Source organism: Tachypleus tridentatus, chromosome 4, assembly GCF_004210375.1.
Source record: "Tachypleus tridentatus isolate NWPU-2018 chromosome 4, ASM421037v1, whole genome shotgun sequence".
NCBI classification, from domain to species: domain Eukaryota; kingdom Metazoa; phylum Arthropoda; class Merostomata; order Xiphosura; family Limulidae; genus Tachypleus; species Tachypleus tridentatus.
Window position 1 is genome coordinate 39,517,436 of NC_134828.1, and position 70,815 is coordinate 39,588,250.

Here is a 70,815-nt window from a genome sequence, read left to right on the forward strand (position 1 = left end):
TTTTTGTTTCAGCATGACAATATCCCTGTGCATAAAGCGAGGTTCATAAAGACATGGTTTGCTGAAGTTGGTGTGGAAGAACTTGACTGGCCTGCACAGAGCCCTGATCCGAAATAATAAAACTGAAAATCCAAATGAAACGATGAACAGTAGAAAGTTGAACAAGAATGAAGAGATGAGCAAAAGTTAGAAAAAAAAAAGAGTGAAAGAAAAATAAAAAAGTCAAGGAAAAGAGATCAGAATTTAAAATCTGAATTTTTTAGTTTTTTGTTTTAATTGTTTGTTTTGAATTTTGCGCAAAGCTACTCGAGGGTTATCTGTGCTAGCCGTCCCTAATTTAGCAGTGTAAGACTAGAGGGAAAGCACATAGTTATCACCACTCACCGCCAACTCTTGGGCTACTCTGTTACCAAGTGGGATTGACCGTCACATTATAACGCCCTCACGGCTGAAAGGGCGAGCATGTTTGGTGCGATAGGGATTCGAACCCGCGACCATCAGATTACGAGTGTAGCGCCTTAAACACCTGGCCGCGTCGGGCCTCAGCCGTTCTGAGATACAGAAGGTGTTTCAATCGCACCTTAAAAGTGCATATTTTCAATAACGTAAAGGAACCAGTTAACAGATTTGTCGATGGGAAGATTTGTAATATGTGATTTTACAGCTATCATTATTAAACCCGATCTGGTAATGAGAAATGGTAAACTGCCTTCAGAAATGAAGAAAGGATAAATTGATGTGAACACCAACTCGGCATAAACCTTCAGCAACAGGAAACGTTGAAGTCTGTTACTGTTGGACGCTTCTATACACAACATGATGTGAGAACAATTTGTATCGAGAAAGAGTGCACTTTGAGAACTGTGTTTATGGGAAATCGTATATTTGAAGTTAGATTAGATTCAAATACCTTCACAATGTAAAACCAGGAAACCCCCACCATATGCTATATGAGAATTATAACTCGAGTGGTTGAACATAAAGTTGCAAAAGAAAGATGGACACACAGAGTAATGAAAATAGTCAATCTGGAATTGAAACAAAGAATAATCCAGAAGGACATGTGATCAAAGCCGAAAGTCATTTGTTTTTGGAAGGACGTCAATGGGAGAACATCCAATTTCTTAGCTTTTGTAACGGATATGTGAGCATCCTGTGAGCTTTGTCGTTGAATTCAACTATACATTAGTTTTAAAGAAATTTATTTGGAATTTTGGCCATGCTTTCGCAAGCAGAGTGCACAAGACACCAACACAAGAAACTTCGTGTGAGGGTATAAAAAACTCACACATAGATGACTGAATACATTCAAATAGTTTCTTCATTATACACTATTCGAATAGTTCATTTATATCGAAACTCTCGAAACGTTTTGGGATAAAACTACTTGTAAATCATCGAGTTTTCATTTCGAAAGTCTAGTTGTTCATTAATAAATAAGCCCATCTATTACTTTCAATAACAAATATACAACATAAGATAAATTATCAAATAAATTAACACAAGAACTTTTGTAAGTCGTACTCTGTATAACTGTATCAACAATTTTTCCAAGATGTATTTAAATAATTATACTTTAAGCATTTTCAAATCTACTATTTCTTTAGTACAGTTAATATTCTACAATTTTCTCTGTTTATACATTACTGAACCTTAAATTAAACACTGTTAGACTATGTCACAAACAGCATGCTTACAAGGAGTTTGTGTAGTAAATTCTTCGATTCTGGATTACTGTCAGCGTCAGCATAAATTCGGAAAAGTGTCGTTTGTAATCGGAAGCACACAATCATATACACAATTTTTAGTGTTCGAGAAGTTAAGCAGATATAGTTTCTAAAGTACTTCTAACTCAGTTGGTACAAGTCGATTATTCTATCAAACTGTAACTCAAATCCACTTTGTTAGTGATCCTTCTAATACTTTTGGCGAAATCACCCAAGACAAGTAAAAGTAACTCAGGGTGTATAGACAAACCCTGTAACTCAAACTCTTATCTAGCAACCTTAACCAACTTCGACTGCGAGCCAGACCTTCTCGTCCGACACCAGCGCCCGACCTCACTAATGCTCTTGTGGCTGAATAGGAGCGAATCCCCTTTCATCAACTTTCTATTAAATGCTTATTTTTTATTTACATTGGCTCATTTCGTTGTACATTTTATCTAACTACTGGAGTGTTTTTTTTTAACTTACCACTGTGCGAGTTGTAAATTCTTACCCTCGTAGATCATGACTGGAATGTTGTGGGCCTCAAGCCTGCGTCTTTCCTAACTGCTATCACGATTCTCTAGTCATTGCTCACGCTTCCTCGTAACATTTTCAACCCATCATACGTTATAAAATAAAGATGTACTTTTTAAAAACCTTCACATATTTAATATACTTCGTGTTTTTACTCTACAAATACTCCATTTCAGTAAAGACATCAAATGAAATTAGTAAATTTGCTGAAGAGGCAGATTTTCTTGTCAAAACCACTTTTACAGTGTCGTAAAGGATGGACTCACTAGCGAATTATCTTGAACACCTTCCTCGAGAGAACTCCTCCAGTGACAAAGTAGAAAGTGACGTTAAGAAAACCAAAAGTCACCCTCATCTTAGGGTGAAAACCACCAAAACGATTTAGTGAATGGACAGTTTAGAGACAGTAAACAACAGAGAATATTTTATTTTGTTAATCAGGGTCTTCGTTGTGCTTTAACATGTAATTAATGATTTTGTGATTGTAGTGTCTATTTATGAATATTAATAATATTAATTTTTGCTAATTGCGAATATACTAATAACTGTTTATTTATGTATTACGATCGTTAATGGACTCCACAATTCAGGGAAGGATAATGTTATATGCTACATTTTTAATATTTTAATTTGGACGTTTTTTGTTGTTTGCTAAAAGCTTTCAAGCGATGTCGCAATGATGGGTAATACCTGTATATTTTTTGAGTATCTAGATTTTAAGTGTTATCTAGAATTTTCTAGAGACTTTGGGAAAATATTTTAGCTAAGGTTGCGTAACGCTAAGATCAAATATGTTCCAAAATAAATGAAGATTTTAGTTAAACATTCCAAGAAACATATAGAACTGTAGGATAGTTATTTTGTAAAAACAAAAGAAAACACATGATATTGTCTTGTACCACACATAAGTAATTTAATTATAAAGATGTTAGTTATCTCAGTCTAGACATAGCACATCTAATGTAAATTCACACATGGTGTTGAGCTGTGGAGACTCAAAGGTGCTCTACCGCCACTAAACTTTCTAGGCTCATTTTATAATTAAGAGAGTGGAAATTATTATAAAACAGAAGTCAATCAGTGTGTGTACTTTCGTGAAGTATTTGGATCTATTTTCACTCCAGCGCTTATTGAATTACTTTGTGTTAAGTATGTTGATTTGTTTTACGGTAGTTACTATCACTTATAGAGAAGGCCTACGATAAATTACGAAAGTGTATATATATATTTAAATTTGTATAAGCGTTAAAGGAGAAAACTAATTCGTTATAATCTGACGTGGATTTGGCTTTGAACTATTTTCATCAGATGATACACTGAATTACAGTTTATTGTGTTATACGTAAGTTAACTAATTAGGTAGCCAACAAAACAAGTAAAATTCTAGTAATAGTTGCTTTTCCTTTCTTGCAGATAGCCAAGATGGTGATCGTGGTTGTGATTGCCTTTTTTTTGTCTTGGACCCCATACTTCTTGATATCGATTGTAACCCAATATCAGAGAGTTAATTTTTTTCAGAGAGAGAATTTTTTCTTCACTATGCTATGTATTAACCTTTTTGCTTTTCTTAATTCATGTGTCAACCCATTTATTTATGCTTCGATGAGCACGCGATTTAGAAAAAGTTTTAAAGAGTTTTTCAAATGTTTACTTTGTTGTAAGTCGTACAGAAGTGATCCTGTACTGTTAAACCCTAGACCTCTTACTCCTTCTAGTTTGAGCCGTCAGATGACTTTTTTTGGCACAGATGCTACTCAGAATGCCTTGGAATATCTATCTCAAACCGACAAAATTCCATCAAGGGAGTATTGTCTTACCCGATCTAAAACTTTTAACAGGAGACATTAGAATATCAATCTAACAATAAAGTTGGCAGATAATTTCATACGATAAATAGGTTAAACCACACTAATCATGAGTATTTATTAGGTTACTACATGCTTACATGTTTGATAAACCGTGGCCATTACTTAGTAACATCTGGCGTGTTTCCCATCATTTGCCTAAATATTTCTGTTCTATTTGATTGAAGTGAACAGCAAAAATTATAACCTGTATGCTTCTTTTATATCGTCAAATTATTCTGTCACTAATTTCAATAATTTAAAACTTTCCCTTAATTATACAAAGAAAATTTGTAATATTATTTCAACATTTGAGAAAAAAAACTTAGAACACTCAGTGGTTTTTATTTAGGTCCGTTTAAAACAACATTATTAAAAAATTTAAGCGTTAAACTTTTAAACAACAATGAAAGTCCTGTAAGCGACTTAAAAAAAACCGTTGTCGCATTTTAAAAGTAAAATTATTTATTAAATATTAATAAAAACTGTTTTTTTTCATTTCATATACTTTTTTATTGATTGTGCAGAGTAGAACGTTTGTTTATTTTCTTCAAAGTTTCACCAGGTTTACCTGACATGATCACCATGTGAAACATTGTGAACAAAAATGATACTCTGATTAAATGGAAATATTGTTGGAAGGATATTTATTCTGATATTTGTTAATATTAATGTCAATATATCGTCAGTATAACTGCATGGATATACATGTAGATTAAGACATTGTATATTTCATGTATTAAGTATTACCTCGTTCCCTGCAGTGCAATGTAGATTACCATTTACTTCCGATCAAAGCAAGTTACCTATGGTGGGTAATATACTATACCATTCTTTTTTTACAGTGATTATAATGTTTGTTTGATATGTTGGGTATCCTAGATTTTAACATTTTCAGCAATCATTCAAATAATTGCGTGACAGATGCGGCCAGCTTGATCGATTTTACTTAGTTCCTATCACATTTTCAAATAACCTGACGCTGAGTTAAACTGTAATTTAGATTTAGAAGTTAATTAAATGTCGATATGTATCCAATATATGATATTTGCCAACAAGATTGATGCAAGCAGGTTGTTTTTTTTCTTAATACAAATATATTTTAATGTACAAACAATAATACAATTTATGGTAACGGTTAATACAAATAATGAATTATTTGCAAATTTACAAATAATCCTGTTGGTATTAGATATCTCATCCAGGGTTCACAATTAGCGAATTAATTTGAATTATTGTAGGTGAAATTCTTTGCATTTCGCGCAAAGTTACACGAGGGATATCTGCGATAGCCGTCCCTAATTTAGCAGTGTTATCTAAAGGGAAGGTAGATAGTAATCACCACCCACCGCCAACTCTTGGGCTACTCTTTTACCAGCGTACAGTGGGATTGACTGTCACATTATAACATACACCTGGCTGGAAGGGTGAGCACATTTGGTGTGACGGGGATTCGAGTTTGCGAATCGAGTGCACTTAATGGGGAGCTAGTCAGCTAGTTGTTTTACCACCTGACATTAATTGTTTTCGTAAAAATATGATTGTACAGTGTAAAGCCACTGAAGTTAAATGGTTTGTTCTTTGAGAGTAGCCTTAAACCTAATTTTTTACTTCGTCCTAACACTTCTGCACAGCACTATATCTTCTTGAGAAATATGTTTAAAAGGTCGAAGAAAAAGTGAATATGTAAAATTTCAAAGAGAAAGTTATGGAGAAAGGCAGTTATCAGGATCTTGACGATAAAAGAACCTAAAAGATAATTTATATGATTCCCTCATGGCATAAAAGCTTCTTGAAGCAGTTATAGTAAAAGCTGAAAAAATGTTTCCAACAGATTGGTAGAGTTAAAAAGAATGCAGTGGATTCACACAAGAGGAAGCAGTGGTTGGTGATTCCTTTTGTAGGAAAGAAAATTATTTTGGGTAAACAAGTTAAGAATTAGTGTTATTCAAACCCTGAAACCAATGACAGTGTTGAAGCTGTTGATGATGTTATTAAAGGAGCCAGTAAGAAAGTTGTTTCTGTAATACCTGTTGGAAATAATGATATAAAATGGATAAAGTGTTTAGATATACTGGAAAATAACAAAAAAACTGATACAGGAATTTACATTTACTGATCATAAATTGATATTTTGTCAGTGGTGTTTCCATGATTTAATTATGGAAAAGAGATTTGGTGGAAGAACTAATGAGATGTGTTTACTGGAGTGAAATATTCTAAGAAATGAATAGTTTATATCAGAATAAGAGAATACTTCTTTTGCAATGGCTATAAACCTAGTAATTCATGAGATTTTTAATTATCAATGAGTACAGTACTTCATCTGGAATTACTGCAAATGAAAAGCCCTGAAATAAGCTCCCTTATTAATCAATTGTGGCTGTAGTCAAGTCTTTACTAGATGCCCTCAACAGATAATTTGGACATTTTTAGTACTATTGTTTGGGTGTACACAGAGGCAATAAAAATTTGGACATGTCTTCAGAAAAGGAGCTTGACTTCGGCACTCTGTACTGTTGTCACAGTAGGAGTGGAAGTAGATATTTCCATTTTCTCCAGAGAATACACTTATCTTCCCCAAGTTATATACTTTATACCATTTCTCCTTCAGTTTATTCACTCTTTCTTTTGTCTTTATTATTACATATCATTTTCCAGTTGTTCTTAAAGAGTGTAGGTATTGTTCAGGCCATCTGACTTGTGCCTCAGTGCAAATTGGAGACCAGTAGCCCCTCATCTGCAAAAAATATTGGAAATGGACTCTGACATCATTAACTTAATGGCTCTTGACTGTGGGGAGTAGTTAACAAATCACAATGTCCAGACAGCTGTACTTACAATCCTTAAAAACTTGAAATGTGTTTCTTGGTAGACACTAACTGCTAAAAGGCAGGATAAGCTCAGAAGCAAGCCTAGGAAGTCTTTTCATGGAGCAGATTTGTTCTGTAGCTCTGGATTTCAGAACTGTTAAGAAAGTTTGAATATGTGGGATACCACATGTCTCTCTTAACCTACAGTTTATTTTCAGCTAAATCTGACAATAAGTTATATCTCCTGATTATTGTTGTTGGATTATTGTCTTACATTTGGGTAATCCTGGCAGTAACAATTAGCCCTTTTCTGTGTCAGTTATGTTAATCAAGTTTTCTCAATTTCTGACCATGTTACTTTGAAGGAATGAGCTTGCTGACACTGGAGCCAGATCAGTCTCAAGTGTCCTGACTAGGCTCCCAGTTAGCAATAATTTATTTAAATGATCCTTTCTCCTGGAGAGAGAAATCAACATTTGAACAATGTGATGCTCAAGTCATCATTGCCTTTCTTTTAATTTCATGCTGTCTGTACAGAATTTAGCAGTTTTAAGTATTTTTGCTCATTGTCTCTGATGTTAGATAGTGCAATTAAAAACAATGACATAGTTCAAGTTGATCATGTTTTTTAATAGTGTACAGGCTACTGATCTTTTAACCTTAACAAAATATTGCAGCTTCTTCAATATATTTTAATTTTATATACCTTTCATTTACTGTTTCAGCACATTGTTGTGGTTGTTTTTAAGATAATTTGTTTAAAATAAATAACCATAGCTTGACATAGATGGTCAGCATGATTTTATGTCAGAAAAAGCAATAAGCCTTATCTGTATGCGATAATGTGGAACATGTCTAAATAGTATCATATAATTTCTTTACTTATATGTCTTGATAATTTCTTAGACACCACCAACAATCTTCTACATACTATCATATTTCTTTACTTATGTCTTGGTAATTACTTAGATACTGCCCACAATCTTCAAAAAATTGATTTAACATTGGCTAATTTCTAATCATCTCTCACCTGCAGAACTGTTAATAGTTATATTAATAATTATGATTAATGGTCCAAAAACCTCCTCTTTTGTTTTCATTTTTATAGAATAAATTTAATCTAGCCTAATCCTAAAACTTAGCAGTTTTGATGTTATGCTAACTTCATTCAAAGATACCAGATAATGTCCTGAAGGGATATTTACTTATTGTTTCAGCTTTACAACTTACCAAATAATAATAAAAAAATTACCAAAAATCATTTAGTTTTCTTGTATCTTGATTTTTAAGGGTACAACTTCTATTTTGTCATTTATCTTGTTAACATTAACATGCTTAAAAAGTCTGCAGTTATTGTTAACATTGTCTATTGACTGTCATATAACTCAATTTTCATTTCCTTACTTTCTTTTTAACTCTCTCTCATTCTTTTGTTTTGTAAATATTCTGTTTATCAAGTATTTATGAATTGTCTAAGTATGTATGATGTTTTTACTTGATTTATTTCATTTCACTTATACACCATTCCACATTTAAGTATATTTGTCCTTTACTTATTTTTCTTAAATATTTGTTTAGTATCTATTGTCATTTTCCCCCAGTGGGTTTCCACTTCAGAGAAATATCTTAAGTCAACAATCTATTCCAGTTGTTCTTAGGTAGTTTCATTCACACAGCATAGTAGTCAGTTGTCCTGAGGTTCCAAATTAGACATTATGAATTTTGATCTTAACATACTGAACAATCCAACCTAAAATGTAATTAAAGAATGATCAAAGGCTGACCTCATCACTACCTTCTTAAGAGCATTTTAATTTGAATCATTCTTTAATCACTTATAAATTACTTTCAAAGTTTTTTTCTTTTTTTATATTTTTTCCCAAATCAAGCTCAGAAGTCCATTTAATCCTTTGACTACAGTTACTTTATATGTGTGCAGAATTTTTTGAGCTATACACTGTGTACAACACACTTGCATTCAGTTGCTGGAGATGGACCATACCCTGTAGGGTGAATCAGCAGTCAATTGGTTAGTCAAAATCCTCTATTAAAAAAATCCATTAATTCATCTGTTTTATTATCTAAACTTTGAACATATGAAAGATAACATTTAAGCCTATGCCGATAATATATTTTTAAAACAAAATTCTATTGTACTTTGGTATTATAATCTGTCCTGAATCCTGAATTCCTTTTATTATTCCCGTCAAACTTATCCTCACTGTTCCTCAACCTTCCAATATTCCCACAATTTTCATTGCAGATATTGAAAACTTAAAACAACCTACAAATGAACATTTATCTGGATATACTGGATACAGGTAGATCAAAGTGTACATGTTATAACCATTTTTTATTATAATAATTATTGTTAGAGTTACACTTAAAATTTATTTAAATTATCAATGTATAACAATAAACTTGGATTCAAACCATAGTTGATAAATCAAAGAGTAATACAAATTTTAACTTATTACTTTCAAAATTAAATATAAGAACATTCTCAGTCTTCAATCTTCTATATCATGTGACACTTGTTTATCCCAAATTGCTCATTTTGGATATTTTTCATATCCTTATATGATGTCCTCAGTTTAACACCAATTACTTTTATAATATAGATATTACCAGGACATAAACCAAACTTACAGCCTTCAATATTTCTGCTTTATGGAGATATAAACCAGAAAGTAAAGCATACACCCTATGCTCTCCAATCACATCCTAACTTCAAACAAATGACAATTCTGTCCAACATTTCCTATTGTATCATTTACAACCAACAGCCAAACAAGGTTTTATATTATACTTTACTTAAAGTTAATTAATTTTCACAATAAATTATGAATTATTCAGCCTAAAGATTCATCACTGTGGCTACTTAACAAGATCATCTCAACTACTTGACTAAATTTCCAGAGGTAATATGCTCACCTGATCAAAACATAGAAACAATCACTAGAGCATTCATAAGTAACATAGCAGTTAGACATGCTATACCCCAGTATTTAATAACAAACAGAGATAGTAATTTCATTCCCAAATTAATAAAGGATGTTTGTAAGTTGTTAGGTGTTAAGAAAACTGAAACCACTGCTTTTCATCCAGTAGAAAGATTCAATAGAACTTTATTAGATATGATTTCTTAATACTATAAGAAAGATCAGAAAACATGGGATAAACAGTTTCCTCTACTATTGTTAGTAAACAGAAATGCTGAAAATGAATCAACGTCCATTCATTCTATTGAAAGGTAGAGATGTAATGCCACCCATGTACGAGATCTTAACTCCTTAAAAAAGTGAAATTAATGCAGTAGATTATGATTACGAGGAGAAACTGTTACAGCAAATGCAGTTAGCAGTTGAATGAGCTAATGAACATTTAAGAAAAGCTGCTGAGCATAGAGAGAAAAAGCAAATAAACTAAAATTAATGACACAAGACCAGGGGATAAAGTATTGTTATACACACCTATTGTTAAGAAAGGAAATACTACAAAAAACCAAAATTATGAAAAGTTCCTTTTAGAATTCTTAAGCAAACAAGTCCAATCAATTTTGAGATTGAAGAAATCTATGGGAAGAGAAAACAGCACATGTTAATAGGCTAAAGAAAGTGAAAGAAAACAAACCTTACCAGAATTAATATATGGCTGACAAAACCATATGATTAAGATGAGAATCTACAAGTAAAATCTGATGATTCATGTGAGCTTGATTTATCTTGTGATGAAGAAGAAATTATTAAGACAAAGATAGAAACCCCATAGTTACAGGACTTTAGTAATACATTAGGTGATGAAGTTATCCTAACAGATGACGACCCTGATGTTGATAGAGACATCAAGGTCCCAATAACTGAAGATAATGTTTCGAGTACTCCTGTGATAACACAAGCTGATACCAGGGGTATAGATCCTGGGGGAGATGGGGGGCATACATCCCCTCCTCCATTTTAGGTGGGGGGTATGGTGCATATAATCACCCCCCCCCCTACAGTTTGGTCTGTTGAATTCTTTTATTGCATCACAGGCCTACAAATTGTGTGTTTGTTCTTGTAATTCTCGTGTTCTTACCAATCGAATTACATAATTAGGCGTAGATGTAGGCTTTTTCAGTAGCCAAAATGTACATCTTTAATATAGGTGTGCTTCTAAGCTTTTCGATCTAAGCGACAGTTCGTAAGTATCAGTCAGTTGGCCTAAGCATACATGTGAGTATCATGACAACAAGATTACTCTGTGACTGCATGTTTACAGCTTTCAGGTTCATGTAATCAGAGACTACCAATTTGTAAATTGAACAGTCCACATAAGTGGTTACAAAATCATCCCCATTGGGTGTAAAAATCTATGCCTCTAGCTGATACAGTGACCCATAACTATAACCTCAGATCACATGATCCTGTACCAATGCCACCAGAAGTAATGTCTTCAACTACAAGGAGACAAGTGAGATTTAATCCAAAGCATTTGTGCACAAACCTAAAAATGATGTTAATTTTGTTAACTATAGCAAAGAAAATATGTTAGAAGTTTTCAATAATATGATACTCTATTCATGTAGTTGTAATTAAAACTAAGCAAAAAAGTATACATGTATTATTATGTACATTATATGTGTCTAATAAACATATAAACATTTATTTTTATACACTAGTAGTAAACATATCCACAGGTTTACCAGGACCATTGTATTATGAATGATCAGAAACATTGCTGGACAAAATGTAAGTATTGTTCCAGAAAAGAACAAGATGGTATGATTTTGTTGAAGAAGGAAATTTTAATTATCTGGAGATAAGTAGATAATTGTTGAAAATATACCATTTCTGCAGTATGTTTGATTGTTAGTTTGGTTACAAGAGGAACTAGTATTATTCAAGAAATTGACATAATTACTCATGTTAGTTTCAATGACAGAGGTTCAGAAAATATGACATCACTTCATGACAAATCAGGAAGCTGCTTTTTTAGTACAAATCTTATGGGAAGAAGTAATCAAGAATTATAAGTTGTAAGTTAGATAATATCTTGTTGAAACAGAAGATCTGTTATTAGAGTTGACAGATATTAAAGACAGCATTTCAATTTCAGATCAGTCTTGACAAAAACATGGTTTAATAAATGCAGGTGGAAGTGTTTAAAGTTTTTGAATGGAACCACAACCACAGACAATTTACATGAATTAAACAAGAAGGCAGAACATCAGAGACAGATATTTAAAGAAATGGTTCATTTAATATGTGAACAGACGACTATAATGAATTCATTAAATCAGACACTCGAGTTACATGGCCAAGTAATAGGAAAGTATCTAGAGTGCCAGTAAATATTACTAGTGTCTTGATACATACCAGAGTATGATAGACTGAGCTTCATTAGGCAAGAACCAAAGTGTTATTTTCAATTCTATGATTTAGAATACCTGACAACAGTTATTATTTATGGTTGGAAATAGTAGGACTGAATTAGCTAAGTCAGTACAAGCATTGTATACAGCTGCAGATAGGACGTTGAGTTCATACTTTATACCTTCAAGTGAGTTAGAGAAAGTATTAGACAAAATTGAGAGAAATTTACCTCAACACTTACAGTTTGTAATTCCTTTGCACAGTGAAGAGATTTACATGCATCATAAATGGGCTGATATAAAGACAGCCACAGTGAGGGATACACTGAGAATGTTTATGGAGATACCTTCGAAAGCAACAGACAGAAGGTTTAAACTGTATAGGATTGTACCCTTAACATTAAACCATTCATTAGCTTTGACTATAGGAAAATGAAAACCCAAACATGGCTGTTTCAAGCATATATAAGGCAGAGGTGGTTATGTTGAAATGTACAAGATCCTATTAAAGTATGTGATCCAAATTCAGGGATTCTATTCAATGCCTATTATGACTTGTAATTATATATTGTTTGAAGGAATTAAAGAATAGGATAGCTCAGCTGTGTAAAAAAAAAAAAAAAAGAGAGAGAGATTAATTTTCCCTAAGTCATTTTACTTCTATAAAACAAAGATCCCAGGAACTTGATTGTTTAATGTAAAAGATGAACTTGCCTTATCAGCAGTATGCCCTAGGTCAAACATACATCAATCTGATTACCAGATTAAAGTACTAAAATTAAGGAATAGTGGATACCTTAGTTTAGCTAGAAATTATTCTGCTCATGGTCAAGAAATTATGTTACCATTTAGTTTTAGAAGTAAGACTAAGTACATAGGAATCCTGCTAAATATAAGTATACCCGATTGGCAACAACTGTTAATTGTGGAAGAATACCAGTTAATTCAGAGTATAAATGTAGGTTCAGACCTTAAGGAACTTACAGGTATATTATAGGAAATTCAAGACTTGCCCTGCACAAGAACAGTGTTAAGTGTCAAAGAATTTCAACAGCATGTAGACCACTTGAGAGCTACATCAGAAGTTAGTTAAGTGGAAGCTGACTAATTCAAGAATGATAACATCATGCTATGTATAGGTACTAGTAGGTATAGTGTTATACAGAGTATGCAAGAACTTGGCTTTGATGAAATTTTGAAAGTTAGATGGGATGTGTAAATTCAAAAAGAAAACCAGAACAGAACCAGGCAACAATAGAAGGCTGTCTTATTCAAAGGCCAGTGAAGTGGTTGAATTATGTGATGGTGGCTCATCCAGTTTGGATGAAGATTAATTTGCTATAGACTGATGACAAAAGTTAAAGTTAGCCAATTATTACAGATCAAAACTGTTAGGAAAGGTTAATAGGATTAGAAGAAAAAGTTAAAAAATTCAGGGATGACTAGAACAAGAATTAGTACAGAGAAGATGGCAATAAGTTCAAGAACCAGATGCTAGAAGTACAAGATGAGTTAGTTGCAGATGATGACAGAAAAAGTTACGAAGTGATACTACAAGACGAGACTTAATTAACGATGAGAGGACAGATAGACAGCCACACTATGACACTGCAGTTGTGAGGAATACACCATTCAAGTTACAGAAAACAACTCAAACCACACCATTTCTAAACCAGGTATACTTTCTGCCCCACTACGAAATGTAGAGAAAATAGAAGCAGTGAAAGAGAGAAGCATCTCTAAGTGGGAGAGAACAGTATAAGAATCACGTTCTGAATCATAAATAAATACAACTCAATCCCACAAATAAAAAAAATGGGTAAAACAACAAATGTGCCCTCAGGTGTAGAGTGGCTAGGCCACAATGGATCATACTTGGTATGACAATTACATCCAAAACTCATGCCAATGGGAACCAAGATCCACACATGGACAGGATGAGGATCATACCATCTTCACATCAAACTCAAGAGACTGGGAGATTGGGAATCACTCCAGGCCAATCATCCATGTTATAATGAACACTCAACTCCAGAACGTGAAGATGTCCAGCAAATGCTTGGACTAACTGATAGAAAAAATAAAACGCTGAAGCAAGCCTGAAAGGCTGGGCTTGAAATTGATAAACCACCCCAAGATTGATAAACCAAAAGTAAGGATGAGACCAAGTTAATATAGGTGTATGGAGATAAGCATTGATGAAATCCATTTTTGTCATCCATAAGCTCAGAGAAAACACCTACCTCAGAGTGAGAAATGACTTGATGGTAAATTGAAGCAGATAAATGAAGCAGTTAAGGTGGGCTGACCATAAATCTATGACGAGCCTCCAGTCCTTAGTCTTTTAGAAACAAAAAGTCAGAAATAAAACCCTACCAAAGGATGAAGAACAGGTTTGATAGCCTGCAGAGATAACAATTCTGAACAACTTCTGACAGACACCAAACAGTCACAGAATCCTGAGGAGAAAGAAATGGAGATAGGAGATGGGGAGAGAAAGGGGATCACAAATTTCTTTCTGACAAAACCAAAAGAATTCATTGATCCTTGGTGAATAAATGCCAGTAATGAAGAAAGTCAGCAAGTTCAGCTCCCACAAGGTAGTTGCTAGTACTGTTGGCAACATTAAGTGTCATTGAAAAAAAAAATGACAAGAGGCACCCAGAGAAAGAGGGATAGGTAAGGGTTAGAAAGGTGAAGGATGGAAAAGAGTAATAAATGTAACATGGGGTTCCAACTGAGATAAACATGCAACAATATATGTAAGGGTATATTCTTGTTAGACTGATTCCACCTGTGGCTCTAGCATTTCCAAAATCATGGTAAAAATGTATCACTGAAGAAATCACACCCTACACAAGTCCTGAAGATAAGTCAATGGTAATTGAAGTCTAAATTGCATCACACTAAGAAGGTCCAAAGAACAGAAAAATCCCAAGTGGAAAGCCAGGGCTGAAAATAAAAAACAAGATAGAGTGGAGAAAAGAAAGAAAAGATATTTCAAGAAAAGTCCTCAGGATTTCTGTGGAGAGCTTCAGAGATGAGGTGCAGAGAAGATACCATAAAAGAGTTGTAGTGTTAAACACAGGTGAGAATACTGGACATGGGTCAGACTTACAGGAGATTTGAAAGTTGCACCCCAAACAGGCAGTATGGATCCTAACAACTGTTAGTCTAAAAAGGGACATTCAGTGTGATGATATGAATATGCAAACTGATCTGAAGCCCTTGGAGGGCAAGGCATGCTAATCCCATCACTTAGTTGCAAGGCAAATTAATCAGCATGAACTAAAATATCAGGAGAGGGAGGTAAACCATAAAGAGACAGAAAAGCTGATCATGGGGTAAGGAAGAACCTGGCTCACAGAAAATTGGAAAAAAATATAAAATATTAATTTTCATCAAAATAACAGCCAAAAAGATAAAACATGCAATATACTATCAAGTATTACTTTAATTCAGTATAAAATGTTTAGGAAAGGCTTTTGCAATCTTATTTACTGTTCTAAAGTGCACAAACATACTTAATCATAAGGTACACTAATACACATATGAATGGGTGTAATATATACACTCATACTACAAAAAGTTAGTCATAAGCCTTATACAACACACCCGATAAAAATAATCCATGAAAAGGTTCCATACCCACAAAATACACATTAGGACACCTGTCCATGGTATTTGAGCACATGTGCCAGGCTTAATTCTGGTAAATGTGGCTATGAATTTAGTTCCAAAACTGGTGTCCTAGAATAACAAAGAGAAGTTAAAACACTAAATCTAATAATACTCCCGAGTGCACTTGCTGAGGTTGATTCTGTTAGCTCTAAAACTGTAAGAAGAGTCAGAAAACAAACAACTTCACAAACACAGAAGATGAATTAATATATACAGGTTACACCTGTATATACAAATCACTAGTTAGGCCTCACTTCAATGCTATGTAGTTTTGACATCCTTAACAAATACAGGCTACTAACTTATTGGATAAGGTTCAGAAAAGAATTATTAGGCTGATTTGAAAGATATAAGAATTGTCTCAGAGAAAGAGATTAAGATCTTTTTTTCTATTTTTCCTTGAGAAGAACTTGATGTTCACAACATTTTCTAGGGACTTGATAGGATAAATGTCTCACACTTCAATGCGCTATATACTGAAGACAACACAACAAGAGAACATAAGTTTAAGATTATGAAAAGACAGTTCAGACTCAAGTTAAAACAGTTATTTTACTAACAAGGTGATTGACTTGTGAAACAAGTTCACATTGGTAGTAGGCATTTTCAAAACATGAATAGATAACTTCCTCAAGAATAAATGGTCAGCTCTAATTCTTAAGTATCCTTGTAAATGGGTGTGCAGGAACAACCTTGAATGATAAAATAGTCCCTTATTGCCCATCCTGTGATACAACCATGCATAATATTATATTATTGTGTTGGTATCTCTCTTCAGAAACGTGAAATCTATTCATATTTTAGAAAATGTGATAACATGAAACTGTCTCAAGTCTTTTATAGAATTTCTTTAATTACAACCTAGTAAAAAGTAATTACTTGTACATGTTCTGTCTCAACTATTTAAAAAAATCAGTATCAAACACAGTAAACATCAGTTTACATGACAATTGCTCAAGTCATACAACTTAGAAAAATGGTTGAAAAGTTTGAAATCCAATTATAACATCATAAAAGTCAGAATGCTGAATGAGAGACGGCCATTTAATGTCAGTCCACTTAAGTCACCACAAAATAAAACAGACTCACTTAAGTATGTGTTTAGCATCCAATAAACTTATAGTTACTTACACTTACAAATAAATTATTTCATAATATAATAAAAGGATAACGTCTAATATTAACTTGAAACTTTCAAGTATTTAATATTTGTGTCTTGTAGTACTGTTAGTATTAAAAGTCCAAAACTTCAAGTTAACATAATTCGGATAATAACTAAATCTATACAAACAACAATATAATATAGTTTTAAACCAGGTTTCCTGCTTCGGATCTTAAATTGAAAATACAACGAACTACTACAACTACTGTAATTTATAAAGTGTACATTACTACTAACTCACTCTGTCGGTACCCATAGTAGTAACAGTCATATGGCATTAAAATAAATTAAAAATACTACTTCTTACTTAGGATTCATCCAAAACATATCTTTTGAAATAGAAGGCAAAAAAAAAGCACTAAGATATTACTTCAACTGTTGGGCGATGACGTCATATCCTCGTGATGTGCTGAACTTGCAACACCAGGCGTGAAACATAAATAGCAAAACTAACGAGAGTTAATCCAAAACGTTTGCTGAAGAAAACATAGATTTTAGCTTATTAACATAACATGATGTTTAGGGCCAATGAGGAATTTACTTATCCATCTCAGCTGGTTCATCCTCCAAACTAAACAAAATATCAAAGCCAACCCTTAACGTCCGTATAATTATCGAGCTTTCTACGAAACTCGCCTGTTATAAAAATAAAACTGTCTTAGCTGAATATAACCCTCTACGTTGACATAATTTATATTAATGTATCCTAGTCCTACTATTATTGTCTTTAAGTATAAAAATATATAATGGATTAACACTATCAATTCCTTTTACAATCTTAAACACTTTAATCATATCTCCTCTAATTATTATTTTTACCAAAGGACAGCAATATCGAAGATTTTAACCCTTCCTCATATGACAACCCCTCTATCCCAGACACTATTCTTTAGCCATCCTCGGAACCTTCTTTATTCTATTTAGAATAGAGCATTCTAAATATGTCTTAACCAATTACCTATATAAAGAAATTATAACCCTTTTTACACTTGTATTCAATATGTCTGTACATACAACCTAAAATCCCATTTGCCCTGCCACTAGTAACTGCATACTGATTGGATGGCTTATGAGACTGATCAACCACTATACCAAAATAACTTTCTTTCATGACACTCTTTAAAGTTATTCCTGCCTGAATTATACTTATATCTCAAGTTATGATAACCTACCTTGCATTTGTTATAATTACACCTCATCCGCTATAATAAATTTGCCAACTCACTAAATGATATAAATCTTTTCGTAAAATAGTTGTATCATTTTTACAGCCAGTAACACCCAAGACCCTAATATCATCAACATATTCTTCAAGGACATCATGAGGCAAGTGTTCATTATTTCTTCAAAATTGTCACTTATTGAGAGTGTTAGCAATATCTTGCTACGGAAAATGGAGACTTGATAATGTCGAGGAATTTAGTTGTTCGAATAATTTGGTACTATAAAACTTACTTAATACTAGACCAATGTTATTTTGATGAAGTCCATGAGTATTAACAGTTTTGAAACACCATTTGCAATTAAAATTAATTTGCTTTTCAAACTAAAAGAAAAATGTGTATTTCTGAAAAGAGTTTAGATATGATTTAACAAATTTGTGTTGCAGATAAGCTTAGATATTAACATGAAACAGGAAATATATTTTAAACTAAAAAAAAGAAAATATACAAGTGTAATAACAGTACACACACACATAAATATTGATTTACAGCTGTAAAACAGCAGAGGTTTAATAGCTTCGATCAGCCCTGCGAATATATAATACAAATAAATAGGAAAATTACAATATTTTTAAAAAATTGATTAAAATGCTTTTGAGTAGTCTACAAAACTGAAGAAGTTTTAAGCTTTAGCGTCATGATTTTTATTTCTTTCGAGTTAAGCACACAGTTACACAATGAACTACTTGTGCTGTACACATTATAGGCGTTGAATCCCGATTTTTAGCGTTGTAGGCCTACAGATATACCACTGTGACACGAAGAAGGGTTGTACTACTGTAAACCTGTTCTCACTATAGAATTGAGTACATTCTATTAAAACGATTTCCAATAAGCAAACCAGCAAGCCGTGTGACGACAACAATCGATATAAAGTTGTAGCTACATTTTCACATTTTTTTTACCATTCGTAGTTATTGTGATGCCATCGAAAATTGCCCGCTTTTCATACACTCAAATCATTAAAATATGTGCCCAGATCATGGATTTAGAGTTTCTTAAGTTTTCTAATAGAATTAGAAAACAAAGGAGTGTAGATCAGCATGGGATACAAGAATTATCCAGGAAAAAAACAAACTCAAATTAGTCCTACTTCAGTCATGGTAAACAAAATCTGGTGTGTGATGACAAAAGCGATTCCATAAATGGAAAGATTAGCAGTAAAAGCCATCCATTCTTTAGGTAAAGTACTAATCATAATAAAAAAAAGTTCTCCATTTAGAAATGCTGTTAAAATCACGAGTATACAAACTGGTATACATGGTATATTCGCTCATTTATTGTATATCTCAAGCAGATGGAAAATGAAACGTGTTAATGCTAGTCCATGCTGGTCTAGTCATTAGATGAATTAATCTTGAATGTTTATGGTACCGGACTGTTGAAATTGGCATTGGAAAACCAGAGTTGGATTTTAGGAAGTCTGGGGGTAACATTGTTGTGCTTTGGACGTTATACTTTTACAACTGAACTGTTGTCATGGAAACTGCGCTGCAGAACTACTGCAACGAACTACGGCTGTTAGATATAGTATTACTGTACGTTTAAGTAAGTTTAAAATATGTTATTTCTATTGGTTATGACCGTTTAGGTCAAATATAAGCATATGTTTCTCAAAATTACTTTGAAAGTTAAGTAAAAATGGATGGGGCCTCTAAGGTAAGCTCAAAAAATATTTCTCACTACAGGGAAAAGTTTGTAGTTTGACTCTTTGACTTTAGAATTGTCTATACACTGTGTCTCAGATACGTGAGGCTGTTTATTGCCTATATTATTGAAATCATACAACTAATTTAGGTTTCAAAATACAGACGCGTCACGAACCTGCAGAAATAAATACCGTCGTGTTTTTTAATTAATAAATTTAAAACATAAGTAATATAAAATATTATTCATAAAGTACACAGCCATGCTAATTCTATTTACTTACATCGACAACAGAATTATTTAATTAAATTTTGAATGTAAGTCTGAAACATCACGATATGCCCGTATTAGAGAGGGTTAATTAACATATAATATCATCTGTAATATAATACTTTTCACAAAAAAGTAACAATTAAGAAAACGTTTTATTTCAAATTTATTGACTTAAATAAGTAATTCAAGCATACGAAATACTTTCAAAACCTTTTGGAAAATACTTTATCTTAAACAAGCACAATTATATATTGTAAAAATTATATCTACATTTTAAAATAAGACATCAAAACTAAAAAGAGATTAAAACGTTATTTCATGCGGTAAAAATACAAAATATATGACGACCTTGTGTACAGCTACATAAGCTGTGATTAAGGTTAGCACGAATGAGTTCAGCCCGAACAGTTATCAACATGTGTTTTGACTTTCTACTTCATATAATCACTACGAGAGATTGAAAAGCGAGAGAGTTCGATGTTGGCTAAACAACACCAAGTAATCGTGATTGGAGCTGGCCTCAGTGGTAAGTATTTCTTAATTTAAAAAAAAATAAAAAATGATCATTTTATTTCCTTTTTCTCATACCTTTGGAATATCTGTAACCTTAACGTTCTTTTGATATTTGTTTCACACATAGTTATTCCAGTTACACTTAAGGTTCACAGAGTCAGAGCCGATAAAAGTGAACTATTGCAATGCTAGTGGTGTAAATTTTACTACGTATCCAGTTGACGGTAAAAGTAACTATTAAGAAACATCATATTTTGTTACAAAAATATTGTTTAAAAAATATAATTTTGGTATCTTGTAATTATACAATTATAAAAATCAGGCATTCTAATGGTAGAAGAATGATAAAAACGTTAAGACACGACTTGTATCTAAACAGTATCCTGTGTTTTAATGTTCCAATTATTTTTCTTCTTTTTTTCGTATAAAGCCTTCAGCTAAAAGTCTGGTTTCGTTACCCGCAGTGGGCGGAGCACGAACATTTTATTGTGTATCTTTGCGCTTATAAACAGCAATAAAGAGTGTTAGGACCGGCATGGCCACGCGTGTTAAGGCGTGCGACTTGTAATCTGAGGGTCGCGGGTTCGCATCCCCTTCGCGCCAAATATGCTCGCCCTTTTAGCTGTGGGAGCGTTATGATGTGACGGTTGGTAAAAGAGTTTGGTTGGTATTCGTTGGTAAAAGAGTAGCCCAAGAGTTGGCGGTGGGTGGTGATGACTAGCTGCCTTCCCTCTAATCTTACACTGCTAAATAGATAGCCCTCGAGGAGCTTCGTGCGAAATTCCAAAACAAACACACAAAGAGTGTTAATCTTCAAATTGTTTTTGTGTTCACTTGGTAGTAATAATAGTCTAGATATTACATCATATCGAGTAACTCTGACATAACTTTAACATCACAAATCTTACCGTATAGAACTGGCAAAAAATTAGGTGAAGTTGTTCATTTTATATAAGATTTATAGGAGACCCCAACAGTAATTAATGGTATTAAGTGTAACAGTAACGGAATATTTGTTTACATTTTATGTAAATTATTTGTTAATAAGAAACCTGTAACCAAAAAAGAAAAAAAGTGGAACCACACAATTCATGTATAAACTATTTAGTAAAACTGTTTTTGATTAAAACTGACAGCCGCAGCTTTACGGTTTACAACAATGGTGAAAATTTTGCTTAGAAAAGTATAAATTAGGCATGTTGTTGTAACTAATAGTTCAAGAAATTCATTAACAAGATAAACTATAAATTACATAATAAGATGCATATATATATATATATATATATTATATACTTAGTTAAAACCTGAAGCAAATGAATCTTTTAATGAATAAAACAGATAAACAAGTCTTGGATGTACATGTAAGACACCAGATACTTTAACGTCTTTTTTAGATAATTATAAAGTATAATGTTGTACTCCATTGAACAATTTTAAAACCCAATGATTTCGATTTGATATATTATCAATAACCAAATAAATAAAGTTGGAAAAACTAGGTTAGATAGAGAATCCGACAGAAGTAAAGGTCAAAGAGTAAATCTTTGAATAAATAATCATATAAATAAAGGGATAGATAAAACAGAGAAATCAATAAGTAACTAAATATGAATATTTTTGATATTTTTCGTTCAAAGGGTGTCCACAACTGGCACAGCGTTATGTTTGCGGACTCACACCGCTAGAAACCGGGTTTCAATACCCATGGTGGCCTTCTGCTTTATTCCAAACATGCCTAACGTTCAATCAGCAACAACGATTATAAGCATTACGCCAGCCTTTACACGTGAATGACCTTGCGCACTGCTCAGAACACAGTAGTTACATGTACGTAGTTTTGTCTACGTTGAGTGCTGTTACGAGCACATATTTCTCTAGCACCGAAAAATACATGTAAGTGTAAAGGACTCAACTTCTAACAATGGAAACGACTATAATAAAATATTGTAACGATTACCAAAAGTTACTCCAACGATGAACGAGTTTTTTTCTTCTGTTATTATAAGTACTCGTTTCATTGATGCAACAAAATATTTTTGTTTTACATTTGCAAGAACCACTCACATATATTCCCTTTGTTGAGATAGTTTTTACATTTCTAGAAATCCTAGTTGCTCCACATACAATCGTTTGTTTCCTTTATATTTAGAAGAAACCTATATATATCTTATTAGCATGCATGTGCACAAAAATGCATGTTTTAAATATATAATTATCCACGGATCTAATGAAGTTGTCTACAGAAAGTTCACATGGGTTTGGCTCTTTGAATACTGATACATTCTGATTAGAGACAACAGATGTTGTTTTCAATGAATAAAAAAGTTAGAAACTCCCTCCAACTGGATTAGCCATTTGTGAAATCACAGTAGTGTGTAAAAGTGTTAGAGTTTGTTTCGAATTTCGCGTAAAGCTACATGAGGGCTATCTGAGCTAGCCATTCCTAATGTTGCAGTGTAAGAGTAGAGGGAAGGCAGCTAGTAATCACCACCCACCATCAACTAACTCTTGGGCTACCTTTATACCAACGAATAGTGGGATTGATCGCAACTTATAACGCCCCCACGGCTGAAAGGGCGAGCATTGTTTACCACGACGGGGCTGCGAACCCGCGACTCTCAGATTAAGAGTCGCACGCCTTATCACGCATGACCATGCTGGGCCCCTAGACCAACACAAATGAAGATTTTATAAGTATTTTATTTCTTGCTCTTCATGTTTATTCTTTATGTGTAAAGCAACTAAAATGTAAAAATGAGGATATTTTTTTAGGTTAGTTAAGATTAGGTTAAGTAAAATATGTAATAAAATATTTCACGAGGCACGCACGCTCGCGGTTAATGTAGTTTTACAGCGTAACGTGAGCCGCACGTTACCCAAGTAATTTACACCTATAAACGCACGAAGAGTAGTTAATCACAGCTCAAAGGTCTTGTTTGTGTGTTTGTTTAATTTCGCGTAAAGCTACATGAGGATGAGCATGTTTGCTGTGACGGTTGAAAGGGCAATAAAACAATAAAATTTAATTATAAATACTGTTTAAAACTTGAAGTTAATTAAGACAAACAAATGTGATTTTATATTAGAATATGAAATCAGCATAATAATAATAAAAAGGGTAATTTGGAATTATTTCTAAATTTTTGGTGACTACGAGGTAGATCAGATTTACGGAATTCGTTTTGAGTTAGGTTAGAGAAAATAACAAACTATCTAGTCGTACTGCAGAAATACGCGTTTGAAATCTAGTTAGGAGGTCTTAAGGATTACTCAAAGGAAGAGGAAGTTTGAAATTTTTCAGAGATGAAATTTTTGTAATTTTAATAAGAATATTAGGTTGCACACGACGCTCCCCCAGTGGCACAGCGGCATGTCTGCGAAGTCACACAGCTGAAAACCAGGTTTCGATACCTATGGTGGGCAGAGTACAGATAGCACACTGTGTAGTTTTATGCTTAATTCTGAACACACAAAAAAATTGCACACGACCTATTCAAAACAAATACTCATTACTCCAATTATGATATTAGATCTTAATATGTTTTTAGAATTCAATGAAATTAAGGTTTCGACTCTTTTCAGCGGAAAGAACTGACCCATATTAAAAATATTAGTACACCTACCCAATTTGGTCTTGCTGGCTTCTAAACTGTAAGAGTTCGCGGACAAAAACATTTTCACAAACAACATGTATTACTAATATGCTATAGTGATATTGTAGATGCGTATTTTCAGTATGACAAAACTGACTTTGTTGTTTGAATCCAACGCCTGTTAAATTATTTTAAAAAATGTAAAATTAATTCCCGTTATATAATTTGAAAATCAATGTTCAAAACTTATTTCAGTGAAATTATTTTAGAAATGACAGAAGATGCGTAAAAAAATGTATATATTTATTCAATTATAAACTTATTTAGTGAAAAGACTCGGCATGGCCAAATGGTAAGGGCGCTAAAATCGTAATCTGAGGGTTGTGGATTCGAATACCCGTTACACCAAACTTGCTCGCCCTTTCAGCCTTGGGGACGTTATAATGTCACGGTCAATCACACTATTCGTTAGTGAAAGCATAGCCTAAGAATTGGCAGTGGGTGGTGATGGCTAGTTGTCTTCTTTCTAGTCTTACAATTCTAAATTAGGGACTGCTAGCGCAGATAGCCCTCATAGCTTTGCGCAAAATAGTAAAAAAAGAAACAACAAAATTTAATGAAAAATGAAGGTGAACAATAAATGGAACGCTTGATAATGTCACAAAGTTATTCGTATCGTAAATTCTGCAAAATGAATTTATGGGAGTAAATATTATATGCAGCATCAGCAATTATATATCATTTCCTAATTAAGACTGATACTTTAAAAATAAATATTTGATATCGTAATTTGTTATATACATGATATACTATAACATATTTTTATAGTACATATGTGTGTGTGAGAGAGAGAGGTTTAAATTATGATTTATTCTTGTCAATTATATATATATTTTCAATTAAATATAATTATGATAGCATAAAACGGTTATATTTTTTTTTCATGCCAACAATACTATTAAATACTGAAACTTTCAGGTGGAAAGAAGTATATGGTTGACGAGATAGCATATTTCTAACTAAATCTATATTTGTTAAGAAATTAATCGAATTAAATTGAAAATAATTTAAGGGAGTTTTTTTTCCATGTCTATTATGATATATCATTTTCATTTGAAGAAAAAGCCGTGTAGTCTTATCAAAAATATACTAACGTTACATATCTACCTTGAATGGTAGGCCTATGTGCAGCCAAACTTCTACATGAATGGGATATTGACGTTATAGTGCTGGAAGCCAGAGAAAGGGTTGGTGGCCGTACCTTAACCAAACGGGTAAGTCATCGAAACCTAACACTAAAAATAGTTGATGCTTTAAAAGGTAACTACACAAATACTAAATCTCTGCTAGTAAAACTTTATAAATGAATGAATGTGACTAATAATCACGTGACTTACATGTACATTATATTCAGTGAAACATAATTGATTTTCGTCGATGATTTACTTTTTCTACTATTGCGACTAGCTCTCGAATATATGATAGAATGCAGTCACAAACGTTCTTGCATTCTCAGTTGTTCTTCGATGTTAATAAGAACAAATTTTACAGTTTTACATCGAGCAGTATAGGCTCCCATAAGTAATGGCCGCTTACCTGTCAAACATACTAATGTTGTAATGAATAACAAAGTTCTGTTTTGCCATCATTCTACACGAGAATCAGATCTGCTTGGTTCGAGCTGTTGTAGTCATATGTGATAAAATGGACCTATATTCTCACTACCAAATCGAATGCCAGATTTGAGAAGGTAAACTGTTTATCTCTGAAGAGCTTCCAATTTATTACGTTATGTATTACGACTTAAAATAGTGTAAAACTGAGTTAAATTGTAATTCAATTCAGAAGTTAATTAAATGTCAATGCGTATCAAATTCAAAATATTTACCAACAAGATTAATACACACAGGATTCTTTCTCGAGACAAATACATTTTAGTACGAAAACAATACTACAATTTATAATAACGGTTATTACAAATAATGATTTATATACAAATGTCTTATAAACTTACAAACAGTATTGAGTCTTCTATCTGATTCGGAACTATATTAGGGAGGATTAACAATGAGTGAATTATTTTAATTTTATATCGGTACAATTCACTTAACGGGAGATAGCTATCTCTCTTTGCTGATTTCAAGTGATTTCTCACAGCTGAAGTTATATAATATCTTTTAAAAATACTAACGTCCGATGTTAATTCACAGAAGTTAAACGATTTGCAATGTTCGAAATCTGTAAATGATGCTGAAGTTTCAGATTAATAAGCGTTAATCAGAGTTAAAACTTCGGAGATTTATATATACTAACTGTAGCAAACCAGTAATACATACTGTCTCATGGTGATATTCTAGAGTCTAGACAGTTCATCTTGTACAACAATACTGGTATTTGCATACACGTGTACATTGTTTGTTCTTACACTCAAGAATATTCTACAACTTTAATGAATAAGTGAGAAGTTTGCAATATAGATCTAACAGTATAAGTTACATACATTTGTAAATATATATTTAACTGAAACAGATACCAATATCAAAATAAATATATAATAATAAATCCATCACAAAACATATAATGGTAGTAATGTTAGTAAAGCAACCCTTTTATGTTTGACTTGCAAACTGTAATGGTGGTATAACCATAGCTTTTTGGGCTTAACTGTGTACGCCAAGTTACAAGTATTCCTTTCTTCAAACTATTGTTTAGTCATTTTAGCTGATGATCACTGTAGTGATACATCTTCATTGCGTTCTTAAAGCTAACCTCTCCTGCATCTGTGTGCAAACCTTACCAGCACACTCTCCAATGTGTAAAACCTTAATCGCTATGATCACACAGCTTTGTCTTACAATATATGAAATAATCCTTTCAACAGGAGCGAAATATAGAACTAAACACACCCAGATATACTGTGTTTGATGATAATAATATGTAGGAGTGAGGTGATGGGTAATGGTGACTAGTTGCCTACCCTCTGATCTAATACTGCTATATTGGATACGGCAAGTACAAATCAGATAGCACTCTTGTAACTTTTGTAACGGATTTACTATTATGCTTTAATTTTAATATCGATGTTTGTTTTAGTTAAATATATATTTAGAAATGCATGCAACTTATAGTGTTAAATATGTTTGCGAAATTCCTGCCTATTTGTAGAAGATTCTGACCGCAAGAATTAACAATGTACCATATGTATAGAAGTGAATTATTTTTGCCAACTGAGCTTTATAAATCGACGGAGAAAGTTTTCATAATATTGTTTGTTTGCTACAAATAGGATACTATAAACCTCGGAAGCTGTAACTGTGATAAATGTTGTGATTAATCGGAAACTACAGATATTTGACCACGAAAGTTTATAGATTTCGAACATTACAAACGGTTTAACTTTAGTGAATTACCTTCGAACGGTATTTCGACAAAAACACTGTATAACTTCAGCGGAAAAAAATTCGCGTGTGAAGAAATGAAGTGTGCCTGTGAATCACCACAAAATTATTCGCTCAACATGAACTGTGGATAAAATATTAAGTTCCAGACCAGAAATAATAGGTATTGTTTGTGAGTTTGTAAAACTTTTGTATATAAATTGTTATTTGTAATAGCCGTTATTATAAATTGTATATTATAATATACAATATTATAATCATTTATATTTTAAAATGTGTTTGCGTTGGCAAATGTAATAAATATAATCCATATCGACATTCAATTAACTTCTAAATTTAAATTCCAATTTTCGGCTATTTAAAATCGTAATTGGTAACATACTAAATCGGAAGCTCGTCCAAGATAAATTGGAGGCATGTTACGAGATAAATTATCATATAATACATAACATTTTGCGTTGAACTAGTCCCCCGCAGGTACAGCATTAAGTCTATGGGCTTACAACGCTAAAATCAGGTGTTCGATTCCCCTCGGTGGACTCAGCAGATAGCCCAACGTGGCTTTGCTATAAACACACACAAACACAAACGTTGAACAAAAACAAGCAAATTCTGATCAAAAGCAAATAAAATTGTAAATCAGAATCGAAAAGTAATTCAAAAATCAAATAAGTTAATTTTGTATATCAAATTTAGTACAATTTCTTCGTCCTTAAAGTGAGAAAACTAAAATCTATAATGTATACACTTTTTATAGGATCCAAATTTGAAATATGTAGATTTAGGAGGATCGTATGTTGGGCCCACCCAGAACCGATTGTTGAGATTGGCTAAAGAATTTGGTATTGAAACATACAAAGTGAACGAAAAAGAGGACTTGGTGTTTTATGATAAGGCAAGTTTTGTTTAAAATATAATTTATTTTTTATATTTTAAATAGATGTTTCAGTTTTATTCTTACGACTTGGAATAATTCCCAGATGGCTCTGCATCATGTCTGTGGACTTGTACTGTTACAAACCGGGTTTCGATACCTATGGTGGGCAAAACACAGATAGCCCATTATGTAGTTTTGTGCTTAATTCTAAACAAACAAACAAACATAGACTCAGAATAAGTTAAAGTACTGATATGTCTCGTAATAAATTTGTTGATTTTAACCTTGCACATAGAATATTTTGTTTAATATAAAAATAAATATAGTGAAGTCTTTTTACCTGAAATACACAAGAAGGTAATATAATTGATACTGACAGAATGAATTATAATATTGTATTTTTATTAACAGAATGTTTCAATGTAACCTGACTGTCGGCCTCACAATTATTTCTTTCATATTAAAACGAGCGTAACAATCATCCTAGTGGTATAAAGGTGCGTCATGATACGTTTAACGATTTAATTACAAAGTATGATAATATCTCTCGCAAGAAATTTCATTTAAGGATAAACTCGCTGATTATGTTGAAATGATATCTAGAATGTATCTAGATGGTGCTAAAGATATCAATAGTATCTAGTTAAACTCATTAATATACGTAGGATGTTTCCAAATAACGCAACATCTATCAACGGTGTGGTATCTAGTTAACCTTATTATAAGTATGATGTACCTGCATAATGCTACTACTGTTAACAGAGTAGTATCTGGATAACGTCTCTGCTATTAGAAGTGTTAATCCGGATCAGTTCACTGCTGTGAACAGTACAGAATACAGATATTCAAACAGTTTGATATCTGAACAATCTCAGTACGATATCGGGTAGGCTCACTGTTATCAACAGCGTCATACTAAGATGGATTACTTGAACATGTTTAGACTTATCAATTATGTTAATATGAGATTATTTCATTTATCAATTTTATGTTACTGTCTGTCACATATTCCACTTCTTATTGATTCAAATGTAACAACACTTTCATTGCCCATATCACATAAACTACTGAACCTAAAGCAAGATAATCATTAATAGCACTTTGAAGAATGTTATATAACTGCTTGATACACAAGTATTCTCCTAGTAGCAACACAGAGACTTATATGTAGTATTTATATTAGATTTGGAAAATATAAGAGGTGTGATCAAAAAGTTCTAAGTGGTGATGTCGAGAAAACCCACTTGAAGAGAAATATATATGCAAAAACGGCTCGTTTGGGTTGAGAAAATATTTTACATAGAAGAGCGAACAACGTTTCGACTGTATATCCGAGACCCTAACCCAACCATACATACATTCCCAGCAACCAATTAGCAACCCTCATAGAATTCACCACGATAAAGACAAACTTCATGTTCAACAACCACAACTATATACAAACAAATGGCCTAAGCATGGGCAACCCAGTATCACCAGTTCTAGCCCATATTTTTATGACACAAGTTGAAACACAAGCAATTAACACAGCATTACATCCACCACTATACTGGTACAGATATGTAGATGACACGATTGCGGGATTCAGATCTACAGAACACATACTTAATTTTTTCAATCACATTAACTCTATACATCCGAACATTAACTTCACATGTGAATAGGAAGAAAGCCATCAAATATCATTTCTTAACCTCAAAATTACAAGAACCGACACACAATTCAAAACAGAAATCCACCGAAAAATCACCCATACTGGACTATACATTCCTTGGGACTCAGCACATGAAACAAAACAAAAACTCAACATACTAAGAAACCAAATAAACACAGCCATAAAACTATGCTCACCAGATAAACTTAACGATGAATTAGACAAAATAAAACAATACTTCATCAACATCAATATGTTTCCTCCACAAACCGTAGAAAACATTATACGCACATACCTAGACAGAAAGCAAAATCAACCAACAAAAGTAAATATATCTCACGAATCAAAAAATCAAGAAACCATATACTGCTGCATACCATATATTCCCGACATCAGCAGACAAATAACCAACATTTGGCAAAAAGTAGTAACAAAATCTGACATTCCAGTTAATACCAAATTTATTCAAAAACCAGGCACAAAACTGAGGTCTATACTATGTAAAAAATACACTGACAAACACCACACCAACATTATTTATAAAATACAATGTGATAACTGCCACGACTTCTATATTGGAGAAACAAGTAAAAAAATGGAAACCAGATTCAATGAACATAAAAAGTTACCTTCACACGTTTTCGAACACTGCAGTTACACAACCCCTTCCAAACACGTGGTCAGCTTCCGGTCAGTTTCCTCTCTCTTTCTTTGTGAACCTGACGATGACCGAAGAAGGTCGAAACGTTGTTCGCTCTTCTACGTAAAATATTTTCTCAACCCAAACGAGTCGTTTTTGCACATATAAAAAGTTCTAAGACTTCACTTTTATTCTGAAGAATAATTTACATACATCAGTATTATAAGTTATTCCCTTCAAAGTAATCTTCCACACTTGTTCCAACGTTCCTGCTATTTTCGGAAGCAATGCTGGAAGTCCTTAACTGTTATGCGACTAAGTTCTGCTTTCACATTATTATGGATAGTTGGAATGTCATTAAATCTCTTTCCTTTCAACTTAATTTTGATTTTTGGGAACAGAAAAAAAAAACACACACACTGGTCTAGATCGGGAGAATGCGAAATGTGTGGTATCACAGGAATGTTTCTTTCTGCCCATAATTCTAGAACGGACACAGCAGTGTGTGAAAGTGCGTTGTCTTGGTGAAGAAACCAGTGACCATTCTCACACAGCTCGTGGCGGTTTCTTCTAACTTTCTTCCTAAAGCGAATTAAGACCTCTTTATAAGAGACCTGGTTAACTGTCTTTCACCTTAGTGACCGTTTCATCAGTGGACGATGTCGACGGTCGTCCAGAATGTGGGTCATCTCTGAAAGATTCACGGCCATCTTGGAAGCGTTTTATCCAATGATAAACGAGAGCCTTACTTAAGCACTCATCACTAAAGACAGTTCTTAACATTTCGAGGATTTCTGTTCCTCCTTTACCATTTTTCATACAAAACTTGATGCAAACACTTTGCTCTTTTTTTCTGTCCATTTTTATTACAACAGGGACAAGAGATACGTTTGTCTTTGAACAACACGGGTATAACAATTGGAGAAATGACTTGTTCGTATGGTGGATCACCATTTATACTATGTACACACCTCAGTGAAACTCACTACCTATGTACTGGCATCTGTAACAGAAAAAGTCTTAGAACTTTTTGATCAAACCTCGTACATATTTATACAGTGTACATACAAACCTATATAAACGTAACGCAGAGAATGTATACTCCTGCATTACACGTAAGATTACTGACCCATTAAACCAAGATACGAAGAATGGGGTAATACAAAGCCAGGTTAAAAAAAAGAAGTAAAAATAATTAAATTTTAAATCGAAATAAAAATTACAAATTTAAACGCACAACGACAGAGGTGTATTTTGTTGGTTTGTTTGTCCCACACAGTGTTTGTTGTATGCATAATTTGTATGTTAAAGTTGTTTGTTTGTTGTTTTGCGAAATCAAGATGTTGGATGGAAAGCTGATAACATAAGAAGGGTATTGTGAAATATTAAAGCAAAGATTGTCCTTGAAAGAGACTGCAAGATTAATAGTGAATCTTTTGTTTTTTAATTTACAGTAGAGGAACTGTAGGGTTAAATAGCGTGACTAAGATTAATCAGGTTTTATGGTATTACATTAACCCTGAGAAGGTTAAGAGGTACCAAACAACTTTGCAGAGTTTTGTAGAATAATACAGATGGTGTATTTCAGTCATAGACAGATAAAGTTATAAGAGCATAAAACATGGCGTACTGGGATGTTTTAAGGCAAATAGAAAATAATTTAAAATTGTGCAGTTTATTCGTATTCCTATTGTATGTCTGTAATAATATGTTATACTGAAGCTAACGTGCCCACTTAGTTGCAGGTAAGCATTGTTGGTAACTGATGTATGTGTATTACCTGTATGTTTCCATAGTTGGTTCCAATACTGTATGAGAACAATATAAACTTATGTATGTACAAAATTTATTTTATTTTTGAATAGCTTCCAGTTGATATGGAGCTATGTCATATTCAAAATGGTTGTTAAATCAAACTATTTTTACTATGAATTTTAAAATATTTCTTACTGAAACAGGGATTCCTGAAAAGATTCAATTCTGTTGACGCACTTCCAAGGTTCTGGAACCCCCTGGTTAATCTAGACCTGAACCATATTTGGCGTACGATCGATAAAATGGGGGAGGAGGTAACTATGCTTGTTTAGTGTGAGCTCTTGTGATAATTACTCCATAATTATAGATTTTTTAAAAAAACCTTAGCCTTTCTTTACACAGATTACTAACACTTAACTAGGTATGTAGAAAATAACCAGGAAGAGTGAGTGACAAGCTTATTTTTTTTATACAATAACTTCAGTTTAATACAATATATGTCACAGTTTTTGGATTGTTTCGTAATATATACTTTTGTTGGTATTTCTTATAACTCTGTGTTACAAGATTGGTCTACGGGTACAAGTTCACCTTAGATTAACAGAAATATAACAGTATATAACTTTCAAAATTTTCTGTGTTAAATTACTTAAAATAAGCCGTTTCAGTTATAATCCTTGAATTTGTAGTTCACTGTACACTTTCACAAACCATAGTATAAGCAAAAAGGAACTTGCTACGAAAATTACGAATTATCTAAACACAAAATAGGATTACGCTTTGTAAGCCAATTTAGCCATAACTATAACTGTTATTTTTATTATAAGCACACAGATAGCCTATTCTGTAGCTCAGTGTTTAATTACAAACAAGCAAACTTTATTCTACAAGCTTTAACTTGTAATAAAACAATACTTGTGTTCAGTAAAAATCTCAAAACTAAACTAAAATTATGATTAAATCAAAATTACTATTTTTAATGGCACGGGTTATAGGATGTTATGTCCTGAAAGAAATGGGACGCCTGTAACTTATTGAATTGAATATAGCCAATTGCTAATACTAAATGAATCCGCTTACAAGAGCTACACTTAGTAGATCATAACTTTCAATAAGATTTGAACTAATTTCTTTTCAGGTACATTGTGTTAATATATTAAGTCCCCATCGCACCAAATATGCTCGGCCTTTCAGCCGTGGGGGCGTTATAAATTTACGGTCAATCCCACTATTAGTTGGTAAAAGAGTAGCCCAAGAGTTGGCGGTGGGTGGTGATGACTAGCTGCCTTCCCTCTAGTCTTACACTGCTAAATTTAGCAGCTAGTCATCACCACCAACCGCCAACTCTTGGGCTACTCTTTTACCAACGAATAGTGGGACTGACCTTCACATTATAACGCCCCCACGGCTGAAAGGGCGAGCATGTTTGGTGCGACGGGGATTCGAGCCCGCGACCCTCGGATTATGAGTCGAACGCCTTAACCCACCTGGCTATGCCGGGTCGTAAATAGGTGAAGTATTAAACTATTTAAACCCGAGTAGGATGAATGTTACGACAGAGGATGTAACAGTTATTTCCAACAGACCATCGTTAAATCTTCAAAACGCCAGTTTTCCCAATCGCTTGCATTAGTTGTGTAACAAATACTAAAGGAACTGAAAAAAGCCTTCTTGTGATTTATTTATGTGATATAAAAACGTATAACAAGTGAATAAACCAAACTAAAATGTAACGACAAAAATTCGATACTCAGATATATAACCTAGAGCCAAACAAGAAAGGCCTTAAAGAAGGTAAAAATCAATTAAAAAATGCAACATGTCACTCACACGAAGTTCCAATATGGCCAATTCTGACACCAAAAAAAGTCGAGAATGGCACAAAAGAATCAAAAACTGTCTACATCAAATCCCAATCCAATGTCAGTTGATTGACATACACATGAACAGTCTACGTAAATCCCGAATTGTACTTTCCTGGTTGAAAAGTTAAGCAAAAGACCAAAATGATCGTCATCTCTGTTTTGGACCTGTAAGTATTATCTACGTATTAAATTTCACGTGAATTGGTCGAAATAAGGTGAAGTTATTTGACTAAAACCCCTCAAAATATGGGTTTCTTTACCTTTTAACACCCTTAAAATAGCCAAATTGAGCATATCCCACATGTTTTTATGTACATGTATGGAATCTATAACAAAATATATTTGTATCAAATTTCATGGAAATGGGTAAAAAAACCAAACATTATGCTTTCTGTGACATCTTTGCTATATATTGAATTCTATTGCCCAGGAATTCTGTGTAGAGTTATTTACATACCTTGTAAAAGTGTGGATGCTAAAGCAATATAGAAGCGTATAAAGTTAAAATATTTCTAGCTTTATTTACACACTACCATTATTTTCGTTAGTCATTTTTTGATACACATCAATAAAACCTTGGTTGGAGACACTATATAAGATGTTGTGGTCATAATAACATAAACATGTATTCACTTCATTAAGCAAAATAGTAAACGAATATCAACGTTAATAGACCAATTCTTGAATATCTCTTTGTTCCTTGATCTGAATTTCAATGGCCTATGCAGTCAAGTTCTATTATAATAAGTGAAAACTTGAAAGATAAAACACTCTAAACTTAACAGATAATTAGCAATATTGAAACATTTATAAATATCCCAAATTAGTTATATGAACACAAGTTTAATGACGGAAATAAACATCCAGCGTCACGATATTTAACAAATGCTGAGACACTACAATAGTTAAGATGCCATTGGGTGCAACAAAACCTCCTGGACAGAACCATAGAAATGTTAAAATGATATTAAGTTACTGAAACGACTTCATAGGACTAGGAATTTTTAGAAGAGCTTTAAATTAAAATTCAAGATTATCGATAAAGGTCTCTAATTACCACGCAAACATTATAATTACACCCAGGGGCGTAGCCATAAATGGCCATTGGGGGTGTAGTTTGAGTGCTTGATGCAAGCGCCGCAGGCGCGAAGTCATGCTAGGGTTTCGGGGGCATGCACTCCGGGAAATTTTCTAATGAAAACATAAAAGAAAAGTCTGAATTATGCATTCTGAGACCACTGTTTTGGCAATTTTCAGAATGACACACTGACGCGTTTGTCTTATTTTTTAATCATAAATAAATATATACCCCTATATATATAATATATAACTTAAAGTTATCAGGCCCAGCAAAGTAGGCCTACAGTCCTGTCATCAACATATAGAATATAGAGTCACTCAGGAGAGAGCAAAATATATGTATAGTGTTTATAATCTGTATTCAAATATCATAGACAGTGTATGTTCAGATTTCCTGGATTTCAAGAATTAACTTCACAAATAAACAATAGGCGGCACTGTGGCAGGCTGGCAGTACCATGGCACTAACCTAGTACCATTGGCGCCATCTATAGTGATATATGGCGCCAATGGTACTGTGATTTTGACGTTGACGAAAAGAATGTGACGTTGACAAACAGAAGTTGAGATAAACATTCATTCACTATGTCAAGCCTGAAAAAGGAAAAGACACTGCATGGATTCTTTAAACCCATTCATGAGGCTGAACCTAATCAATCTGCTGAATCAGGTTGAATCATTTGAATTGTCAGAGTCATCACCGTGGCCTTCTACCAGTGCTGCCACTACCACCTCAGGTCCAGTCTGGGACATTGGAAATTACATCTCTGATGATGTCAGCATTGGTAAACAGGTAAGTCGAATCCTCATTATATTAATTTTGTATTAATAATAATTCATTGCTGCTAGTGATTGCAGGCCTACAGCCACAGGATGTTAGGCCTGCTCTGTGAAGTACAGCTTTAAGCCTTTCTCTTTGAGGTTATTGTATTCTCATAACAAACTTTCCAATATGCAAAATAATTTAATTAGAACTATGTCTTTCTGTCTCTTTTTAGATGAACGCTGAAATCAAAAAATACCTCCTTGAGAATGCCTGGAAGCCAGGGAGTGATAATGTTTTCCCCCAGTGTGGTCCAAGAAAGCTGCGTTTTCAGTATCGTTGGCTTTCACAGTGGAGAGGGATACTCTGCAGTCAACATGCAAAGGGTGCTTTCTGCAAGTACTGCTGTATTTTTGCTCCTGATGGTGCTGGTGTTGGAAGCCAGAAATTGGGACAACTTGTGAAATTTCCATACACAAACTGGAAGAAGGCTGTTGATGACTTCAAGGCATATGAATTGAAACAGTACTACCAAGACAGCAAAGAAAAAGCTAACACTTTTCTACAGTTCATCTGTGCACTTGCAGCTTGATGCAACATACAAGCAAGAAATTGAACAGAACCGACAATATATAATGCCTGTTATTGATACTGTATTGCTGTGTGGGAGACAGGGATTAGCTTTGAGGGGAAAATATGATTCTGGTCCAATGTTTGTTGGAGAAACTGATGAGGAGCCCACTAATAATGATGTGAATTTTCTGGCAATTTTGCGCTACAGAACAAAGGGTGATGTCAAGCTATCAGCAAGCTTTAAGAGTACAAAGAGGAATGCTACGTATCTGAGTTCTCAAATTCAAAATGAAATCATCAATGCCTGTAATACTCATGTTTTTTATGCTTTGGTCAACAGGGTTAATGCAGCAAAGTGTTTCTCAATATTAGCTGATGAAACAGCAGATATTTCAGGCATTGAACAGTTTTCGTTGCGTGTTAGATATTTGCATGCTAATAACAACTCTGTTGCAATGAGAGAAGATTTTTTTGCAATTTATACATGTTTATGATGTGACAGGCAGAAACATGGCTGATGTTATAGTAACCAATCTGACAAAATATGGTATTGACTTGGCTTACTTGCGAGGACAAGGGTACGACGGTGCTGTTTCTATGAGTGGGAAATTCAATGGTGTCCAGAGACACATAACTGATAAATTCCCACTTGCACCCTATGTACATTGCAGTGTCCATTGCCTAAACTTGGTAATTTCTGATGCTTGTAAAGAAGTTCCTGTGCGAAATTGCATGGGAGTAATTTCTAGTATTGAAAACTTTCTCAATACACCTAAACGAAAACATGTTTTGGCTATTTCGGTGGAGAATAAAGCACCTGAATCGAAAAAAAAAAGTTTGAAAGGTCTCTGCCCCACCAGGTGGGTTGAGAGGCATGACTCTGTCATTAACTTTCTGGAATTAATCCATGCAGTTGCAGGTGCCCTTTAGACCATATCAGGTTGGCAAGACAGGGATTCTGCCACTCAAGCCAATCAGTTGTTAACACAGCCAGAATTCATCATCACTCTACTTACCATTGCTAAATTGTTTTCCTATAGTTTACCTCTGTGCAACTTACTGCAGCAACAGAACATTGATTTATGTGCTGCGATGCATCACGCAGAAATAGTGGAAGATTTAATCCGTTCACTCAGAAATAATACTGTGAATGAATTTAACAACATTTTCTGTGAGGCTCAAACTCTGTGTAGTGAGCTTCAAATTGACATCATAATGCCAAGGCAGGCTGAAAGACAGATGTACCGTGCTAACCTACAAACCACTAGTCCTGAGGAGTACTTTCATATTGTTGTATTTGTACCATTTGTTGATCATTTTCTTTCACAAATATGTGACCGTCTGTCCAGTCACAAAACTCTCCTTACAAACTGCATGTGTCTTATACTATCAGGATCTACCACAGAACGGTCAGAACCTACAGCACAACAATGTGACCAAATTAAAGAGTTGGTCAATATATACAAAACTGACATTGACAGCACTTCACTAGCTGCAGTAGGTGAACTTAGGGTTTGGTACAAATCACTTGCGAATAACAGACCAAAAAATGTCATAGATGCATATGCAATGTGCAGTCTAGAAATGACTGTTGAAAGTATTTGCCACGCTGCCTGTGTTAACGAGCTCAGTGGAGCGTTCGTTTTAACTTTCAGAAGACTCAAAACGTATTTGAGAAATACCACCACTGAAGATCGATTGAATGGCCTGGCCTCATTATACATTCACCGTGATATTAAAGTTGAACCAAACTGTGTTGTAGATGTCCTGGCAAGAACGAACAGGCGTTTGAGCCTTTCATAGATATTCGATTGTATTTCTCTAGTTCTGAGAAAACTTGCTGTATTAAAAGAGTGTTCAATCAGAAATTTGCATTTAACCATTTGTTATGTGTGAAATTATCCACCATACAATCAGGGATCTATATGAAACTTCACAGGTGGCAACTGAACTTGTCTAAAAAGTTTGGGTCCAACCCCCCTTCCTTGGCTACGCCCCTGATTAAGCCCGCAAACTATGGTATTGCCAGTTGGAGAAATGTGGAACACGTAGTCACTTAAATTAACAGAAATATATGCATTACAGTATAACATTTGCTTTTGAATTATGCCAGTAAAATAATAATTATATGAGATATCACTTCTTAGCAATGAAGATAATCATTTTGAAGCAGAGTAATTAAAACATAATGACTTGTGTTATAAAAGAAATACCATAACAATACGTAGAATAAAACTCTAACTCTTGTAGAATATCTTTAATGGATAACTATGTACCGGTGGCCCGAATCCATTGTCACACGAAAACAGTGACAGTAAGTGCATCATGATGATGTATGTAAAAACTGTTTCTGAATTTATCATCAGCAAGTCGCAGACACCTCCTGTAAAAGAATCTTTACCCCAACATACCTGTTGAACTTACTTTAATATAAACTACCTAAAAAGTAAATTCCTGACAATATTAACGTTTCAAATACCCACACAGCTTCATTCTGGTGAACAATAGAACTTAGAATAAGTCCTATTTGCCAAAATATATAGGCTTTGATGAGTAAAGGTATAAAAGTATAGATAAATTTCTGTATATAAATAAATGAAAATAATGATACTCATACTCTGTTTTTCATGCGGATACGTTGCTTGATCAGAATGGTGTTAAAGAAACCAATCCTGCCAATAGTTTATAGACTTATAGCACACGGATCCATTTTCACCAATTCAGTATCAGGTGGTTAGGGCACTCGACTCGTAATCTGAAAGTCGCGGGTTCGAATCCCTGTCACACCACACATGCTCGCCCTTTTATCCGTGGGGACGTTATGATGTAACGGTCAATCCCACTATTCGTTGGTAAAAGAGTAGCCCAAGAGTTGGCGGTGGATGACGATTACTAGCTGCCTTCCCGCTAGTCTTAGGCTGCTAAATTAGGGTTATGTTAACTTTACATTGTTTGACACTTCTATCATGAGGGGGCCTGGCATGGCCAAGCGCGTAAGGCGTGCGACTCGTAATCCGAGGGTCGCGGGTTCGAGCCCGCGTCGTGCTAAACATGCTCGCCCTCCCAGCCGTGGGTGTGTACAATATGACGGTCAATCCCACTATTCGTTGGTAAAAGAGTAGCCCATGAGTTGGCGGTGGGTGGTGATGATTAGCTGCCTTCCCTCTAGTCTTACACTGCTAAATTAGGGACGGCTAGGACAGATAGCCCTCGAGTAGCTTTGTGTGAAATTCCCAAACAAACTGTCATGACGGTTCTGGTCAACGTTACTGCATATTTTCTGGAAATTTATTAAAATATTTTTGTGTGACAGTTTTAGGCTACAAATATATATATATATTAGTTATTCGTATTTTAAAAACAGCTGATATGGGTATTAAAACTTTAAAATAAAATAAAGTACAGAATAACTTAAGACCTTTTCAGGTCATCTTTAGGTAAACAAAAAGAGTGTGACGTCTTTATAATGCACTTTTACTTCAAGTGAGTTTCTCGTCATCATGAGTTAGTTATTTGATTTTCAGTGCAAAGGTTAGTGTTTAATATGCTCCAAGCGGCACAGTAAGAAGTCTGGAGACTTAAACACTGAAAACCGGGTTTCAGTACCAGTGGTAGGTACAACACAGCCAATTAGGTAGCTTTGTGCTTAACAACAAACAAAGAAAAGTAGTTAATAAGTAGTCAAAGGACTATGATCTATAACACGAAAAGATCCCTACCACAGTTAGATCAAATCATGATCACGCTGTGTCGAGGAGATTAGCAATTTTTAAAAACAAACAGTGAAATTTATAAACATTCTTATATTGATAGGAGGAATGTCAGCGTATAATACTGTTTTCATCACTGTCGTAAACTTTTATTTCCCCATGAGACTTTGAATCTCAGAAAGTATTTGTAATATTTTATTAAGAAACATACAGATATATTGACTTATAAATAAACAGATTTATTGTTTTCAAATAATGTCTATTATAGATTCCTTCAGCTGCTCCTTGGAAAGCCCCTAATGCTGAGAAGTGGGACAGAATGACAGTTCGACAATTCCTGGAGGAAACTAGTTTTACGAAGTAACTTCTTTCTTGTATACAGTTGTAATGTTTGTTTCAAAATGCATGTATTTTAATTACCGTCTTTATAATATTCAATAAGAAAGTCTTAGCGATAATCGAAGAATGTTTTAATGGTAACAACAAATTCTTTTTGCTGTTAGGCCTAAATTCAGATTAATTTTCAAATAAAGTCTCGTAATGCATCAAAACAGAATAAGATATGTATACCTATAATATTCATTAAAGAACTTTTTTATTTCTAACCTTATACCTCACTTAGGTTCATTATTTCGTTTTTACCCGTATATAATACAAGTCATTAACATTAAATACCCTGTTTTCAACAAAGTAATCTGAAAGCATTCAGTTCTTGTACGTAGTTTTTATTATTTAAAGAACAATTGTCGTGATTTATTTTTTAAAGTGCTTAACGAACAAACAAAAAACATGGATAAAACCTTTTTTTTTCTCTTTGTATTTCGTCATAGGACAGCTCAGAATTTACCTTCTGTAATGTCTAGAGTCATAGTAGCAACCGAACCTTACGAATCATCACTCTTGTGGTTTTTATGGTACGTCAAACAATGCGGAGGCATAAACAGGATTGCATCAACAACAAACGGTGGCCAAGTATGTTAAATACAAGTAATTCATGATGGTCATTATACATCTAATTTTATGTTGTGTAAACAGATTAAGAACTTGTAAATAAATTTCACCATATGTACATTTACCGTAAACTGTAAAACATAGATTTGATGATACATTATTTTTTCTCTAGGAGAGAAAATTCGTTGGTGGGACTCAACAATTTAGTGAGAATATTGCTAAACGTTTGGGAGGTAAGCTAGTTGGAACTTACACATGAGTGACATAACTAACCAATTATTAGTTACTTTATAATCCCACCTTAGAAAAATAAAATTACAGACATATTTTGCATGAGAAAAGGATGCTGAAATATTTTGAAAACATTAATTAACCGTAAATTAACTTTTAGAAATTTATATGAGCTAGTTACGCTGTGTATGCATATACAGTAGATCCTGGTTTGGACGATCCCCGGTGTTTCCGACCATATTTCTGCCAACGGACTGCTTTCAATGTTATTTTCCCCGTAGTGACCGACCACCCGCTGGACGCGACCAGAGACCGCCCTTGTGTGATCAAAAACCGGTCGTTTGGTCGCTTAAATGCTGGTCTTAACGGTCATTTCATAATACCTCACGTCTGATAATTGACAGTTTTGTCCAATGTACTGATGTAAAATATTGCTAAACAAATAAAACCACACCACACGCAAGCTTTTCATTGATAATTGCTGAACAAACATGTCGCATCCAATTAGTAGATTAGTAGACCAAATCATACCAAAAATGATCAGTTCGGTTAAGGTATAAATAGGAGGCATATATTTATTAAAAATCAGTTTCAATTTGATTCTTTTGCTCTACACATATTCAAAACGTCTTTATCTTCATTCTGAAGTCATGGCTGATTGTCGAAAACGCAAAGTGCTTTCACTAGTGAAAGTTGTAAAGTTGTTTGAAGGCGGCAAAAGCTGCAGAAAAATTGCAGAATCCATGAACTTTATATGCAAAAACGGCTCGTTTGGGCTGAGAAAACACTTTACATAGAAGAGCGAACAACGTTTCGACCTTCTTCGGTCATCGTCAGGTTCACAAAAAAAGAGGTAACTGACCGGAAGCTGACCACATGTTTGAAAGGGGTTGTGTAACTGAGTGTTGGAATGTAGAGGGCGGTGTTAGATGTTTGAATATATAATTTTATTTTATTATATTTAATATAGGTATAAAGGCGTTCCTTTATATTGGTTTATTTTGGGTTTAAGTTGTTGTATAAGTAAGGCTTCTTTAATTTTACGTTTGTTTATGTTTGTTTCTTTATTTAGTATTTGAGTGTTTTCTATGGTTATGTTGTGTTTATTTGACTTGCAGTGTTCGAAAACGTGTGAAGGTGACTTTTTATGTTCTTTGAATCTGGTTTCCATTTTTCTACTTGTTTCTCCAATATAGAAGTCGTGGCAGTTATCACATTGTATTTTATAAATAATGTTGGTGTGGTGTTTGTCAGTGTAGTTTTTACATAGTATAGACCTCAGTTTTGTGCCGGGTTTTTGAATAAATTTGGTATTAATTGGAATGTCATATTTTGTTACTAATTTTTGCCAAATGTTGGTTATTTGTTTGCTGATGTCGGGAATATATGGTATACAGCAGTATATGGTTTCGTGGTTTTTTGATTCGTGAGCTGTATTTACTTTAGTTGGTTGATTTTGCTTTCTGTCTAGGTGTGTGCGTATAATGTTTTCTACGGTTTGTGGAGGAAACTTATTGATGTTGGTGAAGTATTGTTTTAATTTGTCTAATTCATCGTTAATTTTATCTGGTGAGCATAGTTTTATGGCTGTGTTTATACCTATATTAAATATAATAAAATAAAATTATATATTCAAACATCTAACACCGCCCTCTACATTCCAACACTCAGTTACACAACCCCTTTCAAACATGTGGTCAGCTTCCGGTCAGTTACCTCTTTCTTTGTGAACCTGACGATGACCGAAGAAGGTCGAAACGTTGTTCGCTCTTCTATGTAAAGTGTTTTCTCAGCCCAAACGAGCCGTTTTTGCATATAAATTTCTCAACAAGTGGGTTTCTCGTCATCACTGATTAGAATCCATGAACGTTGGACACAAATACAGAGCATGACAAAGAAAAAATAATGTCACTGTGGCAAAATGGTGCTAACACTGGCCAAAAATATCAGAAAGCACGGAAAACAGTCTACACGGAGCTGAACGAAAGAGTGTGGGACTGGTTTTGTGCCGCACGTGCCAAAAAACCACCCTGTTACTGGCGTAGCCTTGAAGGAATATGCACTGATGAAAGCCACAGAAATGAATCTGGATGACTTCACTGCCTCCAATGGTAATTATTTAGGCCTATAAATTTCCAGCTTGATAACCCAAAATGTTTTAATATGCATTCACTTTTGTTTTACTTGACTTGAATAAGTTTAAGTTGCTTTCGCAAATTTTAACGCGTGTTTTGTTTTCTATATTACAGGCTGGCTAGAGGCTTTCCAAAAACGCAACAATCTGTCCATGAAAGTGTTGAATAGAGAAGCAGCAGACGTGAATCCTGCAGCAGTCGATGACTGGAACAAGCGCTTGGCAGCTATTACCGAGGGCTACGAGTTGAAGGATATCTTCAACGCAGATGAGACGGGGCTGTTCTAAGAGCCCTACCCACCCGTTCACTTGTCAAGAAGGGGCACACTTGCAGTGGGGCCAAAAATTCCAAGGAGCGGCTCACCATTTTACTCGCGTGCAGTGCCTCCGGCGAGAAGCTGACCCCATTAGTGATCGGGAAATCTGCCAAGCCCCGCTGTTTTGGCAGCCTGTCAACATCATCGCTTCCCGTAATATATAAACACAATAAGAAGGCGTGGATGACCAGCACTATCTTCAGGGATTGGCTCACAACTATCAACAATAAAATGAAGCTGCAGAAGAGGAAAATCCTTATGTTTGTGGACAACTGCCCCGCTCACCCCGCCATCACCCTGTCAAATGTCAAGCTGCATTTCCTGCCTCCGAACATGACATCAAAGCTATAGCCATGCGACGCAGGAATCATCCGTGCTTTCAAGGCGCATTACAGGAAGCGGCTTGTGAGGCATGTGCTGTTCCAAATGAATGAAACAGACCTTGCAACAGACATCGCGCGATCTGTGAACATTCTGGACATGGTGTACTGGTGTAAACAAGCAAGGGATTGTGTTACCGCTGAGACAGTGATCAACTGTTTTCGGAAGTGTAGTTTTGTAGCTTTTGCTCCAGCCACAGAGGACACACCACAACTGGAGCTTCCCACAGCAGATCCAGACTTTGAGCGTGTCCTGGGTGGTACATCCTGGGAGGATTTCACCGACTGCGACAGTGACGTAGTCAGCACCGTCCAGTTTGGAGACAATTGGCAGAAGGAGCTCGATGAAGCAGCTGCTGGTGAGCACCAGAAGCCAGAGGAGGAGCAACAAGACCAGGAAACTGGAGACGACTTTGTTCCAGACAACAAGGAGATGGCTAGATGCCTGGAGTATTTTCGAAAGTGCGCAGTGGCCCAGAACAACGCAGAACTTTTGAATATTGTTCAGAGTGGACAGAAGTCAGTGACCGTGTTGGCTCAGCAGACCAGAAAAAAACAGTTGTGCATTCAGGACTTTTTCAAACTGTAAATAAAGTTAATAGAGTCTACATGTATTGTAAAATTGTTTTTGTACATATTGCTGTTAGTTTGTTTTGTTTTGTTTTTTTTTTTGCTAAGAAAAAAAAATAAGAAGAAACAAATGAAAATCCTTTCTTTGTTTTCTTTGTTAACTTCAAAATATGTACAAATAAAAAAAAACATGCAAAAAATGGGCTCCTGCAATAGCAGACCACCTGCTGTTTAAGACCACTATTGCTCTGCAGAAGGGGTGGTCTTAAATACCAGGATCTACTGTATGTGTATTTAAAATGGAAGAAACATTAAAACACTCGTATGCTACTCCTTTGCAATTAGTTTTTGACAACGACTTTGGATCTTAAAGGAAACAAAGTCAGAAAATATATTTTTGATTCGAATTTCACTCTTCATACTTGATAATATACTTTGATGCTTTAATTAAATACGATGTTTATGTGTTGTTTTGTGAGATCAGATCGAGTTCTTCTGAACAAACCAGCAGTTTCTATTAGTTATCAAGAAGACACTGTTAAAGTGAAGACTTTAGACGGAGATGAATACCAGGTACGGTATCTAACTACCACCGGACGTTTACATCTTAAGACGGAAATGAATACCAGATACGATATCTAAATACCATTAGACGTTTAGATCTTTAGATAGAGATGAATACCAGGTACGGTATCTATGTGCCTGTCTGTTTTTTTCTGTTTGGGATAGTGTGTGGTTTGTCCCTGTGATGGAGCTCTGGATTCTGGAGATAGTTCGTAGGATTCTAATTCCAGGAAAAGTACAATATATTCCCTACATATTAAGCTGTAGGTGCATTATAAGAGTAGGAGTCAGCCTCTTAGCTTAGATAGTGTGTGGTTAGGTACTTCTGTCTGATTGATTTACCTCTGTCAATAACTAAAAATTAAGATCTGTTGCACATAATCTTAGAGGCTCTGCCTTAAAAACAGTATGCAGTCTCTCTTTGTATATTTTCCCCATAATCAAACTACCCATTTAACCATCCATCTGATAAATGTACGTGTTATTTGTTTTACACAGGGAAAATATATCATCCTAGCAATTTCACCGATCCTTCAGATGAAAATTCATTTCAATCCACCATTACCACTCCTGAGAAATCAGTTGATTCAGAGAACACCTATGGGAAGCGTCATGAAGTGTATTTTGTACTATAAAACTCCATTCTGGAGAGAGAAAGGTCTGTGTGCACGCTTTTAGATTTATCTGTAAATTTCTATAAATACGCATTCATTACTGAAAAAAAATAGTGTATCTTAATAACAATAACAACTTGATGCGTTCTATGAAAGTAGATATAACTAAGCATCGTAAAAATCGTTGACTTATGTTTCAATTTACGTATCTTTGTATCAAAGATATCATATACATAGAAGGTACAGTTTAAGTTTGGAAGAAAAGTATATAGTTACAATATGTATTTAAATCGTTAAGAGCTACTGTAGCACAAGTTCAATTTGTTTTGAATATCGTGCAAAGCTACACGAGGGCTATCTGCGCCAGCCGTCCCTAATTTAGCAGTGTGAGACTAGAGGGAAGGCAGCTAGTCATCATCACCCACCTCCAACTCTTGGGCTACTCTTTTACCAACGAATAGTGGGATTGACCGACATATTATGACGCCCTCACGGCTAATAGGGTGAGCATGTTTGATGCGACGGGGATTTTAACCCGCGACCCTCGGATTACGAGTCGAATACCTTAACCACCTGGCCATGCCGCACCCTGTTACCTTATGACTCTTCTGTGTGATACATGTAAATACTTCTTTGGACAGGATATGAATGCACTTCATTCATCTTTGAAATTCATTTTATATGTATCAAGTTAATATTTAGAAACAACGAAAAGAAGAATTCTCACTTATAATTGGCCCAGCATGTCGCGGGTTCGAATCCCTGTCACACCAAACATGTTCGCTCTTTCAGCCGTGATGGCGTTATAATGTAACGGTCAATCCCATTATATGTTGGTAAAAGAATAGCCCAAGAGTTGGCGGTGGGTAGTGATGACTAGCTGCCTTCCCTCTAGTCTTACACTGCTAAATTAGGGACGGCTAGCGCAGATAGCCCTCGTGTAGCTTTGCGCAATATTCAAAACAAACCAAACCAAACTACTTATAATTAGGTTATGTAACGATCAGTTACAATTTGAAAATAAACGTAGTTAAATTTAAAGGAATATGTTCAGTGCATCTGTTTGAAAGTAATAACTAGTGGGGTTTGTTCGTAACTAAGTACAAATCTACACAAGAGGCTATCTGTGATTTACCCACCACAGGTATCGAAACCCGGTCTCTAGTATTGTATGTCCGCAGACACACTGCTGTGCCACCAGGTAGTTTGGCTGCCAAAACATATTGTTCGAGGGTGGATGGAATGTTTTAGTGGAGTCATAAATCAGATTATGAAAAACATATTGGATGTATGTTCACACTATTTTTCAATATGTGTCACCCTAATGACGTTTTAAAGTGTCTTAGCCCAGGACTATAATCTATAATAGAGGGCGGGAGATCACACAAATTCCGCGTAATAAACTTGGATTTTCTAATCTATATATTTCTTATTATACTAACTAAGTAGGTTCAATCTTTATTTCTTTATAGGATACTGTGGTTCCATGATTGTCAATGACACTGATGAGTATCCAGTTTCCTTCTCTCTTGATGATACCAAACCAGATGGAAGTGTACCTGCAATTATTGGGTATGTTCGTCTATTTATGTCTATAAATGCTGTAGAAGTTAAATGGGTTATTGAACGTTTTAAGACGTTTATTAAGACCTCAACTATTGACAAAAATAACACTGACATTAATCTAATAGAGTACGCCATTGACCATAACACGAGCCCAAAGGTATAATTTGATACATCAACAATCATGTCTTACCCATACCTCTAAAAAAATATTATTCTAGCTACTTGCATTACATGGTTATATTTAGTATCTTCCATGTCTAACCGACAGCACTTTACTATGATCTAAAAATTAAATCAAAATACATCTAAGTAATTAATCGGTTAGAATCTGTTTAGGGAGAGTCGTAAACTTATCAGCAATAGTTATTGTATATCCTGAATCCGAGGTTATGTACATCTTGGTAGAACTTATCTGGTCATATTTTCTCTTGGTGTTTCGGAATATTTCCTAATGTTGTTTCTTACCTTAGCCGTGGCTCACTGTATCGTCTTTGAAGATACTTGAAGCCTACTTATATAATCACTTTGCTTATGATCCAACTTGGACTCATTTGTCATTATTGAGCACAAGACATAATGTTGAGCATTTTCGTCAGCATTTACATCCAAGACTGAGTCTTTCCTTTTCTCACCAATAAATATACTATTACCCATCCAACATAACGCTTTCCATTAAACTGCTTTGTATTACAAACGACTTACAGGTAACTTTCAATTACTTTAATATAGTTTAATCTATTTTACACCTTTATTACAATAGCGCCAATTCATTTATAGTCGATTTAATATAACATTAGCTGCTTTCTCTTGTTTATTTGATTGTTTTATAATTTCGCGCAAAGCTAGCCGTCCCTAATTTAGCAGTGTAAGACTAGAGGGAAGAGAGCTAGTCATCACCACCCATTACCATCTCGTGGGCTACTCTTTTACCAACGAATAAATGGGTTGACCATCACTTGTCTACTTATAGCAACTTTAGCACATAGTGAAAAAATATGTCATGTTTTAAATTAGCTTTCTCATATTAAAATAAAATTACCTTTTTCCGATTGGGAAGAAACTCTGACTAAATAAGGTTGATCAAGTAAATATGGGCTAACCATAAAGATATAAAAACGGCTGGTATGGATTGAGAAAATTCTATGTAGAGGAGCGAACAACGTTTCGACCTTCTTCGGTCATCGTCAGGTTCACAAAGAAAGAAAGAGATAATTGACCGATAGCTGACCACATTTTTGAAGGGGGTTGTGTAATTTGCGTTGCAAAATTAAAGAAGCCTTACTTATACAACAATTCAAGCCCAAAATAAACCAATACAAAGGAACACCTTTATACCTATATTAATAAATATAATCAAGCATCTAAGCACGCCCTCTACATTCCTACACTCAATTACACAATCCCCTTCAAACATGTGGTTAACTATCAGTCAGTTACCTCTTTCATTCTTTGTGAACCTGACGATGACCGAAGAAGGTCGAAACGTTGTTCGCTCCTCTATATAGAATTTTCTCAACCTATACCAGCTGTTTTTACATGTATATTTTTCTCTACGAGTGGGTTTTCTTGTCATCACAGATGACAAGCCCAGATTCTCTGGGCTACCCAGAGAAGTACATTTGGTTGAAGGTGATCATATCAGGATTTTCCTTATGGAGGAAAAAAAAACTCTTTTATTGTTTCCTTAGAGAAATTTATACAATGAGCTGTCTTTACTCTGTCCATCACGAGGAATAGAACCATGAATTTTAAGCATGTTTTTCTGTAAACTTATCAGTTATCTACTGGGGGATCTTATGAAAGCTATGGATAAGTATGAAATATTTTATTTTATGATAATTTATACATCTATTCTATAAGGATGTTAATTTACGTGATTCGTGAGATCATGACTAGATGAATGAAAGTTATGTTTATGAAATATGCTTATTACTGAATAAAAATATTGTTAGGGTTAAGGTTACTTTTTCAAAATATGCGAAATAAAATCAGCAGTAAGAATTTTCAGTAGCAAACTCAAATTTATAAAGTGGTTGAAATATTTAAAAAAGTATTTGTTTGAATTTCGCCCAAAGCTCCACGAGATCTACCTGCGTTATCTGTTCCTAATTTAGTAGTGTATGAGTAGAAGGAAGACAGCTGGTCATTGCCAACTCGTAGGCTACTCTTTTATCAACGAATAGTGGGATTCACTGTAACATTATAACTCCCCAATGGCTGCAATAGCGATAGTGCTGGTGTGACCGGGATTCGAACCCATTACCCTCGGATTATAAGTCGAGTGCCTTAACCACCTGGCCAGGCCGGGTTGAGTATTGGTTTCTCTGAAATTAAACACAAAGCAACACAATGGATTGACTGCTCTGCCCATTGCGGGTATCAAAATCCGGTTTCTGGCAGTGTAAGTCCGCAGATATATACCGCTGAAGGCTGTTTAACTGAAAGTTAGTCACACATAGTTAATAACTTGTCATTGTGATTTTTTTATCTAAAAGAAATGACGATATTTTGTCCATTAAAATACTCGTATATCTCAAATATTACAATAGTTATAGACCAGAGTACAAAGGCAACAACAGTTTACTTGATTTAAATCTGAGTCAATATTATTTGTTCAATCCTGATGAAAAGAATCCTGACCTTTATTCCTGAGTTAATGAGTTGCTCGTGACTTGTAAACTTTTGTGCCAGTAAGCACTTTTCAAGTAGGCTGGCACCGCCGGGTGGTTAGGGTAATCTGAGGGTCGCATGTTCGAATCTCCGTCGCAACAAGCATGCACCCCCTTTCAGTTGTGGAGGCGTTGTAATGCGACTGTTAGTCCCACTATTCGTTGGTTAAAGAGTAGCCCAAGAGGTAGCGAGGATGGTGATGACTAGCTGCCTTCCCTCTGGTCTTTCACTTCTGAATTAGGGACGGTTAGTGCAGATAGCCCTCATTTAGCTTTGCGCGAAATTCAAAACAAACAAATACCTTTCAAATATTATGATTTTCTTTGCATAACTTCATCTTTACCGTTTGCTACGTCAAATAAACCTGCATATCTTTTCAAGATTTGTTGTTGGTGACAAATTGAGACGTTTGGCATCTTTGTCTTCAGAAGAAAGAAAGCAGCTTATTGCCAGAAGTTACAGCAAAATTTTGAAGTCACCAGAAGCTTTGCAGGTACTTAATTTATAATGTGTACTTATAACCACTTTTGTGGGACCGTAACTTATATATGAATGTTTTGGTGACTTGTTAAATTGAAAACCAAATGTTACCATGCCACCATTTTGAATTTTAGTAATACTACAATTGATTTATAATTTTAAAGCTGTTATTACTATTGTTTTTCTTGTTTACTTCTAGGTGTGTTATATAGCGTAATAACTCCTATAAAGAAATTTCTTCAAATTTATGCGCATCTGAATTGCATCTACAAAACAACGACTAAAATTGGCCATTAAAATAAATCATTTAAAAAGGAGTTTTCCTTGATTAAAGTAACATTAATCATGCTTTCAGTCATTATAAATTAATTTTTCAACTAGTTTTGTTTAAGGAAACTGAATAGTCTTTAACAATTACAGTTTATGTTTACTTAAAAAATTAAAGCGAGAAATCAACATCTGTATGTATGAAATTGTTTGTTTTGAAATTTGCGCAAAGTTGCTCGAGGGCTATCCACGCTAGCCGTCCCTAATTTAGCAGTGTGAGTCTAGACGGAGGATAGCTAGTCATCACTACCCACAGCCAACTTTGGGTTACTCTTTTTCCAACTACTAGTTGTGTTGACTGTTGCATTATAACGTCCGTACGGCTGAAAGTACCCCAGTTTTATGGTGGCAGTTTTCACTTCAGGACCATTTATGTACCTTTTATCGAAACATAACAACTGATTCAACGTCCCAAACTTCTAAAATGTAGTTAATTTCTTTATGTAAACAAGGAAATCCTCTAACGTTTTTTTTATGAAAACGCGCGCAGCAAACCACATGAAACAGTAACAGAGTAGGAAATCACATTCCTGTTCTAGCTGATGCAAGTAAGTGAACTGCAAGTTAAAGCTATTTACCACTAAAAAAACCTGGCATGACCTGAGGATTTGGACATTCAGCTTATAATCTGGGGTCACGAGTTCGAATTCCATCACCAACATGCTCGTACTTTCAGTCATAGACGTGTTGTGGTATGACTTTTCGTTTGGAAAACCCAATAGTTGACGATATCAGCTAAATGCCTTACCTCTAGTCTATCATCTCTAAACTAGTAATGACTAGCATTGATTTCTCGAAGGAACTTGAGCGAAAAACAAACAATGGCTACGAAAGAGAAGAACATTACGGAAACTAAAACATATTTACAAGAAGGGAGTAAAATAACCAGAAACCTCTTCTTACTGGAAACGCGTATCGTATCAGTGAATAAAGACATAATTCAAGTTACTGATGGTCTTACTGTGGTGAAACATCACACGCACATATACAATAAAACCTGTCTAAGGCGGAATCGCATGGGGCAGTGTAAAATTTCCGGCTTAAGCAGGTTTTTTTCGGCTTAGACAGTGAACATGCATTTCTTTAATTATATGTATAATGTTTGAGCGGAACGTTATACTTGCTTGACTCAAGGGAAGTAAGACGTTTGTGAATAAAGTTATTATATTGTTTATGCTATATTTATTAAAATAAGAACAAAAATAAACATTCAAAATATACATAAGTACACAAAATCTTAATCATATTTATTTGAAGAAAGTGGCCAATTTCAACTGTTTCGATTTTTTTAATAGGTTTTCTCATGTGGTTAAAAGAGAACACCAATTCTACGGGCTTTTCATGAAGTTCATTTACCCGCTTCATTTTTGCATACAATTTGATAGCGTTAATATAGCTTAACACTTGCGATGAATTTCTATTTTCTCACTATCTTTTTCCTTTTGTTCATCTTCTGAGCCTGTCTCTTGTGATTCTATTATAGATTTTAAATCAGTTTCATCAGTTTCTGTTAAAACATTCTTGTCAATGTTCACAAAACTTTCCGTGTTCACAGAATCATCTGTATTAGTCTTCTCAATCAGAGTTTGGATTTCACTAGAATCATCATAACAAACAACCTCTCCGCAATCTCCGCCATTATCAAGAACAAATCCACAGTTTCAAAAACACTTTATTACGCATTCATCTTTTACGCATTTGATTGAATGACTTAAAAATGCAATTGGATCTAACACGTCAATTTTAATGGTCAGATGCTCTCTTACAGTCGTCCATGTTTGCAATAATATGCTGAATCATCAATTTTCTGTATTTCAATTTTATACACTGTATAATTCTATTATCTAGTGGTTGTAGAACTGATGTTGTACATTGAGGTAGAAAGACTAAACGAACATTTGAAAGTTGAAATTTTGGGTTACAAGTTGCATTTTCTAGGAAAAGTAGAATATTCCTATTTTATTGTTCCATTCTTTTGTTTAATTTGTTAAAAAATTCCTCGAATATAGACCTTATCAACCACGCTTTATTATTCGCTTTCCATTCCACGGGAAGTTGATTCTTCCTTAAATTTTTGAATCAGCGCAGATTTTCACGTTTACCTATACCCGTGGTAAATTTTCCCTAAATTTTAAAATTAGGGACTGAAATGACAAATATATTTCTACAAATTATGATTCTAATTTAACTGCAAAAATAATGACGGCGGAAAAAAGAACAGAATATATTGAACCAATACTTACTGTAACAAAATGTCAGAGAATTTATTAATATTTAAACAAAGAATTAAATAAGAAATTAATATTTAATCAAAAACATTTTTCCGCCTTACTCAAGTTCTGATCCTACTTGTTAATAAACGAAGTTGGTGAAAAATAGTTTTCCGTCCGCGTTACGCAGGTTCCACCATATAGAGGGCCTTTTATAACAGAAATCTCAAGATAATGCTGCAAAATTATTGATATTTTCGGCTTGTAGACGTTTCTGTCTTATCCGGTTTCCGGCTTAAACAGGTTTCACTATATATATATATATACAACCATATATATATATATATTATTTTTAAATGTTATGATTCCGCAGGCAATACATTTGACACGATGAAACTTTGTGGCTCATAAATAATTGATAAAAATAGTGTTTCACCTGAAGTTTTCACCTTATAACACAGCCGTTCTGAAATGTTATGGTATTCAACGAAAACCTTCATCAGCAGCAACACACATTGAACAAGATGTAAAAGAAATACTATATCTAATTATTTTAATGAAAATACGAACTGAATCGGTAAAATATATTGTTTTTATATCATCATTTGTGTTATAGTGGTGGAATAATAATCAAATATACTGTGCTTTTGTTTCAACTTTGTCAGACTAACTCTTAAAAATTATTATTTTTCAGCCTATTCATTATGAGGAATTTAACTGGATGGGAGAACAGTACTCGGGTGGATGTTACACGGGTACATGTCCTCCTGGTTTCTTAACATGTTACGGAAGGTAAAAAAAAATATGCTCTATTTTGTCAAATTAAATAGTTACTGAAGTTATTTAATTAAAAAAATTGTTTATTAGCTATTTTTTGAATTTGATTTCAAAAATTGTAAAATAGGTCATAAACGTTGAAAGCAAAATGTGTGACCTGAAAACAACTTTGGGATCCCAGAACATCAGTTGAACTTCAGGAGAATGCATCACTGAGGAGAGATTTCAGACTAGACAAAGTACCTGGCTCTTTCGGGTTACTAGTTTGATATATTTTAGTCGATTAAGTCAATGTGTTTATTCTGAGCTTATTTTATAATAAAAGTACAGTCTATATACTTTTGTTGCTAAGCAACATGACATAAAAACTATAGTTGGCATACACCGTTACCAAAACGCACTGGCTTTTCTATGTATTAGAATTTGTTATATGAGGAACCACTTCTTTTATATGTGGTTTCTTGCTAGCTTGCCTCATTAAAAAGATGTGCACCTACGTGGATAAGATAAGTAATACCCAAATGCGCATCGTCTGGGTTCACTTCGTATGAGTGCAAAATTTCAGGTTTCTAAGCTATTTTCTCTTGGAGCTGTTGCAGTCACATGTTCTCTTCTATGAGGGGTTTCGCTTGCTTGCCACGTATAAAGATGTTGAAACACGCACGTACGTGGATAAGTAATAATACCCAGATGCACACTCTTAGGGTTCACTTAGTATGTGTGTTAAATTTCTGATTTCTAGATTCTTTCCTGCTGGAGCTATGGTGGTTACACATATTCGGCCTTTTATTATTATAAGCGTTAAATACACTGCCTAAACTTTGGCTTGAATGTCTCACAAAGCTACACGAAGGCTGTCTGCGCTAGTCATCCCTAATTTAGCAGTGTAAAATTAGAGGGAAGGCAGCTAGTCATCACCACCCACCACCAACTATTGGGCTACTCTTTTACCAACGAATAGTGAGATTGACCGTCACATTATAACACCATTACGGCTTAAAGGGCGAGCATCTTTGGTATGACGGGGATCTTACATGAGTATTTTAAAACTATACTTGTCAATGTAAAGAGTGATTTGTATATCAGGGTTATACTTTTAAAAATTATTTAACCGATTAATAAAGTGAGTTATTTATCTAGACTAGATTTGGAGATTTCTTTGAATGACTTGAAAGCAAAGTTGTTCGATATAACCGCAAAGAAAATGCTGCGTACTTTTGTCTACACCAAATATAAATACAAGAGATATGTGGGTGTGCTTTTAACTAAATGTACGTTACACAGATAGTGGGGTTATTTTGCAGTAAGTATGAATAAGAGACATATGAATGAAGATACTGGGCCAAGAGGGATTTACCAGTAACGGGTGTCCAGTCAGTTCATAACCTTAATTAATAAATATCTGTAATACCTATTTAATTTGTTCTTGAACATGATACAAATATACGAAATAGGTAGGTGTCTTCCTTTTAATATATCAGTTCAAAATAAGAAACAGTAAGAACATAGAAACCTCGTGTGGCTTGGCGCGAACATCGAAAACAAGGAAATAAATGAAAAGCAAAAATGGTAAACTAAAATATAATAAAGTAAAAATAGTAAATTCCTTTCTTCCTAACTACCGGGCGCGGCATAGCCAGGTGGTTAGGGCGCTCGACTCGTACTCCGCGGGTTCCAATCTCCGTCACACCAAACATGCTCGCCCTTTCAGCCGTGAAGGCTTATAATGTAACGATCAATCCCAATATTCGTTGGTAAACAAGTAGCCCAAGAGTTAGCGATGGGTGGTGATGATTTGCTGTCTTCCCTCTTGTCTCACACTGCTAAATTAGGGACGACTAGCGCAGATAGCCCACGAAAATTCATAATGTCTTAAAGAGTAGAAGTGAGAAAAGCATTTCTTGTACAATATGGTGTAAAAATACAAACAAACATCTGAACCAACTTACTTCACTAAAGTAATATCTTAACTTCTTAATATTAAACATGACGCTTATGTACAATTATAGATATTTTAGGCACCTGTAATTCATTATTTGCAAAGAAAATAAAAACAATATAAAAAATATATATAATGATATATCTTTAAATATTATCAAATAAAAATAAATAGATAACGAACTTGCCTTCTAATAATTTCAAACTGTTCACTTGTTTCTGCAAAACAGATTCTTACCCTAGTTATGCTATGCAGTTATTTACCACTAATGACTTTACAAGGTTTTTTTCTTTGGATTACATTATAAGATTTGATGTTTTCTTTATTTTATGGTGGCTGACATCTTTATGATACTTGTGTATGATAACGTGTTTTTTTATTTTGTATGATTATTATTACCACAGAATATATGTTAGTTTTATACTGTTGTTGTTTTTTTATGTAATATATTTCTTTCTATGCTGTCTTTATTTTTAGGGTGCTTCGTGAGCCAATTGGACGGATGTATTTTGCTGGAACAGAGACTGCCACCTACTGGTCGGGTTACTTGGAAGGGGCCATTGAAGCTGGTGAACGTTCTGCACGAGAAGTTTTGAACGCAATGGGACTGCTTTCAAGTCACTTGATATGGCAAGAGGAAACTCCTTCAGACGTAAGTTTCTATCCAACAGTCGCTTATCATACCTGGCGTAAGTTACTTAATCATATGGAAGAACTAAGTTGTTTAGGTAGTTTGGCATGGCCAGGTGGTTAGGGCTTGCGACTCGTAATTTGAGGGTCGTAGGTTCAAATCCGCGTCACACCAAATATGCTCGTGAGGACGTTATCATGTGATAATCAGTCCTACTATGTGTTGGTAAAAGAATAGCCCAAGAACTACATTCCTTCTAGTCTTACATTTTTAAACGAGATGGTTAAAGCAGACAGCCCTCGTGTAGCTTTTTGCGAAATTCAAAACAAACAAACAAACAAATTGTTTAATTATCAAACTTAATTTTTCATAAAGAACTCGTACATAGGATACCTGTAATTTTTCTTTTGTAGTTTAGTAACGTTTTATAACTTAAAAATTTTGTTTTATTGTACAAATCTTGAAAAATATTTTATGAACACCCATTGAATTAATCGTCCGTTTTTTAACAATGATTACTTCTACTAATACTATTTATTTCATTTTTAGATTATTCCTATAAAACCATTTAAAGCCAGTTTTTTGGAGCGTAACTTACCGTCAGCACGAGGATTATTGAAGCTGATAGCGGTGTCAACCATTCTTGAAGTGGCGGCAGGTGGCGCGTTCTACTACTCAAGATTTATCAGGAAATAAATTTCTATCAATTTGGAAAAGAAGAAACCTTTATAATGATATGTTATACTTTCATTTAAATCTTTACTTATATCCTTCTTTTGTATTCTTCGGTATTGAAATATTTTGACGTCAAAATTTTCATAAATACAACTTATGAACGTAATGAGTTACATCCGTCGAGATGATGTTAAATGTTAGTTGAATTGATTATGTCCAGATGGCGTCTGTTGTAAACGATGTGATTTGTGGGCTGGGAATGAAAAATTATTATTCAAACAAATCGAATAATTTCTAATTTCATAAGCTCTGTAACAGTGTACGAGAGTTGTAATGGAAATAGCTCTTAACATTACGCTACATACAAGTGAATGTTGTACTTATAATCGGAAATTAGAATAAGAATAAAAACCAGTGTTACTAAACAAGAAGTAATAAAGATAAGTAGTAAGCATTTTTTAGTAACTATATTTCATTGTTTTCTTAAAACCGCCATTATTAGTTTACTATAAAACTTTTTAATATGCGCATTAGATTACTATGTGGAAAGCATAATTTTACAAGGTTTAGTACAATATCGATTCATCTCGGTTAGACTCAGCATATAGCTCGATGTGGTTTTGCTGTAAGAAAACACACACACACTCCTCGAAAATCTTTAGTAATGAACTGCATCATTAAAGGTTGAATAACTACTAAAATCTTCGAGGTAGCTTTCAGTTAAACCTACAATTTTAGTTGTTAGTCTGTAAAGTTACCACTGGCCCACCAGCAGACACGTTGTTTTCTACCGGTTAGTAGCTGGAAAACACTAAATTTATATCGGACCAAAGCCTCTATATAGACCGACCCCTCCTATCAATATCAGCACTTCTCCAGAGGGGATGATGTCCATTTAAGTCCACCACGATAGAAAGGGACATGGCAACTGTTCAATGAGAGCATCATGATTGATCATGTCTCTCCAGGTGACAGGAAGAGAACAAACAGTGATGGTATGACCCAATGAAACATGGTTGGCTTCGGCCTCCAAGTGTGTATCGAGTGGCAAAGACAGAGTAGGCACATGCTGATCAACCAACAGTACCACCTCTCATGCACTCGCCCATCACACAGCCTGCAATTTCTGAATAAAGAAAACCGTCGAAAGGTGACTGTATCGGCAGGTTTAAGAAATGTTTCCTGTAAGGAGAGACAAACAGGATGGTTGGAAGCAATCAGTGTTTTGATGTCATCAAGATTAGAACGTAAACCTTGACAGTTCTATTGTATAAGGATGGCCATTTTTATTTACGTGTAGGCGAATTGGGCGGAGAACTCTTCTGTTTACGACCACGTCTTTTTTCTTTACTCTCCTTATTCGAGGGAGGTCTATCGACCTCCATGGATCCTGCAATGGGTCGATTGGGTAGGTCTTTGCTGTTGGAAGGACGTGAACGAATGATTGTTTTGCATCGTGGGGTGAAAGAGGAAGATGGATTCGAGGAAATGCCTGTACCTGGAACCAAAGGATGTGGATATTGGGGTTTGGTGGAATGTATATCAGGGACAGAGATAAATGTCGAAGTTGATTCATCAACTTTTTTAACCTTGGAGGTCAAAAGACTTTTCATTTGTTTGGAGAATGATTCTTTCGGAGGCACAAAGAGATCTTTCTGCACTCCCACAGTAGCTGTGAAACGAAGTGCAGCAGCATATGTCCGAGATGAGTTGGTTAACAGCAATTTTCGAGACTCAGGACAGGTAATGTTATGAATCGTTTTCATACGCTGTACCTCTTCTTCTTCCAACCATTTAGGGCAAGAATGAAAGTATGACAGGTGAGAGCTATTGCAATTGATGCAATGAGGGTCCGTTTCACACTCATAGGCATCACGATCCTTGCCACTGCAACGAGCACACGTCAAGGAACCACGACATGACGTCTTTGAGTGACCGAACAGTTGACACAGGAAATATCAGAGAGGGTTTGGGATGTACGGCCGTGCACTGCAATTAAGATCACCTGCCTTGATGGTAGCAGGCGGAGATGGTGCCATAAATGTCAAAATGAGAACACTGCAGAAGCTTCTTGGGTGGAGAAATCAGCGAGAATCTCCGACTCTGGGATGGTCTTCAAATTACTCTCAACAATAACTGTTCGTGATGAATTCAAAGTAGCATGAAGTGTAACCTCTATAGATATATCCCCAATTGTCTTTGAATGTAACATGAGTTCACTGTGTTGAGATGTGGATGTTTCCACCAATATGTCACCAGATCGAAGCTTTTTTACTGACTTTGGAGAGCCAGCAAGTCCCGCTCGTCCCTTCTGAATGAAAAAAGGAGACACTTGCCCTAAAGGTTTGTCTCACAGTGAGTGCAAAATAAGAAAACGAGTTACAACAGGTGGTACAGATGGTGAGGATTGCTGCTCAGAATCTTCAAGATCTGGTCATTTACCTATAGACTGTTTTTTCACAATTTTATTAAGATGTTTAATTGGAGTATCCATAATAAAGAAAGGAAAATTTCGGTGCCCACTGACCCCACCCACCATGGAACCCTACGAGGGGATGCACTACAATGTCAAACAAGGACACTGCAGCAACGCCAGGGTTTCTTGAGCACTATACCCAAACACCAGCGTCAGCTATAATATCGACAACACCTGTTGAGAACTTCCAACACTGGTACTTGGTTGACCCTAGCCCGAGTGGACCAGCCGATTGACCCAAGGAGGGCCACCCCAAGTCCGCTCGTCTACAGGAAATCGAAGCCAAAGTGGTATGTTAGGGTTAGACCCCTCAATCACAGGATCCTCTCCTCCCCTTCACGAGTTGCCACGCACGGCAAACACATGGGTGGATGTTTAGATCTCAGAATAGGTAAACTGAAGAACAGAACCTTCCTGGGAGGTCCTCTCACCACGTACAAAAATCCACACCGAGGGACAAAAAGAGCGAAAGCTGGTGATGTGAGAAGTAAGACTTCTCTAATATAAATTTTATTTCAAACATTTATGAATTATATACAAGCATTTTGCATCACAAAGTGATAATGTTTCCACGTTAAGTGGGGATTGTAAGAAACAGAAAACGAAGGAAACAGTCAATTTGTAAAATAAACAAGAATAAATTATATTCAACATTTAAGCACGCCCTCTACATTCCTACACTCAATTACACAATCCCCTTCAAAAACGGTCAGCTATCGGTCAGTTACCTCTTTCTTTCTTTTTGAACCTGACGATGACTGAAGAAGGTCGAAACGTTATTCGCTCCTCTGCATAAAATATTTTCTCAACCCAAACGAGCCGTTTTCATATATATATGCTGTTGCAAATTTCTTAAAAGACCCTGAGAGATATGAAACGAGAATTTCGAGTGGGCAGCTCAAGAAGATTTCGCCGGCGTTGAGCAGAAGGATTCGATGGGTTGTTTGGCAAGACACCAGCCGATCATCGAACCAGATTAAGGCTCTCACGAACCCAGAATGCAGCTCAGGAAAAATAAAACGGCATCTACGAGAGAAAGGCTTTAAAAATCGTAAATGTCTTCAAAGACTACGCCTCCTTCCACACCACGATAAGAGCTCGGTTAAACTTTGCTGAGAAGCACCAAACATGGGACGTAGAAAAGTGGACGAAGGTTTTGTTCTCTGATGAGTAACAATTTAACCTGGATGGTTCAGATAACTTCCAACGTTACTGGCACAATAAGGATATCCCACCGGAAACATTTTCTACACGACATCATGATCTTAGGTGCTTTCTCCTTCCATGGAACAATGGAGCTTCAGGTTACATAGGGTCGTCAAACTGGTTATATTGGCATGTTGGAGAGAGCATCCTTATTGACTGAAGGCCCTCATTTGTTTGGAAATGACTGTATCTTTCAGCAGGACAACGCTGCAATCCACAATGCCGCAGGACAAAGAACTTTTTATGGCGAATAACGTGATTCTTTAGGACCATCCAGCGTGTTCGCCCGAACTGAATCCCATTGAAAATGTTTGGGGATGGATGGCAAGGGAAGTCTATAGAAATGGACGTCAATTCCAAAGAGTGCATGATCTTCGTAAAGCCATCTTCACCACTTGGAATAACATTCCAGCCAGCCTTGTGTAAACGCTTATATCGACCATACCAAAGCCAATGTTTGAAGTTATTCACAATGACGGCCGTGCACTCACTACTGAGACCTCTTGTTGGACCAGCTAGTATTTTAGCTAATTTCATAGTGTTGACATTTTCTCTATTAAATGCTAAAAAGGTTTTTAGTTTTAGTTTTCTCTTTTCTTATTTTCATCTTTCAAAGCTCTACTCAAATAAGTGGTTGAGTCTCTCGACGCAAATTGCATATTTTTTGTTTATGTTCATTAGCCTTAAAATTTTGGCCAGCAGTGTATTTAAGACCATATATACCGCAAGTTAATAGAGAATTTATATTATCTATTTTACATAGTGAAATATCTAGACATAAATGTCGGGAAATCTGTAGCAGCGAAATAAATTTAGCGTCTTAACCTATTACAAGTAACCTTTTCATAAACCAAAGTAGCATACTTAAATTATCGGTAAATAGCTAGCCAGAATAAGAACCAGTATAACAATGAATTAAATGATTCCTAAATAGGAACATTCGATTTTCTGTACTTATGTACTGACATTCATAATAATTATCAAACAAATTTCGTTTTCCTCTTGATTTCCTTTCTCGGACTTTTATAACTTATAACTTTATAATTTTTGTTATAACTCTCGCCACCGGAGGTAAAAGTTGACATCAGCCAGTGGCTCCCCAATGGCTCAGCGGTATGTCTGCGGACTTCCAATCCCAGAAACCTGGTTTCGATATCCGTGGTGGGCAGAGCAGAGATAGCCCATTGTGTAGCTTTTTGCTCAATTCAAAAACACAAAATAACATTAGCTAGTGCAAACGTATGCAATTTCAAAAAGAAGCGGCTTGGAGGGGGTATACAATCTCTCTGATTGCTTTTGTTTTTTCTTACAGTTTATTCAACAATCTCAGTCTGTTTCACAGTTTGTTAATTAATAATGTACTATTCTAATCCTATAATTTTTGATAAAATAAAGTCAACTGCACTTTTTTCGTTTTCATATTTTTTCTAATTTGTCCGTTTAGAATTTCAAATTAAAGGAGTGTAAAAGTCGGCATTTCATATCAATTGTATAGTCTTTTGAATTGTCTTTTACTCACACATTATGATACAATATACAACTTAGCAATATATGATACTAAGCTTTATTCCTTAGACATGCCTTTGTGTGGAGTTAATGGCAAAGATTGCAGTTTCCTTTAACCTGTGTAACTCAGTGACAGGGAGCTTAATTGAATGATAGACTAGGCTATACATTTAATTTTTATTTATTTCTTTTATTTTTCTCAAATGACTGGTCACGGAGTATTTTTGTTCAATATCAGTTGGAGTGAAAAATGAAATAGAAAAGATACTCTGATACAAAAATGTATTTCAGGACAGCTGGTATGGGTATTAACACTTTTACCAAAATAAAGCAGCCGTCCTGAGATACATGTTTACTTCAAGAGGATTTCTCGTCATCACGAAATACTCAGATACATTTCATATAATAGCCACATCCCTCAAAACATATGTGATAGTCTACATGCTCTCAGCTTGAATTTCCCTTGTTATATTATTTTCACGCACAACATTCATTCAATGCTTTATTGCAGGAGTTGTGTTATATCAATAAATCCTGGTCTATCTGAAAGAGCTTTACAAGATCAGACAAAAACTCACGCACATGTAATGTTATTTAATAAACTTTCTCGTTACGTATACAAGGACATATAGTGTTTGTTTGTTTTGAATGTTGCGTAAAGCTACTCGAGGGCTATCTGCGCTAGCCGTCTCTAATTTAGCAGTGTAATACTAGGGGAAGGCACCTAGTCATCATCACCCACCGCCAACCCTTGGGCTACTCTTTTACCAATTAATAGTAGGATCGATCGCAAATTATAACGCCCCCACGGCTGAAAGGGCGAGCATGTTTGATGTGACGGAAATTTGACCCGAGTCGAGTGCCTTAATCACTTAGCCATGGTTTAATGATTTAATGGTTCCTAGTGTTGATTTGGTTTATGTTTCGTTGTTTAAATCCATAAATCTTGGTTTAATGGTTTATTGGTAAACAAGAAATTTACGGACTTATACAACGAAACATAAACCAAATTAACACTAGGAATGATAGGGACAAAAAGATCTGCCACAACAAAAAACTAGAGAAGCTAAGATGCAAACAACAGAAAAGATACCAACACGACAAACCATTGACTAAATTTATATGCAAAAACCAGGCTCGTTTGGGCTGAGAAAACACTTTTACATAGAAGAGCGAACAACGTTTCGACCTTCTATGTAAAAGTGTTTTCTCAGCCCAAACGATCCGTTTTTGCATATAAATTTTCTCAACAAGTGGGTTTCTCGTCATCACTGATTATTAAACTATTGACTAACGTTATAATGAACAGATCTGACCGACAATTAAAGACAGACGAGATACATCTACTTAACAATAGCACCTAGGTACATTCCAAACTTAGAAATTAAAACATGTTTAGAAGACCTAGCTAGGAGACTTGCGATACTTTCTACAGAAAGCAAAAAAAAAACAAGAAAACAACCAACAGAAAGAAGACAACTTCGACAATTTTATTCACATCGAACAGCCAAAGTTCCAAGAAAAATTAAAAATTTATATTTTCCATAAACACTTAAAAACACATCTTAAACGATTTTTTCAAAGAAATTTCTCACAAAACCATCAACATAATTTCACAAAATAGAAAGCTAAAAACAATCTTACAAAAAAAAACATTAATTACATTAAAAATCTAAAACAAGACAAAAACATTAAAATTCTAAAAGCAGATAAAAGAATCGTTATAGTCATAATGAATACGAATGAATACATCCAAAAAATGAAGAACATTTTATCAGACACAAACAAATTTAAAGCAGTACACACAAATCTTATAAAACACACGAAACGCAACTAAACAAAATACTACTAAAAATGAAAAAAGACAACACAATTTCACAAACACTTTATTCCTACCTACGCAAGACCGAGTCACGCACACCCCAAATATACTGCATCCCCAAACCTCATAAACCAGATTGTTCATTACGACCAATAATGTCCACATATGAATTGTTTAATTACAATCTTGGTAAATACATAGCATGGACATTCTCCGAATATGTAACATCGGCTAGCTCATTCATCAAAGCCTCTTTTAATTTCAAGTCTACTCTTAATCAACTTAATCATAAAGCTTTAATGGCCAATTTCGATGTTATATCCCTCTTTACAGAAGTCCCAACCGCTGAAGCCTGAAAGATAGTCTTAGAACTCTACATCCGAGACCCTAACCCATCAATAGGCATTCTCAGCAACCAATTAGCAACCCTCATAGAATTCAGCACGATGAAGACAAATTTCCTGTTCAACAACCACAACTATATACAAACAAATGGCCAAAGCATAGGCAACCCAGTATCACCAGCTCTAGCCAATATTTTTATTACACAAGTTGAAACACAAGCAATTAACACAGCATTACATTCACCACTATACTGGTACAGATATGCTGATGACACGATTGCAAGATTCAGATCTGCAGAACACACACCTAATTTTTTCAATCACATTAACTCTGTACATCCCAACATTAACATCACATGTGAACAGGAAGGAAGCAATCTAATACCATTTCTTAACCTCAAAATTACAAGAACCGATGCAGAATTTAAAACAGAAATTCGCCAAAAAATCACCCATACTGGACTATACATTCTTTGTGACTCACCACATGAAACAAAACAAAAACTCAACATACTAAGAAACCAAATAAACACAGTCATAAAACTATGATCACCAGATAAAATTAACGACGAATTAGACAAAATAAAACAATACTTCATCAACATCAATAAGTTTCCTCCACAAATCGTAGAAAACATTATACGCACACACCTAGACAGAAAGCAAAATCAAGTAACAAAAGTAAATATATCCCACGAATTAAATAATCAAGAAACCATATACTGCTGCATACCATATATTCCCGACATCAGCAGAAAAATATCTAATATTTGGCAAAACTAGTAAAAAACATGACGTTTCAGTTAATACCAAATTTATTGAAAAACCAGGCTCAAAATTAAGGTCTATACTATGTGAAAACTACACTGACAAACACCACACCAACATTATTTATAAAATACAATGTGATAACTGCCTCGACTTCTATATTGGAGAAACAAGTAAAAAAATGGAAACCAGATTCAAAGAACATAAAATCACCTTCACACGTTTTCGAATATTGCAAATCAAGTAAACACAACATAACCATAGAAAACACTCAAATACTAAATAAAGAACGAACATAAACAAACGTAAAGTCAAAGAAGCCTTACTTATAAAACAACTCAAGCCCAAAATAAACCAATACAAAGGAACACCTTTAAACCTATATTAATAAATTAGGGCCTGGCATGGCCTAGCGCGTTAAGGCGTGCGCTTCGTAATCTGAGGGTCGCGGGTTCGCGCCCGAGTCGCGCCAAACATGCTCGCCCTCCCAGCCGTGGGGGCGTTATAATGTGACAGTCAATCCCACTTTTCGTTGGTAAAAGAGTAGCCCAAGAGTTGGCGGTGGGTGGTGATGACTAACTGCCTTCCCTCTAGTCTTACACTGCTAAATTAGGGACGGCTAGCACAGATAGCCCTCGAATAGCTTTGTGCAAAATTCAACATACATACATTAATAAATTATATATTCAAACATCTAACACGCCCTTTACATTTCTACACTCAGTTACACAACCTCCTTCAAACATGTGGTCAGCTATCGGTCAGTTACCTCTTTTTTTCTTTATGAACCTGACGATGACTGAAGAAGGTCGAAACATTGTTCGCTTTTCTACGTAAAACATTTTATCAACCCAAACGAGCCGTTTTTACATATATAAATCAAAAATCTCTTTCAATTCTATTCAGATCTCTCCTTATCAGCAATGGTTTACTTTTATTCTTCACTAGTATCTCTATGTACAAAACTTGCACAGCTAAACAGAATCAAAAAATGTTTTCTTTCCTACGTACTCTCACCATTACTTTTACAAGAAAGTAAACATTCTGAACTGAGTTTGGATTCTACACTATTACTTAATCATAAATAAGTCACTCTATTGACAACACAATTGTCTCTTCATAAACCTAAAGAGTAGTATCTTCATATCAGAATGATATGCTATTTTCTACTCCTATGATACTGTGAAATAAGGATTACAGTTTATGACAAAATTCTGGTGAGTCACAGGTTTATCTCATTACAACTGATTCGTAACTTGTATGTATCACTAAATGACAATGTTTAAGTTAGCATAAATACCTCTTTCACATAGAACCATTTCATTTTACTTGTTCAGTATTGCTGTTTGTTTAATACCTGGGTCTGTGACGATCTTACAAAAGCGGAAAAAACCAGAAACAAATCCAATAACTGTATATGTATTATTATTTAGTTTCTGTCTTCTATTTTCTTCTGGTGTGAACAGGTTCCTTTTTCAGTATGTTACCCACTGTATTATTATAGCAGTCAAAATTACTCGAGTTGCTGCTGTAATTAGGGATATTATCATGTTTATTATATTGTTATAGGGTAGTGAAACTTCTGCTAAAACATATCATGACTATTACCTTTAGTTCCCTTTAGTAATGGACCTTTTCCAGCAATATTGTGCTCTTTGAACTGACAGCTCTATGGACTAAAGATGAACTGGAAATGGCTGAAGTTGCAGTTGAAAAAAGATCTCAACATGAAAAAAAAAACAACCAACTAAGTGTGCCAGGAGGCTACTGTCCATGACGAAGCTATAGAACATCACTTCTCCATGTAATGATTTAAATGAAGTTCCTGGGAATGGAATCATCAACTCTGATTATCCAACATAAACAACGAAAAGGCCAAACTAAACAGCTTCAAATTGATAGACCTTGTGATTATCTCAAAGAAACTGACAAGATATTGAGGGTATGGAAGTATGGAAGTAAGCATCAGACATGTCAAATTTTGTCATCCACAAATCTGGAGTAAGCACCTAACAAAGTGACTTAAACGATTCCACACTGAAACTTTGTCTATAAAAAAATCAGTTCAGAGTCTGTTTAAGGACAACAAACATCCAGAAATAGAAGCTGAAACTGAACTAAAATGACTCATGGATTCTACAGTACCTTTGGAAAGAAGGTCCTGATCTGCTTCTGATAGATAATGATGGGGATTCCTTAGGAGAGGGAAGGGAATTGGAAAAGGAGTGTGAAAATCAAGTGAGAGTTCTGCAAAAAAGACTTTAACGCTCAAGGTTGGTGGGGAAAGTTCTATAAACGTGGACAGACTTTTTCAGCTTGGTCTCCATAGATTCTGTACATACCAAGCTGCTACTGAAACTAATTATAACAGACGGATTGGCAGCAAAAAAGAATCTAAACTTCATTGAAAGTAACATAAATAACAATCTTGTACGAGAAAACGAGAAAAGAACGTGATTTTCTTCCTTCAATTTCCTATATTAACACAATACTAATAACTATTGGTTCTAAATAGCTATTTTTCTTGTTGTTTATTCACTTTTAAATATCCTCAAAAATACTTCAAAAATCATCATATAGATGTTCAGTAATTAATATTACCTACAACAGAAAACGTGTTTAATCATCCTATAGATGTTCGGTAAGTAGTAATAACTATAAATAGCAACTTGGTTTGTCCTTATTCATTAGGTTAATTAAACATATTTAACCTCAGTAGGCTCACATCGGTGTTTTGACGCGTTATATACAAAGGATGGTCAAATTGCGGCTGTTTTACATGTATGGTGTGGCTCGCGGAAATATGTTCACTGAGCTCCTTTTACCATCAAAATTAATATAAAAGGTAAATAAAAATTTTCAAGCTTTATAATTATGTACGGCGTATAAACTGGGAGTCCACTGGATTAAAACGCAAGTTTAATGTTCATAGTGAGTAAATATATTTAAGAATTTAAACTCTAATTTTAATACTATATTTGAGTCAGAAATTAAAGAATTTTTGGATCCGCAAAGATTACAGAGGAATTGTGCTGGAGAATCATTAATCTTACAAGCCGGTGCTGACAATGTTAGTTTTAGGCGCGTGATTATGGCGTGTGTGGATGCGTTGCGGACAATGAAATTAGCGGAAAATTAATGTGACAGTGGGTGCTCAATAGTTTGGTTGCATCGCGCGTGTTGGAGCTCATTGTTTCTTTTCAGAGGTAAAATTCAAAATTATTTAAAGAATTCTCTTGTCAAACCAAGAGACAAAAAAGACAACCATTACTGGCGGTATTTATTCATTATATTTCCTCTGATCTAACTGTGAAAGAAGAGATTTTGAACTTAGTGGCACTAAAAACAGCAACTCGTGGTATTGAGATTGAAATGCTCGTAACACAACCTTAACAAATGCTGACATTCCACTAGATAAACTAGTCAGTGTTGCAACAGATGGAAAACCTGCAATGTTGGGTAAAAATGCAGAATTAATACAACTTATGAAAACTGATACCAGCTTTCCAGAGTTTAATTAAATTAACTTCGATTCTTGTCTTACACTGCAAAATTAGAGACGGCTAGCGTAGATAGCCCGTGTGTATCTTTCCGCGAAATTTAAAACAAACCACATTCTTACAACACCTATCAGCATGTTTCTGTATTCTCAAGTGTAGTCGAGATTCTTCGCTGGAACATACACTGGAAGAAATTGAAATTTCAACAAAGCATTTATCTTTATTAGCACCTTTAGTGCTACCGATGGAATGTGAGGTTTCTGTTGGATAGCCCTCGAGTAGCTTTGCGCCAAATTCAAAACAAACATATAAAATACTTTTGTGATTTTTCAACCTTTACGGCACGTCATATGCATGTGGTAAACACCAGATCAAAGATTTCTAGAACTTAAATAAAACAGTGATCAAAGTTTAGCTAGGAATCAGAGGAAAAGCAGATAAACAGTAGCACCATAAGCTTTTATAATGCACGGAGTGTGTTTAGTGGCATCACATTAACTACTACATTCTCTGCTCAATATTTTAAATATCAGGCCATAAGTTATAAAATTAACGATTTTTTAAATTTAAATAAGACAATAAACATAAAATATTTTAAGTTATCCTTTCCAATATCTTAATCATATCTGAAATCAAAACTGAAAATACCATAATTGTTTTTATCATTATTGGTCGATTTTCATATGTTGGTAATGTCAATAACTACAGAAATGTTGATATAAACTTGTTATGTGTTGTCTCAAAGAGAAGAGCCATACTGAAATGAAAGTAAGATCTCAGAAAAAGGGATTCTGCTGCACAGAAGCAAAAATGGAGAGCTAGAGAATCTCTGAGATCGAAATAATATAAAAAACAGGACTAGACATTTCTTTATCTGATTTCTTTCTTTGACAGTAATCCAAAATCATACAAAGGCTATTTGTGCTGCGCCAACCATAGATATCGATTGTTGATTTATGGCGCTGTAATTGAACTTAATGTTGATGCATCAGTAGACTATGGATGTAGAATTTATAAGGTAGAATTATATCTCACTCTTCATAAAAGAAAATCCGGATGCAAAATTTTTAGATATAGGGTTCACGTTACTAAGATAAAAAAATAATGTCTGGAGAATGTGAGGTCAAGGGATCTACAAAACGCAGCACTTTAGTATATTAATGACATGGGTCACACCACCAGAAGTAGATATTCAGTAGAGGTGTATCACAAAGACGGGAACTATTCTGCAAGAGAGCATGTAATCAGGACTGGATAAACTAATACAGGTACAATTCCATAAACAACAGGAAGTTAAAACTGGAATGAATAATATATATTGTTATAGAACAGTATAAAAAGTGTCAAGCAAATATAGGATGTTGGTTTTAAAATATGTGCTACATACTGGAAAGATTTAGAGAGTTTATCAATGAAGTTAGAGAAAAAACGACCTTTTTCTTTGCAGATGATGATAACATTAACTATTTAAGCCAACGTTTCACCCTTGCCGTTTCA

The 70,815-nt window shown here is 34.7% G+C and overlaps 1 protein-coding gene across 1 annotated transcript; it reads left to right on the forward strand.

The window, feature by feature from the left end:
• The first annotated feature begins 20,625 nt into the window (after positions 1 to 20,625).
• Positions 20,626 to 58,158, forward strand: LOC143248896 (amine oxidase [flavin-containing] B-like). Its single transcript, XM_076497814.1, has 14 exons — positions 20,626 to 20,765; positions 25,525 to 25,619; positions 28,501 to 28,638; positions 32,873 to 32,983; positions 40,929 to 41,020; positions 41,491 to 41,632; positions 41,784 to 41,844; positions 45,728 to 45,816; positions 46,306 to 46,465; positions 47,894 to 47,993; positions 51,039 to 51,150; positions 54,369 to 54,466; positions 56,868 to 57,042; positions 57,571 to 58,158. Exons 1-14 carry the CDS (start codon positions 20,717 to 20,719, stop codon positions 57,715 to 57,717), a joined length of 1,569 nt encoding a protein of 522 aa, XP_076353929.1. The 5' UTR covers positions 20,626 to 20,716; the 3' UTR covers positions 57,718 to 58,158.
• Positions 58,159 to 70,815: the final 12,657 nt, after the last annotated feature.

Excerpts from the sequence above, each read along its gene's own strand:
- LOC143248896 (XM_076497814.1), top strand. The coding sequence starts at position 20,717 with ATGTTGGCTAAACAACACCAAGTAATCGTGATTGGAGCTGGCCTCAGT. Across the intron at positions 51,151-54,368 it reads AGTCACCAGAAGCTTTGCAG|CCTATTCATTATGAGGAATT; the intron begins GTACTTAATTTA and ends ATTATTTTTCAG. Across the intron at positions 54,467-56,867 it reads TTCTTAACATGTTACGGAAG|GGTGCTTCGTGAGCCAATTG; the intron begins GTAAAAAAAAAT and ends CTTTATTTTTAG.